General features: G+C 42.4%; 1 protein-coding gene across 1 annotated transcript; it reads right to left on the bottom strand.

Annotated features, from left to right (window-relative positions):
• Positions 1-9,207: 9,207 nt before the first annotated feature.
• On the bottom strand, positions 9,208-37,668 carry PLPPR4 (phospholipid phosphatase related 4). The gene is made up of 7 exons (XM_062003680.1): positions 37,591-37,668; positions 25,573-25,758; positions 20,317-20,446; positions 18,412-18,607; positions 14,360-14,417; positions 12,940-13,113; positions 9,208-11,346 (listed from the first exon to the last, which is right to left on the bottom strand). Exons 1-7 carry the CDS (start codon positions 37,666-37,668, stop codon positions 10,009-10,011), a joined length of 2,160 nt encoding a protein of 719 aa, XP_061859664.1. The 3' UTR covers positions 9,208-10,008.
• Positions 37,669-60,948: the final 23,280 nt, after the last annotated feature.

The raw sequence follows: 60,948 nt of genomic DNA on the forward strand, positions 1-60,948 counted from the left end.
TTGCATTTGAGCTAATCATACAGGAGATGCAAATGCTGTCGACAACACAATATGGAAAACCACCCTTGAGTTTGCAAATTGGTGCAGGAACCTTGGGACATCAATTGGAAAAGGTTTATCCCACAGTGACAACTGAACAAATGATTAATACTAACAATAACAGAGTGTTATTTGGGTTGAACATAGGAATCTGTCTCCAGATCCAAACGTGTGTGTAAAATGAATAGCCGTTAAAAACAGCTGCACTGTGAACTCTTCTGCCACATTCCAACAACCAAACATTCATAACATTTCAGAGAAAAAAAGATGCTCAGAATACTGGCAGCATAATTTCTCTTGTTAGGTGACTAAACAAAAGTGATTGCAGAATCATTGAGCCTGAATCTGGCAGAACAGCCACTCTCGGAGCTTCACTGACTGCACTGAAGTTCCTTCAGCTTGTGCTGGGATAAAGGAATTCTTAATTTGGATGTTATTATCCGATTTGATCCTTAAAAAGATCAAGGATTTTATACTCTTTGCAATACAGAAGATTTGTATTTCCTAGGTTTAGACAAGGCAGTTACATCTGGCAAGGCACACGTTTGGCCCAGGATTTCTGTAGTGTCCTTCACCAATTCTGACTGTCTTTAGTTTTAATTTTTACTGTGAGAGACTGATGACAGCTCCTAGTACAGAAATGATCCTTTTAGAACTCACCACAAGGATGAAATAATTATGCTGTGCCAGTGCTTTGCGAATGCAATATGCTATAGACACTGCTATGTGGGATTAATCTGGGTTTGCCTGGAATAAGTCCAGGGTTGCAGAGGACTTTTATACCATGATCTTCAAGGGCAGACAGGTATTTAGGTAGTTACTTTTGTAAGTATTAAGCTTCCTCTCTTGAAGGAAGATGTAGACATCAAGATTTCTTCAGCTGGGAGCCATGGCACAAGTAGGGAAGCCTTTCTGCCATCACTGAGTTGGAATGTATACCATAGCAACGTTCTCTGGTGCCGGTGCCACAGTGAAGTCGTGGGTGAAGTGAGGAAATAAGCTTGAGATTGGTGCTAAAATTAGCAAATGTAGGATGGAGATGTCACGTCTGGAGTTGTACTTCTCTGTAAATAATTTAATCCTGAATTAATGTCTTCTGTCTAAGAATAGACAATTGGCTATTTTATAGCAGTAGACTGTTCAGAAAGAGAGATGTTTGGTGTTTTTCCTTTATGGTAGGTGACTCTATTCCTTAGGACTGTGTGTATCTCCATGCTGACATCAGTGTATCCAAACTTGAACTATATCCTGAATTGTTTTCTGAATGTCCTGAATTTTGATTTCTCAGAAGGAGTTTAGAAACATAAGATGGATGAGTCACTAACATAAAGGGAGAGAACAGGTGAAACCGACTCAGGTTAGTAGCTCTTACGCTAAAGGGGGCATCACTGCAGTGTAGACCAGGTTTGGGGATCATTTTTAGCCAGTTGATGCCAAGTAGATGTTGAGAGTCTTGTTCAGCCCCTGTATGAGGCCATTCAGACAGCTGAAAAAAGCCATGCCAGGAACTGTATTTTGATTTTGTGTCATAACCAGAGATACTAAAAGACTGAAGGTTTTGCTGTTGAAGGATTGCAATTGCAATCACCTTCTATGGAAGCCCAGGACTGAGTCCTTGGCTTTGCATCAGGGAATTTGGAATTAAGCAGCCTTTGAGCTGCTATGAAGAAACAGCCAGGAAATTTATTTCAGCTTTTTAGATGTCAACATTCTCCCTCACTTTTAAAATAAACCTACTGCAAGTCTACATCAGTCCTGGTTTGAGCTTGAATCTGTAGTTAAGGAATAAATGAGTACTTTCTTCCTTTTTCACTGGGGAAAGAGGTGATGTAACTCCTCAACAAGTCTTCATGAAGATTGGCTTGGCAAAACCACACCTGTCACTTTAACAGTAATATGGCTGAAGCATCCCTCTGCCTTTGCCTGTACAAAGCCCACTCCACGTTCAGTGTGATTGTGTCAGTTTAATAAAAGCAGAATCTACCTCATTCTTGGTTTCACAGTAAATGCTGAATTGCTTAACAGGAGTTTTTTTGGTGTCTGTCCTTCCTCACTAATCTGCTAGCAAAATAAGAAGTTCCTTGAATGAATGTAAAGAGTGAGCTCCTCAGCTGTGGTCAAATAAGGTACCCTGAGATTTCCTGTATTGCTGGAAGACAGAATCCTTAAACCAGAGTGGGGAAGAAATTGCATTCCATCGGCAGCTTATGTGCTTTTCCAGCTCAGACTGATTTCTTCACAAACATAGAAGAGGAGCCACTGAAATGTGAAAGGAGGAAATTCTGGAACAGAGCTTTATTTTCTTCAGTGTAGTTTGATCCTGTTCCCGTTTATTTCAGTGGCTTTAGATCAGGCCCTATTGCTAATTTCTGCTCCATTCAGTTTCCCTGGTAACGTTTTATTTTTAGCATCATTATTCTTCAGAGATCTGGCATGGAGAGTTCATTTTGAATATGAACTATTATAATTTTGTTTTAAATCTTTCACTTCATGGGCAGAAATGGAGAGGAAAAAAAAAGCTAAGCTGTTCCACAAAATATCTATAAATACCTTAAAAATATGTCCATTTCACATGGTTAAACCTTTACTGCTTTTTTCCCCCTATGGCTTCAGTAGAGGATTTTTAAGAGACATGCTGTTGTGCATTCACATATTTTTAAATCTCTTAAAAATCATTATCTTTTTGTACACTTAGAGGTGTGTTATTCTGATGTTTCAGATCTGCTATCATAGCAGGCCCCAACTGTCAGCAGCACAGTGATGCTAAAAATAATTGGTCTGTCAGAAAAGGTGGAACACACTTCCCTCATCCATCTTCATCACTGATCACCCTCTCTCCCTGCTCATTGGCAGGACAGAACTAATGAAGCTGTGGAGATTTGATCTGTTTCCATTTCTAGGTTCTGTTTGATGACATATACTCGTGTAGCCACCCGAATGCCTTGCTTAAAAATGTCTTCAGTCTCTGTAAGGAAGGAGCCTAGCTGAAATTCTTAGGCTGGAGACTTCAGCCATCATTCCAGGATGGGGTTAGAGTTGGAGCTTACAGAATGGTTTTTGCTTTTTTCTCCAGTATTACTTGTTTGTCTATTTGAAGTCAACACTATATAACTCTGCCTAAAGCATAAATGTAGCAGTTGGTAAAGAAATTTGGCTGTCTTGTATAGATTGTATGGGTTATTTATGATTCATTTAACCTCTTCCTCTTAACTGAGCGTGTGGCCAGCCACCCTGACAAAAAGCAACGCTGGGGAACTTTGGCTGAACGTAGTGGGAGTGAAAATAACTCTACTAAACATTAACAGGGTGAAAAAGTAAGGAAACATGCAAACAAACCCCCCTCCCCGTGTCAGTGTGGTGCTTAGAGTTCAGTGATGGTACCGTGCTGACAAAGAGAAGAAGGTAAATTACCATTTTAAAGCTTTCACTATTTTTCAAGGCAGTTTTGCTTTAGTGTGCTGTTTGCCCATTAACAGATCAAGGACTTTCTGATTATGTCTTTCACTTGACTTGCATAGGAAAGGTGATCTGTCAGGATTTATCAGCAGATGAATAATTATTTATCCTCTTATGTAGGCTGCTATTTATAGTATTTGTCAAACAAGTTTTGTCCTAGGGAGGGATTATAATATGAATGCTACATGGTGTGATGAAAGCCTTCCCATACCTCAGGCTTTGTAATTTCCCTTTATCTGAAATAATTGCCATAATAAGACATAAGGTCTAAAAAGCTCTCAGGGTTTTAACTGAAACTCCTATGCTATTCAGAAGATGCCTTGGTTGCAAGCAGATGCTTCTATTTTCCAGCAACCTTCTGGCAATTCTTCTATAAATGAAAAAGAACCCATCATTTTCTCTGTTGCTAGGGAAATGGTAAGAGAGAAATAATCCTTCCTCTTCCTTGAAGGATTGACCAATTCACGTCAAAAAATGTGTCATTCTCGGTATTTTTTAAGCACTGTAGCTTCATCTTTCCAAACTGTCTTTGTTAAGTCTGAGATAATAGAATCTGACAAGACTTGGATGCTAATTGGGACAATAAGACCTTGCCACTGTCTCTTGAGCGATTAAGTAGCATGATGAGAAAGTGGCTAGTTATGGCCCGTCTCAGCTGCCATACCCAGGAGTGGTGCTAATGGCAGTTGATGGGTTGCTCTCTGCCAAATTTACTTGTTCTCTTCACATGGATGTGAGCTTTTTGCCTCTTACAGTGAGCAGGAATGAAAGGCTCTCTAAAAGAAGGAATTACTGGATCTTACATAGCACAAAGGTTCATACAAATTGCCTGTCAGTCAATTGGAGCTGACAGGCAGGAACGACAGATTGGTGAGAGAGGGAGAGTTTGGACATTTGCTAGATTCCAGCTAGAACATTTCTCATTTTGAGGTTTTGAATTTTAACTCTAAAGGGAGAGCTGAAATGCTGCTGCTGCCACACAGAATCACAGGCTGGTAGGGGTTGGAAGGGACCTCTAAAGATCATCCAGTCCAACTCCCCTGCTAAAGCTGGTCCACCTAGATCAGGTCTCACGGGAACATGCCCTGGTAGGTATTTGGTAGCGTGGGTTAATAATTAGCCCCTGCTTGCATTGATGCTTTTGTTAGTGCTGGTTGCTCCACCTGCTTTGGAAGACACTCTCCTGTTTATCAGCTACATGTGATGTGCTGCACATTATTTGCACTTCACTTCTGTAGAATCTTCTTATCTTTTCCCAGTAGAAGGAAGAATGGGGAGCATTAAAAGTAGGTACCTTGAGTATTTGCAGCCTTGCCACAATTTGTTCCTTGGTTTAAATGATCTACTTAGCTTTCTCTTTCTAAAGCCTGACTTGAAGACATTACCTGGGTGTTGTGGGGGGGTGTGTATGCACATGCACACAGATGGGAGTTCCTTACTTTTATAAGCATGTGCAGAATGGAGACACTTGTGAGTTTTGTCCAATGCTTGACACATTCTGTGCTATAAGGGTTGTGAAGAGGATTTTGTTCATTATTTTATGAACCAGGGTTGCCATGCCTTTGAAAGTGTTCCTGCCAAACAACTGTGCACTGATCTGTTGTATAAAAGCTCTTCAGAAATCAATACCAAGTCCACTCTGGTGTAGTACTGTCTTATGTGGCTTCTTTTATCAAGACCTCTGAAGCTCTTTTAAAAGCCATCACAAAGTAGATTTAAGTTTCAGTTTAATCACTCATACCTTTGAAAACTCCTTTGCATGATTAGATAGAGTCATCAATCTGGATCACTGAGCACTCTTAATTTAGTGACAATGTTGCTGTCACCAGAATGGTCTAAAGAGAGTAAGGCAAGATTTGTCAATAAAGGTAATTTCTCAACCCAGATCAAGTTTTAGAACATAACCTCTGCATCAAAGGTACCCTTTGGGGGGGCACTTCATTTTTAGCCTAGTTTTAGATTCTTAAAATGTGACTTTTAAAATGTTTGAACTCGTTTTCTAGGTCCCAGAGAAGGGGCAACTCCCAGAGAACTCGTCAGATTTGTATTAGCTTTTATCAGAGTCATACCCTAGCAGCATCTGTTCTCCTTTTGCACTCCTTCCCAGAGTCTCTCTGAGCCCCACCTGGGCCACTGCTACTAATACATGTCCTGGAGGGTGAGCTACCAGAACAGTCTTCAGTCCATGCTTCACACAGCCTCACACAGTCTCCTGCCACAGCTACCACACCAGTAGCTGCTGCTGGCCAAAGGAGAGGCCTCTCCTGAAACCTGCTACTCATCAAGTGGGGTCAGAACATTCTCCAGCCCCATCCACGAGAAGAGAGCTCCTTCAGTCACCACAGAGGGAGAAGCACCACAACTGCAGGTGTGCTTCCCTTTCTCTGAGACACCACATATGGTCTTCCAATTCTGTTACCTAAAAAAAGGTAACATTTCGTGAGGTAAAATTTCCCAGGAGTTTCATGATGTCTGAAGTGGTCGTGGAAGTCCTGGGACAGGGATTGCCAAGTGACCCAGTTCTGCACCGCAGCTGATGGTGATACCAGTTGACCCCAGCGTGCCTCTGCTGGGAGCACTGTGCATTGTGGTACCACCCAGCAGTGCCATCGGCTGCCCAGTCCCTCCACCCCTAGCTGAGGCAGGGCACCTACTGGAAGCCCAGGCTAGGAAGTGGCAGCCTGAATGACAGTCCAGGTGCATGTGGGGGAGCTCCTCGAGGTCACTTTGTCAGCTCATACTGCCAGAGCCTTGCACCTCTGTGGCCTTGGCACACCACTGGCAGTGTCTGTGCACACCCCAGCTCAGTCACTTAGGGCCCTGCTGTTCCCCCGTTTCAGGGTCTTTCAGATGTGTCCTCACATGGCTGAAAGTTCCCAATTCACTTGCTTTCTGCTTTTGTTAAATGCTTCTTTTTGATGAAGACAAGCTTGTTTGGACATTGTTCCTCGTAACACCTTACATCTGTGCTCAGTTTGGAGGTTTCCCACCGATGACGACTTACATGAGACAAGATGCCTACTATAGAGCAATTAATCTGGGGTGGGAATGAGACTTGACTTCACCACAGAGATGACTGAACAGCAATGAGGAATTTCACCTTTATTTTCATGATGTTAGCACAATAAACTCACACAGTAGCATTGATCTGTACTTATTTAACAAAATACATTTATAGCAATTTACAAATTCTTTTCCATTTGAAAACGTTGCATAACATTTTATTAAACACAATACTTTATATAGAGAATTCTCATTTAAAAACATAGTTTGAGTATTTTCTTTTCTCAGTAAAGCACAGCCTAACAAAGAAATTCGTGCCTGTTAGCAAGTAAGAAAATCAGAACACTAAGAAGATGTCACCTGTCAATTTGTTTGATTAATTTTAAATTAAGGTATCAGTGGAATGTAAACAAAGAGTAATTTTACAAAAGGCTCCTTATCAAATATACATGCAGAGGTCTGAGTTCCAATGTATATATTATTACATTTCTGCTCTCAAACGTAATATAATTTGATAAGCCATTATTAAAAACAGTAGCCTTTGGCACTTTGAGTAAAAAAGAATATATCAATATTTATGTAAAGAACACAATTTCAATGATTACACAAGAGCTTTAAAATCTTTTGTTAAGAAATAGGAAACCTTAGGAAAAATATCACACCGCACTTGAAATAGTGCGGCAAGTTTTAGAGTAATAAAAGCAACACAGATGCCAATATATATCTGACTAAAACCAAGGAATAAAGAACAAACACTCCCACCAGGAATCCTGCTGTTTCAAAACAGCTAAATTGCCAGAGGGAACATTTTCTAATCTTTGCTATATTGCCATTATTCTCCGTTTCAATTGTCCATTATTTCCAGGCTCATCTACTCACGTTCCTTTCCCCTGCACTTACAAACTAACAAATGATTGCCAACAAATGTCTTATCTCCCTGCATTGATAGGCCAACAGTGATTGTGTCTCACTTGTTCCTTTAAAGCTAATCCTACCTGCTTTATCATGTACCTAGGGTAAACTAAATCCAAAGGGTTTTGTTCATGACAATCCAAGTGATTGTAATTCCTAGGAATCTCGTACAAAATTGGATATGAAATACCAAGGACTAAAGATTCATTCTTTTTAAAAGAAAAAACCAATCCTGACTGGTAAGTACTAGAGTCTGAGAACATAGTTCTAAAAAATTACTCTGTTTTCTTTCCCTGGCATCTACAGTAGTTTTTCCCAGCTAATGTGCCTTAAATTGTGACAACATATTGTGCTTTTAACATACACAATATGCTGCAACCCTACTGGTTAGCTTCTTACGTGTAACCTGCAGAACACTTCTTCCCAATCACCAATTGTGTGATGCGGTGTCTTCTCTTACTAGGAGCAGACGTGTGATCATCTCCTTACAGCCCAACACTGTCCCCAGTGCTGGGTGATGGGCAGATGAGGGAAGTGTTGCTGGACAGGGTTGGCTGACAGCACGCAGCTAAGCCTGGAGCACCTGTGCAACTGGGAGAGTTTATAAAGCTTTCCAGTGACTGAATCCCTTCTCTGCAGATTAGCAAACACCATCCTCATGCTTCTTAAATTACTTAGGATTGGAGTTGGGATTTTGTTTTGGTTTTGAGGTTTTTTTGTGGTTGGTTTGTTGTTTTGGGGTTGGGTTTTTTGGTCTGTATGTTGTGCTATTTATCTTCCTGGGATGATTCTTCCTTCTACATCCTACTTGGCTGGGATAGGGTGGGCTCTTCCTCAGAGTTTTGTGGGGTAGGGTCTGTAGACAGCTTCTGACTATGTTACATGCATCTGTTTCTCTGATACTCTGGATAAGAAGGCTTAGAGAAAACCACTCTTCTAAAAAACCCAGAGAATAGACCTGATTTGCTGCTACTTGTTCAGTGAGAAGACTGCCAAGCCATTCCCTTCCCCTCCTAGAAGGGGAGCTGGGAAGTATCTGATAGTAATTCTCTTTCAGGGGGAGAGAATGAGGAGCTACATTGGGTGAGCACTGCCCCGGCTTCCTTCATGCTTTAAGTCAGAGACAAACGTAATGAAGCATTTCTTCTAGCACACCCAGGACAGACTACACTTATTCCTTTCAGGGCATATTCTTTCAACAATTTTGGTCAATGGAGATTTTTAGCAGGCATGTTCTTTTGTTATAGTTGAAGCTTAATTTAGGAAAATAATCCATTTCCTCTCAGGTGCCAGAAACCCTCCGGATTTTTAAGTGGCAGTGGTGGGACAAAATAGAATGCTTAAGAAGGCTCTGGAGGGTGTGTCAAGGGAGGGGAACAGTAGGGGCACAATGCAACGCTCATCCAGTGACTCTGCAATGCCAAGACATTCTGTTTTTGAAGTGAAGCATAAATCCCCTAAGTGATGGTGACTGGGTTCAGCTCGTGATTGTTCTTGTGGCATACCAAGCAAGTGAGGTGAATGACTGCTTCAAAGTTTGAGCCGTGATATTAATTACTGTCTCCTGGGAAGCTGCTCAGGAAAGCGGCCATTTGTTTTCATTTACTGATGGCTCACCTTTCACATTTGCACATCTTGCAGTTAGTGGTGTCCTGCACTACATGGTTAAAAACTAAGAAAAACAAATGGAAGTGTTTCTGAAGGACAGAGTAAGAGGTTTAAAAATGTAAAATCTGAATAGTTTGTAGCACTTTAAAAGACCCCTTAAAAAAAACATAACTGAAAACAATTCTACGAGTTAGCCCACTAAGAAGCAGCCTCTTCATTAGTAGCACCTGTTCTTAAACAAAAATCGAGCAGCAGCAGCAAAACTATTCAAAATAGATAGTTATTCCATCCTAATGGAATGTCACCCACACATTTTTTTTTGTTGCAGTAGACATCTTAAAGAACTACACGAAACCTTTGCAATCTTTGAATGTGACAGATCCACTATAACAAAGCTGTAAATATTTCCTACGCTAAATGAATGCAGCCAGCATCATCATAGTATTAGCAATAGTACTTTGAAAGTAACTGCACAGCAATATGTCATGTGTCTGCAGAGTCTAGTAAGTATGCAACTTTTCAAAACATGTAAAGTTATCATCAGCACCATCCTGTATTAAAGATTTGGTGCAAATTCTGCAAAGGTGAATATATACCACTGACACAGCCTTTGCTGTGAAAAATCCAGTCACTTTTGGACACTAATATAAATAAAATAAAAAGTTGGCACATTCAGGAAATAAAGTGTCTGTGTTCAAGACCACTGTTCTGATTGACATCGTCACCCTCTGATAGATGTTTTGAGTCTGAAGAAACAAGTTGCATGAAAGTGTTTCACATTAGTTAGGTTCTGGCATTGTGCTTTTCCCCCCACCACATGCTTTCCACAGGCTCATGCACATTGCACGTCAGCAGTGTTGAACAACAGTCGGGCTGCTGGTCAAGAATTTGGCACGTCAAGGGTAAGTATCGGCTCGAAGCAAAGAGAGCAGAACCTGTGGCAAGATGTACTTCCTCTGTGGTGGTCCAGACCAGCTGATATGTCTCCTCTCACTCCTTGTACGCGCGCGTGGGGGATGTGCCTTTGTAGAAGATGTTTCTGGTGTTCTCTGGACTGCTCCCTCTCTCGGGGATTAAAATGATGTTACCTTTCCTTCGAAGCGTTGAGTCCCGGCTAGATGAAATGGACAGAGTCTCTGAGCCAATCTCACTACCCTCCACTGGCGTGACCCTTATCGTGGTGATTCCATGATGGTGATGCTCGCTGTTATCGATGTTGCTCCTTTTCCTGTCACCTGACCCATAACTGTCTTTTAGGGAGTCACAGCTCTCAGAGTCTCTGTTAAGATCATTTAGCTCGTATGTTTGACGAAGGGTGACTTTTTCAGGACCTTTCCATTTCCACGACCCGCTTCCTTCACCTTCTGATGGCATCTGAATTACAGGTCTGTTGTTTTCTGGATGGGCCTCGACTCTGACAATGCTGCTTGGCTCGTGGTCTGTCAAGGTTTTATACCTGATGGCTCCTGTACAGGTGACCGTGCTTCCGTCTGAACCCTTTGGACTGCCCTGAAGCACTCCTTGCTGCTTAGACATGGCTATTACTTGCATGATTCTTGGCTGGCTATTGCTTCGACATGCAACACTCTTCTCAGCCGCTTTCAGCCATTTAGCTCTCGCTGAGCTACTTTTGGGTGACGTGTTCACGTTCTCCTGAGTCTCTTCAGGAATATGCACTAGCTGTGATGAGCCAGGACGTGACTGAATAGAGACCCTCGGCCCGCCAGAAAGACCCGAGTTGTTACAGCCTGGTACGCTGCCAGGTTGAATTTTCAGGTATTGGCTAGTTGGGCCATGATGATCCCCGTTCACACCTACTCTGGAGGGTTCTGAGCTTGATCTCATCTCGATAGCCCTTGGTGGTGACTGGCCAGACTCGGTCTCTATTACTTGCAGGGACAACTTTCGACTTTCGTTCTTGTTCTTCCACTGGGAGAGCAGCTGTTTGGAGCGGGCAGAGTCCATGGACGCGTGGATCGTTGCGTTTCGTCGCGCTGGGTCTTCCAAGGATGGTGTGTTGACTCTTGGCAAAGTGTTGCTGAAAGTGACCATGTTTTCCTTCCCCATCGGGCTTCGTGGTGTTATTATTTCTACATCAGCATTTGCTCTCTTGAGATTGGTCAGAGAGCCCGTGTCTCTGCGGTTTCTATTCAGGATACTTTCGGTACGGTGAGAGACAATGCCGTCACTGCTGCTACCATTTTTACCTGGAAGGATTCTGTTGGCATCTTGACTGAGGTCTGTCAAAGACCTTAGAGGTTCTCTGTGAAAATTTGGCTGAAACACATTCTCGTCACTTGGCAAGAAGTTCCCCACAGCGTACAGGCCCTGATATTTGAACAGAAGCATCGACAATCAGTTATGGAACAAATGAGACATTTTAAGGTATTTTAATTCCATTCTTCTACCATTAAGTAAATACTGAGTGACAGAATTAGCCCACTTTCCTCACCAGTATATTGCTACTTCAAATTCTGTCCTCAGCCTGGCACATCTACGTAGTCTTAGTAAGTTAACTGGGGGATATAGTTCGTGGCAATAAGTAGTTGAGGAAAATGTTTAGCCTCCTTCAGTTTTCTTCACTTTATAAAGCAACAGATCCAGCTGAAGAAAGAATGTTATGTTACAAAAATAACAAAATAAATGTTTGCAGTCTTCTAGGCAAAGCTATTTTACAGCTACACTACGGTCTGCTCTGATTGACTGAATCTTGTTACAGCTTGAGTTGTTTCCTGCTCTGCGATTCTGCCCTTTCTGCTGCATAATAACTGTGTAATACACTATCTACATGATGGAACAATTTATCAGCTTCAAATCAATTGCTTTTTAAGCTGTGCAGAACCGTAACAAGATTTAGTTATGCAACATTTCCTTATTCAGCAGACTCACGGTAAAATGCTGGCATGGAAAAAAGACTCCACTGAGAGAGAATATCCCATGGAAGGATCAAATGCCTGACTCAAGCACTTCAATGACATGTTCCTTACGCTCCTTTCAGAGTTATATGTAGTTTCACATTATTTTCCCTTGCCTTCTTCTTATTGGTGTGCAGATTTCAGGGCAGATGTACTGAATACTAGCTATCCAGAACAATGTACCCTCTGAGGTATGTTGTCATGCAACAGTACATGGAGAAGATCTAACAAAGAGCATACTTGTTTGTGAATTTCAGACATGGGAACAAAAGCTCTCTTTACCAGAGTCTATAATAGCTTAATCATTTGAAATAATATTCTCAACAGAGTGCCTTTCTGCTCACAGTGAGCAGAAAATGACTTGTGGGGTTTCTGTTCTCTGCTGAAAAACAGGCCTATCCTACATGCTCCCTTACAGGAGCTCTAATGTGCTCCATCTGTTTCAAGCCAGAACAGAGGAAAAGCATAGGAATAACCTGGCTTGGGCACCCTAACTGCCTTGCACCATTTCCCCAAGAGCTCCAAAGAATCATAAGGCTGTTATATTGCCTTTGACTTCTTGCAGGTTCAGCAATTTGCTCAGATGAGTTGCTGCATGTTAATTCAAGCACTTCTTTTGAGATCATAAAGCTAATCTTGGCAATATAAACTCAGGCTGGCAACAAATACCAATTAATCCAATATTTTCCTTGCATTATGCTTGTAAGTGTGGAGTAGAAAAGATGAGTATCTTTTGGTATTTAAGGAAGCACATAATGTTAGAGCTGTTTCTGTATACAATGCCAGATGATTATATACCACTTGGTGCACTGTTACGGCGTTTAACATTGAAACCCATATTTGCTTTGCCCTGTTTATTTTTAAAGTGATTACCCCTCACGTTGTCTGCAATGCATTTGGGCTCTATTTTTAATTATGGCATGTGACCATGATGTACATGTTTTATTTACTCTTATTAGAGCCTTAGCAGTTTTATTTGCTAAAACTTATCTCCGTGAATATTTACCAAATAGAGAGCAATTCCTCCTCCTATGAGAAAGCCGCAGTAAACATCGACCGGATGATTCTTGTACTGAGTGATACGAGTCAGGCCACAGATAATTCCACAGATGATAAAAGCAAAGACCAAGAGGGGTTTCAGAAGTTTGGAGGAGTCTGTTAACGTGGAATTGAAGTACATCTTGAAAAAAGAAAGAAATGAAGAAGCAGTTGAAGAAACTGAAATGTGTCTGGGGGGACATTCGTTTTTTCACCCAGTGTTTCTTTCCCACACAGGCCACTATCACACAGTAATACTGCAAATACCCACTTCAATTGCATTCTAAAGCCCTGTTGAAATTTGTTCGCTTATTGCAGGAAGATCAGAAATCACAAGGAATGGATTTCCAAAAGCACAGGCGGTGCTGCTTACTGACAACAATTAGGATAGAGATTTTATGCCTAAATACTGTTCACAGTCGGAGCCTAAATGTTCTGTAAATGTGACTAAGGAGCTACTGCTTCTGCCAGATGTCATGCCAGATGAACGCAATAACCTGTTCTAACAAAAGCTACCGCCAGATGCTTCAGAGAGGCATTTCTCATCTGGGAGCCATGATGGCAGGGAGGTCACAAAAGTTAAATTGAGGTGGTTCATCAGTATTTTTCCAAATCTGGGGCTTTACCTGGGCAGAATAAATGCTGGCAAGCTCCCAGGACATGCAAACTTCCATTACCTAACCTGATTGGTTATTACTGTTGCTTTCCTCTGACTTTTACAGGATGATTATGGACTTTTTTTGTTTTAAAACAACCCACTTGAAGTCAGAAGTCACTCATACAAACTTCGTGGCCCATACTGAAGAAATGTCATTAGTCAGATGTGGGTAATTAGCTGTGATTGCTGCAGCGTGTCCTACAATTCCCTGCTAGTTTCTGACACTGTTTATTCACTTCCTTTGCAGTAGCACCTTGGAGGTCTCTGGGAGCCATTGTGCCAGTTCATCCAGGCTGCAATTCTATGGAGGTCAAATGAAACTATATCACATAAATGTTTGCTCAAGTCTAAATGCAGCGAGTCAAGTGAAGGCAGCAATAAAGAAAAGGCAGAACACATGAAGGTTAATTTGAATGGTAAGTTAAAATATCACCTTGTAAGGCAGATGAGCACTGCATTTTATAGGTGAATAATATGAGGCATCAAACACACTTTAACATTTCAGTTCTTGTTGTTTCTTAAACAAAGAATGTGAAGCTGTTGAATCTTCTCTGTATTTTTAATAGAGCTGGTTGTATTGTAGCTGTGAATAGTTCTATTTTGCTTCCAAATTGGGGGGATAAAAACTCGTGTCCATCCAGGATATGCAGGTGACACACCACAATATACAGCAAACAATTTTCCAGCTTTTGTCTGGTGTAAATGAGAATGAACAGAGTTGGTTACTCACCGAAATGTACACTGCTGCAAAGGCTGCCAGGGTGGCATGTTGAGAAGGGAATGACTTTCTGCCAAGGAAGGACACTCAAGTTATGCTTTTCAGTTCAAATACACTGTGCTAAGTGTTCACTTGAAAAAAACACTGGTTGGTACAGTCATATTCAGCTTACACTTCCTAAGCAAGGCATCATCAATCAGTAACATTGCTACATTTCTTTTCTCTAAGCTGGAGAAAGGACCAATGTCAATGAAATGCCTTTGTAAAGGTTCAGCAAGAAATTCTTTTTATGCAGTAAGTGTGTGTAGGAAGAGAACAGTGGGAATGACCTAAAGACTGAACGCTTGATTGAGACAAATATCTATACATTCATTTCTATAAATAGACTTCCATAATAACTTTCCAGTAAGTACCTAATTATACAACTTCTATAATGCATGAACGTTGATCTTGTGATTATTCTCACTGGCTTCACTTGGACTCTTTCCAAATTGAGGACGACTCATACGGTTTGACAATCAGGCTGTAACCTCAGCAACTGAATTCCTCATCTTGGTGCCCCTTGCCTTGTTGCTCTAATGATGGGGGGAGGATAGGGTGGCATTCTTCTCAGACAAAGGCAAACTACATGGATTTATTTGCTCTGTCTTCAGGTTTGTTTTTTAAAAGCACTTTATAACATGATAGGAGTGAATGGAGCACAAGAACATAGAGAAGGCATTTTAAGAGTTACCAAGCCTCTTTCCAAAGTCCAGAACAAGAGGGTAAATGAAAATATGTCCAAACTGTGTGGACAGTAGGCAGTATCAAGTCTGTTCTTGAAACTGCTCAGAGTCTTCTGCTGGAATAGATGTAGAAGCCCTAAAATCTTTTATGACTTCTGAGCTCTAGAAGTGAGTAACATGCAGTGAAGATGCATGGCAGTTTATATCTACTCACAAGGGCATGGATGTGTAAGGTGATGTGCTGGCTGGCTGGGTGAAGAAGAGCATGTCTATCTTGCTGCCCAGGTGCCGCTTTCCCCTGAGAAAGCTCAGCTCGGGACAAAAACTGGACCAGTTGTTCAGCTTTGCAGATGGGTTGTGCCACACTAACTGGACCCCAGGTGTAGCCACTTTCCTAGCAGCACTTGAGTTGGTTTAAACCAGCACAGACTCAAATATGTCCTTTACCTTCAGACAAAGCCTTTTTTTTTTCCTTTTTGCAAAGCAAGAGGATCTCCTTTCTAAATGTCTTTCCTCTGCATTTTGCCTTGTCTGTTCTAAATAATTCATTGACAATTAAATGTGTGCATGTAGTTCAATGTGAATGGCACACTGCTGACCTGAATTTCAGCCCAAGGCTCCAGCAGGTTTGTGACTCTGTCCAAGATAAAATCAGCATGGTTCCTTTTTTGTTTCTAAAGACAGAGCTAAATTTTCCTTCTCCCCACCACCTCTCCCTGAACAAACCTCTCCCAAACAGTATCCCTGGGGAATAAGGTCAGGGTAGAGGACAGGGAGATAAAGACATGAAAAAATTGTAAATGTTTATAATGTCTAATCACCTCTTTTGCCCTGTGCAGGTTTTAGTGGCAGCATAAATCTACTTACATGCTCTGTGGAGCTAATGTGCAGATTTGATTCTGTGGACTTTAGTGCCACACAGAAATTAACCTTAATTTGATGGCATTTTTATACTCTATAAGGTGTGTCACTCTGCTACAGTCAATTTTCTCTTCATTCTGTTTTCTATTCATATGCTTTCAGGGCAAGCACAGCATGTTACAGACTAAATGCACTCGTGCACTCTCTAATGGTGACACTGCTTTTGTTCCCTTATTTGTTATCTTTTAATCTAAAATGAAAATAATTCAAGCTAAAAATACATAGGCCTTTTGTATGGCTTTGCATTGAAAAGGTGAACAAAGGTCTCAAAGAAAACATGTCCTGAACTCAGATGACAGTGTAACACTAGAAATGCTCATGCATGAGAATGTGTAGAGGGAGAAAACAGAGAGAGTCATGCTGAGAGAGAGTCATACTGAGGCAGAACATCAGAAATGATAGAGGGTAGAGAACTCACTGGAGATCTGAACAAAAATGACTGAAAAAGCTCTTTGAAGATAAATACAGGAAAAGATGGACAAAAGAAACTACCGGATATTTGGGGATGATGCAGAAAATGGTTCCATACAATGGGCTGGATAATTATGTGATCCTCTCTGTACTTTTCATAGGGGGATCTAGAGGCAAATTTCTGGAGCAAAAGTTTCTGGGAAGTACAAATGAAAAAATGAAGGCTGTTAGCAATCCTGGACAAACCAGTCCTTTCTGAGCTGAAATTACCGAGGTCAAATTAACCTCCTGGGCTGGAGAAGTTATACCATAACTCCTACAGCAGATGACTGAAGGAAGTATTGAACCTGTAGAAAAACTGATTGCTTTAGAAAGGTTGAGGCAGGCATACAGATGCAACAATTAAAGAAAGGAAAAATGCAATACAATTGAATTAAGGAGAAACTGAGGGTGGTGACAGAATATTATAGATCAGCAGATGGATTCTCTGTGATGGCAATACATTTGAGATATCGATATCTGGTCATCTTCCTAAAGAAACAGATACACAGACCTGATTGCTTAGTCTTCATAAAGTACAACAAACTTCACTGGGTTTTGGAAGCGATAATATTTGAACTTAGGAAGGATTAGTGGTCTTGGAATGGCTACAGGCAGACAATTCAGGCAGTAGGCATCACATTTGGGATAACAAAATGAATGAAGTGTAATCATGACAATGTTTCTGTTTGCTCTCACGTAAAGCTACACCGATCCCCTGGTACACCATGCAGGTGCAGGACACTGCTTCCAAGCATCAGGCTTCAACAGCAGTATCCCAGAAACAGCACATGGATATGGAGAAGGAGACAGTGAGGTGAAGGCTGATATAGTAATTCTGCTTATGCCTTTCACCAAAATTACTGGCACCAAACTTCTTGGGCCAAATACGGCTACAATCCTTCATTCCAGCTCCAGATCATGCCCACATATATAAATTGAAAAGATATGGCAAATTGATTAATGCCAATTATGAGTCTTAGCTCACCAGACATATTTAAGACCAGATACATGAAAAACTTTAGGGTCTTAAAACACCAGCAAAGTTGTTTTGTCCCAGTGAAGGGAGACAGATGATAAGACTTGCTGCAAGATACTTGCAAAGTGAATGATTTCATGATTCCCAAATGTGTCAACTGTTGAAATATATGCAAAAGCAAACAAACTGGAGGTGCCTTAATATATAGACAGAACATTTTAGTAATATCCATGTGACAAAAATGTACTGCCATGAGGCATAAAGTTAAAACAGAAGCTAGCATCTGGGGCTGCATCCAGAACAAAACAGGAGTGCAAAGCTTTAGTGACATGAATGTGACACAAGTAACATTCCTTCATGTCTGTTATCAGGTGCACAGAGAAATTATACAGCTGGGTCACTTGAAGCATTCTGTCATTTTGCTGTAAATGCTTCAGAGAGCAGCACAAAGCATCAAAATTTTGAAGGACTGCAAACCACACAAACAACGACTAACAGGCAACACAGGTTAACCTGGTGTGGAAAGGTTATGGGAGACTACTATTGTAGGCAGTGAAGAACTTCATAGTTTCTCAGTAGTGTGGTGCTTATATTTAGGACACTTCACACTAATGAAGTTCTTGCACTAATGAGTAGCAGATGTATTGAAACAGTACAACTTACTGATTATACCTTCAGATTCCTTGTTTAAATCTATGAGCTGGCATTAGAAATTGAGTTATCACTATTCTATCACCTTGAGCTGGTTAAAACAAGATCTATAGTCTAGTTTAGATCTTAACTTGCCTGATATGCATGTCCAAGTCCTGCTATTATAAAAAATATGAATGTCTCTCCTGGCTATCTAAGTAGGGAGGTTACAGACTAAATGACCTATTGAAACCTGACAAAACTCATTCAAACCTCAACTGGAAAAACAGATATCTTGAAACTGGGGCAGAAAATAGAATGGATACTGAAAAATGTACAGAATGAAGGACAGAACCAACCTTCCAGCATTGATAACATTGAGATCAGCTCCTGAGCAAATATCTTCCACAACATATGAATTCTCTGAGCAGGACACATTTAAGGATGTATAGTTAGGCTTGCAAACAGTCAGGAAATACGGTGCCTGATATCCTGTTGATAGCTGAATAATATCAGTAACAAGAGCAGTAGAACAAAGACCAAACACATGAACACCTAGGAAAGAAATCAATAAAGCTTGTTAACTTTATTATGTGCACAAATGAGATGAATTCGTAGTGACAAAACACATCTGAGGGAATGCTGGCGGCTCGTGTCATTGGGCTGGAGGGAATTCCCCTGAAGAATAAGATGTATGTTTTATGGAAGCTTCTTGCAAAGTTAAATTCTTTCATGTTAAAAATTAAGATGATTTATGCTTGTTTTCTTTCTGTTGGTAACAGTAAATTTTGATGGCTTGATGTCCTCCAACATCTTCTCCTGAAAGTGAACTACACTGGAGCTGCTTCAATCTGGAAAGCAGTTTTCTGAACTGTCTGAAGGACAGCCAGCTATTGGAGATGCACATGGGCTTACCCAGCCCTTGGACTTGCCCACTGGGATCCAGGCTCTTAATAACACAGACAGCTGCCCATTAGATCACTGGTCTGAGGACCTGTTCTCTTTTTACTACCAAGGACTCATCCTCTGGCAATAACTTTGGCTACCTTTTGCTATTTCCTCAGTATCAAGTTCTTGCCATGAGTACAAATACTGAAGTTTCTTTGGTAATTGATGGATGTTTCTAATGGTTTATGCCAAATTCACAAGGCAGTTGAAGTAACTGCAGTTGTTTTACAGAGCATTTTTGACTGCTTTTCCCCTAAAGATTCACCTCTCATTCCTTACTTGTATTCATAAAAATACATTTCTTTTGCATCTTTAAATTAAAAGAATGCTGAAATCAATAAATATGGAAGCAATAGCATATTCAGAGTATGCATCAAGAATGAAACTCATACATCTTTGAGCTTGTCTCTTTTGGTGATGGAATGATATGCCATACAGGAGGAGGAGTGGAGAGCATGGGGTATCTTTACAGTCCTCCTTGCTGATGTTGTAATCTACCATCCCCTCTGCTCACTTCCTCACTCTTCAGCAGATGCTTTACTGGCCATACAGTGTATAACCCCTCCTGTCACTACCTCCCTGCTTCCCAGACTATAGAAACTCAGGGTGTAATCCTCCTGCCAGGTTTTCAGTCTGCTGTCCTGCTGTCTTTGCCTAGGTTGACCTCTCTTGATGAAAGAGTGCTGGAAAAGAGAAAACCTTTTCTTTACCCACCCATTAGTAGAGGAAATTAACTGTGAGAAGGGAAACAAAGTCCATTTACCTTTGCAAGTTCAGTTTTCACAAGTGACAATTAAAACAAAGTAAAATAATACAATTCAACGTGTTCTTCTCTATCATTGGGTTTCCAGATTTGAGCCGTTTTTCAAGAGGTCAATAAACACATCCCAGAAAAAGAATGTCCCTCTAGTGAGAGTTTTTGACAAGTTTTTACTGTCATGCTGAATACTGTGTGAGATGGGTCAGATCCATATGATGCACTGAAGACAGGCAGGGGAAACTAAGCTGTACACCAAAACTATTAAAAGGAAGCCAGCTCAAGGAGGGCAGAGGAGGAAACACAAATTATTCTCTTAGAATCACTGACAATAGCACAGGAGAGGAAAGGGAGAATGGAGTATGTAGATGCTGCATTAGTGAGTATGGGGCTGCTCTGTTGCCCCATTTGAGTTTCTTCTCACATTTTCTGGCAAAAGGTTTATGACAGTGCCAGCCCTGCACTGTTCTGAAAGGCTGTTTTAGAGAAGGAAACCTGGTGACAATGTATGTGGATGTAAATGGAAAGTTCTTCTTTGTGACTAACATTTGAAACCCACCAACAAATCTGACAGCTCTTCTAAGGAAAGAATTGAAGTTGCATCCTCCTGCATTAATATTGGCCTCCGTTCCAATCCCATTTCTTCTCTTGGACAGGCAACAGTAGAGAATTCCTTCTCCTATCATTATCTGCAATAACAAAGTAGCAGTTAAATGAAATGTAGCAGTCACTCGGAAGACAATGATTGAATCTAAAGGGCTGAAAAATAACTGTTTCACAACTGATGTCATCCACTGGCATGTACTTGCCTTGAAAAGATTTGTAGCAATGTGTAAACATTCAGTACTGCAACTCAGCCTGAGTCAGAGCAGGCAAGAAGGTGGCACCGGGACTAAGTGCAGGTTGCAGACAATATCCTCAGTGGGATCAGGGTATTGATCCACAGCTGAAATGGGATGCTTCCACAATAAAACAGTAATAATTAGAAAACCTTGCCTCTAAAATAATTGCAGAGCCACTGGGATCTTGGTGCTCCTGAGGTGGTTTTAACACTCAGCCCTGGCCTCAAGCCTAGCAATCCCTAGCAGCTTCTAATTCTGTGGCAGCCTGCTCTTCTGGATTTGTTTAATTTGGCATGGGTTTTAACCACATCCACAGCAGCACAAGAAGTTCTGTCCTTATGGTCCCTCTGAACACACCAAGCAAAGCAAATTATGACTGAAGGCCTAGACAAGAGGTTATGTTAGAAATAAAGTGAAGAACAGAAGAATGAAAAATGGTGTAACCTGCTGGAAAATCCAGATCCACTTTTACATTTGCAGCCCCGGGTTTGTTTGTTTTCCTTGGAGATCTGTACAGAGCTTGTATGGAGTTCAAAACAAAGCTTGGGCTGAAACATTGAAATTAATGAGGCAGATCTCGCCATGAAGAGGAGATTCACCTTGTCTATCTACAGATGCATTCAACGCTAATACATGCAATGCACAAAACTTGCAATGTGAGGAGATGCTCAGGCATCTGAATTGTGCTGAATCTGCTGTAGTTACCGGTGAAGGTTGTGCGTGCCGAGATCCCTCACCTGAGGAGAAGGGAGATACAATGGACAAGCTTAGTCCAACTCTTAGCTAAAGAGTTAATAAATTGCAGTTTCCTTTCTTTGACAGAAAACTTGAAGTAGTGGAGGCTGTGTCATTACACAGAAAAGTCAGTGGTAAGGGTTATTTACGGAATTTTAATTAGATGAGAACCACGGTCACTGTTCTCTGTCTCCATTTGATCCATTCACAGCTGAAGCTTCCTGGAGAAATCACTAGTATTTCAAACTTAAAAACCAGAGAAACTCAAACAGATTTTAGCCAAGCACTAGTGAATGTCTGGCACAGGGAAGAACACCAGAGAGATGTGTGATAGAGGAGAAAATTGGGAAACAGCAAAGCCTATGTCAAAGAAAATTCAGCAGCTGGTATTTCCAAGGAAACAAACTCCCACGTAGAGGAGGCAGCAAGACTGAAACTGCCAGCAGTGAATTTCTCCTTGTGAACTGATTTCCCAAATCAATGTGATCTAATTTCCTGGAGATCTCTGTTACAAAGCATGTTGCTACTGTTACATAAGATTTTAGTCAGTGGCTGATAAGGGTTTGAACCTACACGGATATGATCAAATAGATGTTCCTAACGTTTTGATTTAATAGCTAGATCAAAAATATGTTTGAGGATCAGGTTCAGAGTCCTGTGAAGCAAATGGAAGTCATGTTGCAATTCACATTCATATCATAGATTTATAAGTTCTCTGTCTTGGGAAAAAACAAATATATCAACAGAAACAATATAGAAAGAATTAAACCCTATTCCAATATTTATGTCAGGCTCTAAGGGGGGTTCAGGCTGCAATTTGTTTGTCTTCTACTCATACCCCCCTTTAAAAAAAAAACACCTTATTTTCACTCTTTGGTAATATTTAAAACGTGGCTTAATCACACCTGTATCTGGCTGAGACTTGGTTGGATTTCAGGGAATTTAGAGGAGCTGGCAGCAGAGACACATTTGCAGCTGGCCTCAGAGAACTGCCCGAGATGCACAGTCATTGCTGTCAGGGAGAGAAGAGACCCTTTCAGAAGGCTGATTCAGCTTTTTTAGGTGCATGGCATCACCCACACAAGGTGAATTTCTCTCTCCATTTGCCAAACAAGAGTGGTGTGAGAATAATGCTTCTACCTGAGCTTCCTAAAATCAGACACCGTGAACTCCTTCTACTGTATGTACAGAGATGTCATGTGAATTTGACACAGCAATTCCAGCAGGGATGGTATTCACTTGTAGCAGACAATATTAGGTTTTTTCCTGTAGAACAGTGACCCAGCTGCTTATATTGTGGCAGGACATTTCTGTTCTGCTGAAATCATCTCCTCGCGGCTGTTCAGTTTGTGTGGAGATGCTTTTGGCTTGGTAAAAGGGGAGGGGGTTGCAGTGCTGCCCCTGCAAGCAGCTCTTGAAACTTCCCCCATCTCTGAGGGATTGCTGAGGACCCTGTGCCTGAGGGGCGATTGCTCAGGACCCCTTGTCTGAGGGGTGATTGCTCAGGACCCCTTGCCTGAGGGGACAGTTGCTCAGGACCCCTTGTCTGAGGGGGCAATTGCTCAGGACCCCTTGCCTGAGGGGCGAATGCTCAGGACCCCTTGTCTGAGGGGTGATTGCTCAGGACCCCTTGTCTGAGGGGACAGTTGCTCAGGACCCCTTGTCTGAGGGGGCAATTGCTCAGGACCCCTTGCCTGAGGGGCGAATGCTCAGGACCCCTTGTCTGAGGGGTGATTGCTCAGGACCCCTTGTCTGAGGGGACAGTTGCTCGGGACCCCTTGCCTGAGGGGCGATTGCTCAGGACCCCTTGCCTGAGGGGCAATTGCTCAGGACCCCTTGTCTGAGGGGGCAATTGCTCAGGACCCCTTGCCTGAGGGGCAATTGCTCAGGACCCCTTGTCTGAGGGGACAGTTGCTCAGGACCCCTTGTCTGAGGGGACAGTTGCTCAGGACCCCTTGTCTGAGGGGCAATTGCTCAGGACCCCTTGCCTGAGGGGCAATTGCTCAGGACCCCTTGTCTGAGGGGACAGTTGCTCAGGACCCCTTGTCTGAGGGGACAGTTGCTCAGGACCCCTTGTCTGAGGGGCAATTGCTCAGGACCCCTTGTCTGAGGGGCAATTGCTCGGGACCCCTTGCCTGAGGGGCGATTGCTCAGGACCCCTTGTCTGAGGGGACAGTTGCTCAGGACCCCTTGTCTGAGGGGCAATTGCTCAGGACCCCTTGCCTGAGGGGCGATTGCTCAGAACCCCTTGTCTGAGGGGACAGTTGCTCAGGACCCCTTGTCTGAGGGGTGATTGCTCAGGACCCCTTGTCTGAGGGGCAATTGCTCAGGACCCCTTGTCTGAGGGGACAGTTGCTCAGGACCCCTTGTCTGAGGGGCAATTGCTCGGGACCCCTTGTCTGAGGGGACAGTTGCTCGGGACCCCTTGCCTGAGGGGGCGATTGCTCAGGACCCCTTGCCTGAAGGGATGGTTGCTCAGGACCCCTTGTCTGAGGGGCAATTGCTCGGGACCCCTTGCCTGAGGGGCAATTGCTCAGGACCCCTTGCCTGAGGGGCAATTGCTCGGGACCCCTTGCCTGAGGGGCGATTGCTCAGGACCCCTTGTCTGAGGGGCAATTGCTCAGGACCCCTTGCCTGAGGGGCGAATGCTCAGGACCCCTTGTCTGAGGGGCAATTGCTCAGGACCCCTTGCCTGAGGGGCGATTGCTCAGGACCCCTTGTCTGAGGGGCAATTGCTCAGGACCCCTTGTCTGAGGGGCAATTGCTCAGGACACCTTGTCTGAGGGGCAATTGCTCAGGACCCCTTGTCTGAGGGGACGGTTGCTCAGGACCCCTTGCCTGAGGGGTGATTACTCAGGACCCCTTGCCTGAGGGGCAATTACTCAGGACCCCTTGTCTGAAGGGATGGTTGCTCAGGACCCCTTGTCTGAGGGGGCAATTGCTCAGGACCCCTTGTCTGAGGGGCAATTGCTCAGGACCCCTTGCCTGAGGGGACGGTTGCTCAGGACCCCTTGCCTGAGGGGGCAATTGCTGAGGATTCTGTGGTTGAGGGAGAGACTGCTGAGGACTGTGTGCCTGAGGGTTGATTCCTGAGGACTCCATGCCAGAGGGAGTCATTGTTCCAGACGGGCAGGAGACTGAGGGCAGCGGCCACGTTACAGGCCATGCTGAGGTGCAGAGACTCACACAGGAGGCGGAGAGGAGCTGCAGCCCTTGGGATGAACAGCATCAGAGCAGCCTGTGCAGGACTGCCCAGCATGTGAAGAACCCTATGCTGGAGCAGGGAAATGGCGGGGCGTCCTGCCCTGAGGCAAGACAAGCGTCGGGAGCCATTAGAAACGGACTGTCCGCGCCCGCCATTCCTGCCGCCTGCGCCGCTGAGGGGAGCAGGTAAAGACACCAGCATGGGCTGTGTGAGCCCGGGAAGAGGGAGCGGTGGGACAAGGCAATCTGAAAGGGCTGCTTGTGCTCTCCATCACCACCCTACTTTGTTGTTTGAAGTCTTTGGTTGGTGGCAGATTAAATTGAGTTCCATTTTCTTCCCCAAGGCGAGTAGTCCCGGCTGTTTTGCCCAGGACTGCAAGTGGTGAGCGAGCTCTCTCTGCCCTGGGATTTCCAAAGGCCCTCGGTTACCTTCTCTTCCCCATCCCGTCAGGAGGAGTTAGCGAGTGGCTGCTCTGGGTTCCTTGTCCCTGACTGGGCCAAAACCAGGACAGAGCGATTAAATTAGTCTCCTTTTGCCTGCTTTTAATGACTAACTCACAATTTAGAGGAGTTCTGGTGCTATTTGGGAAAGTGTAAGTGGTTTGACTGACGTGGCTGACGATACACATTCTCACTGAATAAAACTGGTTCTAACAAACATGCCATGTTCAGGGCTGTAAACGAAAGGTTTCGCTTCCAACAATGTCTTGACTTTTTGGTGTATCTCAGAGTATGGAGATGTCCTGTCTGCAAAGGTTCAAATATTTGTACAGTATAACAGAATGATTCAAGCTATTCTCACCAAACCATAGATGCTGTTTCTTAACATTAATGTCCACAATCAGGATACTACGAGTACAAGAGGGAACATGTCTCCCTCTGATATAGAAGAATAAAAGATTATTTAAAAGTCCTTAGGCACTTAGCCTGGATGACACTCTGCAGCCTAACTGAAGCCAGGGGAGCTGTTTTCTTTATGCCAACCAAATCTCCCCTCAAAATTTTTAAAAGTGACAGTGACACCTCAAACTCACCGTAATCGAAGGCCCAGCAAAAACCAGACTAAGCAACATCAAGAAGGGAACGGACTCTTGCGTAGGTTCAATGTATGGCATACTCAGACTCTTGTCATAGCAATTGAATCCAGAGTGAACTGGCTTGAAGACATCGGTAAGTTCAAGGAAATAGAGGCTAACAACAGAAGATGCCAATATAGGTAACTAGAAGAGAAGAAAGCAACAAATTACTGTTTGGAATAGCAATGCTTTGGCAAAGACATCAGTCTGTTCATAAATCTCTGACGTTTGCTACTTACATCTCACTGCTCCTTGTCATAGCCATTTTACCACCTTTGAGTAATTAATTCTCTAGAGAAACGATACTACTCAGTTGATATCAAATAAACCTGTTGTCTACCAAGCTATTCAAAACACCCAATCCAGTCTCCAGCCCACATCATTTAGTTTTTGCATCTATGAATCATTACTAGACAAACTTTTGAAAAGGAAGCACCAGGACTGCAGTTTCCCACATGTGCAGCCTCAGTGCTCTGCTCGTCACTGCCCTTTTCGGTCCTGTAGCAACTCTCTGTCATGTATTTTGCAGTGTTTACATCAAAGCCAGTTCGCATTCAGTTACAAAGTAACAGTTAAAGAAAATCAGCATCCAGTGCTTCCCTAGAATCTAAATACTTGATAATAATGTTCTGCCTTCACTCTTTCATTTTGTAATTCTATCAAAAAAGCAATTAACTTCGGCCAGACTCAGCCTGTTTAGAAGCATGATGCCTATGATTCACAAGTCTTTTATCCTCCAGCTATTTAGTGATTTTACCCTTTGCAATTACTTCCAGTAATTTATTAAGAGCGAAGTTGGCCCCTCTGGGGATAAATTCACTCCAGTTTAACACTAAGTCCTGAAAGCACAGATTCGGCCAGTAAGCCTCTGTGGAAGTAGTTCAAAAGATGAAATAACAATACAGCAGTTCGAAACTGTTGGTTTATAAGTGAACAGAGACGGCAGCCCTATCCCCAGGGTGGGCATCAGGGCATTCAGAGGTGACCAGTAGCATGTGGTTATTCTCTGTATCCTCTTGTAAAATCTCAGAGGCATATTTTTGTTTGTTATTTCCCAGAGTCCTCACCGAACAAGGCAACACGAGAACAACTGCCTGCTCCTCCACTGAGATGCAATGACTCCTTCCCCGTGTCTCTGCTGCAGTGAAGGTACCTATGTGTGATATGATGGGAACAGCCTGTCTGCTTCCTTTTCCTTTTTTCTTTTTAAGATGGCTTTCACATTAACTTTCCTTCACCGTTAGCTGCAACTGAAAAGTAAAAGCTTGCAACTACTGAAGAGATTCATTTAGAGAAATGAAATCATAGAAATCTGATATGGCAGCATCAATTCTTGAGAAAAAAATCTCTCTTCTTTTACATCATACACCTGACACGAGAAATAGAGATTGTCCTAAGGAAACGTTGGGCACAAGTTACATCATGTTATTCTTGCAACGTTCAGTTTATATTTACAAAAGTAACCGGTTGGTTAAAACCAATGTCATTCATCCCATTCTGCAATGGAATACAAAAGTAGGGGTAAAACTGAATGCATATACTAGAGAAATGATGAACAAACCCTGCTAGATACAGCAGAGGGACAATGGTTTCTTGCATTAACTGGCCATTGTCAGATTTTCAAACACCAGGGTATTAAAGTACAGCCTTCTTGTGAATGAAATGCAATTCTGTGTGGTTAAAGGAGGGCTCTAGCTAAATTTCACCACAGCAGTTTTGTAATATGACTTAGTTGTTTTAAAAAAAGAAGAGCTTATCTTTCATGTGCTGAAGGACAGATTTGAAAAGGGTGAGTTGCATCTTCAAAGTGTTCCAAGTGAAATCTGCAGAAAGCGGAGAATGGAAGAACTGTGGTTGTCTCGTCTTCTGTGTTCAACTTGACTGCACTGTAACACTGCATAGTGTAGAGGTTGTGATTGTGTAGAAAGGGAGAGAATGTGTACTGGCATCCCTAAGTGCTATGAGCATTACAGAAATAACACCTGGCATCAAGTAAGTTTCTGCAGTAAAGCAGTGTGTGTTTATTTATATATAACACAAACATCTATGTCTATTTACGCTCACATACTATATTACACATACACATTATGTCTAGTATATAACATGCACAGTAATACATATTAGTCAATACATAACACAGAACTATTGTATAATGTGAAGTATTGTATATATGAAGTAGTTGTACACGTTGCAAGGAAAGAGAGTCCTGCCTCCTGCCCATCCACAGGAAGAGCTGCAGCTCTTCAGCTGGATGAGTTATACAATGCTGCTTCTCACTTCCCGGTGCATTAACTCTAATACACGATCAGTCAGCATGGGCTGGGCTGTTTCTAGTCATTATACAGATGTGCAGAGATGAAAGAGGACCTTCCTAACATCTTCATACTCTGGGAATAATCCAGATTTTTGTGGAACTGGGTGCCCTTCTCTCCACATCTGGAGCTGTTTGGAATAGGGGCCTCTGGACCAGAAGGCTGGCACGAAGCATGCTGCCCTGGTGCACAAGGAGCCTGCACCTAGTCTCTGCTACTCTTGCTGGGACACTGAAACTCTGCACAGCATTTGAACTCATGTGTATTGCAATTTAATTTCTGCACAGCATTTAACTATTTAAACACTTGCAAAGTGTTTTATTATTAACTGTTTGAAAGTCATATCTAATGACTTAGCCACGGTCCACGTCACATGTAGCAAAGCAGCTCATAACAGGACACAAACCTATTCCACTGAGCTAAAAGGACAAAATCAGCAAAGAGCCTCTTGCTCTTCTTTTCAAAAATTATCTCCTTTTATCTAGATATCCCCAAAGGTTCATTTTCTAGAAAGGAAACACAGAGCAAGTAGACTCATGGAACACCTTGCTCGCAGAGTTTCATCTTCATTGGGTATTTTACCATTTCTCTAATGTCAAGAAAAAGAAAACCTCTCCTTGAACAACAGGCTCTGCATTACCCACAAGTCCACCTCTACTATGAACTCGTTACTTTATTCGGGCAACTGTTTTAAGTGGATAACTATATACTTTTTTTAAAAAACTCATCCTTCTGTATGCAAGCTATAATTTTATAGTTAATTACAAAATCAAGGAATCATAAGAGTTACATTTTACTGTCTTATGACTTCACTACATGACTCCCATATTATTTCTGACTGTAATTACCCATTCTGCTAAAAGAAAAGAAATCTAGAAGACTATGAATCTCCAATGTAACTGCTTCCAATACTAATGAATAGGTTTATAGGCAATTTGCTACACACAATATGTCAGATCCCACAGGACATTTTCCTTCCTATCTTTTTAAAAACACAAATATAAACCCACTCTTTTAAAAGTTTCACATTTTCTTTAAAAAAAGCCCAAATGTTTCTAAAATCTTCCAAGCAGAATAACTGGCTATTTCATATATGAATATTTATAGTGTTCTGCTTAAGGCAGCACTAGCTCTGTAATTATAGACCTCAACTCCCAATACCTTGAAAATGTCAAATATAATTAGCTGGTTGTATGTGTATTGTTTTAATTACAAAATGGAATGGAAATTCTCCATTCCTAATTAGAATAAGAAAACCCCCAGCCTCAGTTCACAGATCTTGACTAATAAGTCTTTATACTGTCACTTCCTTGGTTGGCTAATGGAGAAAGATTCCTGTTTGGTGTGTAATTTAGACTTATAAATGTAAACTTTGACCACTTGGGTCAAACTCTGTTTGGATTAGAGTGTTAAAGTCAGGACCTTTTTGCTGTATTGAGCCTGGGATCATGCAAACATGAGTAAAGATGAGCTCCATTCCCCAGAGCTCAACTATGATGGAAATACCAAGAGATCTTGTAAGGAGAAAACAAAAGGTGAAAACATCCTGTTACATAGTGCAGGGCAGACCAAAAGAGAACTCGGTAACACAGTAACTTCTCTGAACTGAGGGGATATGTAAAAAATCACCCTTCTGGCCAAGAGCCACAAGTCACGTATCACATATTGCAGAGAACTGAAAGAAGGCTGTGAGAGGAGTTCAGAGGTAGGAGATGACAGTTCTACAGGTTTCTGGGCTGTCTTCCATGGGATATGCTATGATTGTTCCTGGGGCTCTTTTGAGGTGTCATTACTTGTGAGGACTGAGATTATCCAGGACCCACAGTGCCAGCACAGTTTGTTACAGGTCATATGACATGACCCATGCATGGAAGCCATGATGGTCAAAATGGGGCTGCCCAAAGCCCACCAGCTGGCTACCCCTTAACAACCCAGCCCAAACTTGCTGGGGCACTCTAGATAGATGGGAAAGCTCCTGTTAAACTTCAAATGCATGTAAAGAGAAACTTTTAGAGCTGTAGCCCACTAAATACTGTATTGTCATTGCTACAAGCAGCCATAGATTTTGTACGGGATTTACAAGTGCTCAGGACTGGGGCTTGTCACACATGCTTTGTGCTTGTCTTGACCTGCTTCAAGCTTTGATTTTATTTAGTTTAATTGTAACAGTTGTTTTTCCAATGACCTTGGATATTAGGCTATGCCTAATTTATATTCCTTGCACATATCTCTGTATGGTACAACTCCAAATGATTTTTGTATCGATATCTAGTAGTAACAACTAGTAACTCTGTATAAAATGAGCTGCTTGTGACTCCAGTGTAGCAGATCCCTGATCCTTTGTCAGGAGTAGTACGATGATGGTGATCATTCCTCACTCTGGGAACAACTTGGGTTCATTTTTATGTTTGCCAACGTGCTTTCACACCTTGCTCTTTCTCTTGAGGTCTGTCTTCACATTACAGCTCAATTTACTCTTAAAATCCAGGGGCTTTGTGAGAGTGCAACCATGGAGTGTCACACACTTGAATGTACCTGTTTCGTAGGTGGCAGTTACGTGACCTCTCTTTGCTTTGCTAAAATGCAGTAGAGGAGTTACCTCTTACCATGAACTCACATCCAGATCCCACGGTGGTGTTGAATTGAGCTGTGTTGGTGACTACCAGCAGACACTTTAAATACGGGTTACAAGAGTGATTAGCCTGGGTGCCTCGCAATTATAGTGCAATATTGAAGTTGCTGCTCAGTTTAATGGCCAGAACAACTTGAGTGATTTCCCTTGAGACTGCATGCAGATATAAAGCCTGTGGAATTGCTTAGTTTTACCTGCATGTAAAAAAGGTAGAAAAGAGAGCAGCAGTATGTACATAGCTTTTAGAGGAAGCCAAGATATCATTAGCCAGATGCAGAATAAAGATAGTATGACTAGCCCACCTGTCCAAAAGGGTTAAGGGATGCCTGATGAGCTATTTGGATCTTTCATGTTTTGTAAATACCTTCTGGACATGGGTGGCCAGGAGCAAGCAAGGAGCTCCTGAGCACGAGGGCTGCCTGCTGGTGTGTCTCTTGCTTTCTGAGGATCATAAAACCTTTGTAAGCAATCAACTAAATCAACAGGATTGCCTCAAAGAGATCGCTAATGAATAATGCCATTGGTTTCTCCTTGTGGAAAAAACACCAGCCAAGTACCTGGGAGAGGGATGGTCTATGAAATAACTACATTGTGTTCGCACTGCAAAGCTGTGGCATTGTAGAAGATTCTACTAAAATGTATCATAAATGTCAGTTCTTGTGCCAAAGAATTCACAGTCTAAATGATAAGGCACAACAGATGGATGAGGCAAAAAAGAGTGTTGTGGTGGGCTGGAGGAGACAAGGTATTCCTGTTCTCAGCCAGCTACTAACAGTGACTGCAGTTTCAACTGCCCTGGCTGTTGTCCTATCGTGTTTTACTCTGAGATTCACAGAAGTTAGTAGACAACAGGAAGACCATTCTCTTTAACCCTGGCAGGAATGAATACTGAAGTCATGACTATGACTGAATACCTTCCAGAAATAGGTCTGGAATGAGAAACAGTATCAGCCCAAATGTTGATATTTTCTCCTCTTTTTGAGAGCCCATGGCTCCTGCTTAGCTGTACCTGTGCTGTACTTTCACCCTCAGAGACTGCTCTGTGGGGCTAGGATTAAGACCAAACGCAACCTGCAGTGCATTGCAGACCAGATTGTCATGAGCACTTTGGAAAAACAGCACTAAGCACAGGATGGCTGTAGAGCAGGGGACTTGCTTGACCTAAAAGTCAGGTTTGAAGATTGTTTTATGTTGTAAAATTAATTCTTAAATGCCTCAGGCTTATAAGAGAAGGCTTTCAGGCTTTCAGAAGACTAAGATTGGCATCTGTAGAGAGGGTTTTTGCTTTTTTCCCTGAATTTGAGTTTATTTTGCTCCTTGTCTCTTTTTTTGGATGCAAGTTTCATCTGGCCAAAAGCTGTGAGGAAGGAACTGGTCTTTAAAGGGCTTTTCAGCTCACCATTTTCTATGTTTTGTGGAAACTAATTGCAAAGATGATGGTCTTCTCCTAGATTTAACACTATTTGATTTAATGTCAACTCACAGTTTAATTTCAAATCCCAGGTGTCACTGAAATCTATTACCATTACCAGTTTGAAAAATTACATTATCTTTTTTTCCAGCATTGATTTTAGAGTTTCATTTAATTATTCAATTGCTGCCAGTTAGAGTGAAGCTTTGGAAATACAGCAGATATCTTCATGCAACTCCTCAAACCTCTTGATCTTTTGCCAAATCTTAATAGAAAACCTCTCAGTATGTGTAAGACCAAAAACAGAGCTGATAAATAGGAGTTTTATCACTGATGTATCTCAAAGTCATGCTGAATGCATAGTAATCTTGAAAGTGCTTATTTATCTTCTTGTGATAAATGCACGTGAAGCAGAAATTACACAGGGGAAACTAACAAAAACAAAATTGTTTAACAAAACTATTCTCAGGTAAGAATAATCTAAAAGTACTTTAATATAGTTCTGTTTAATCCAATGTATGTGCTCAAGTAGACAGCAAATCCCTAGGCAGAGATTTCACAACACAAAAAAGTACCATTAATGAATTTCTTTCCAGCGTGACTTCAAAATGAATTAATCACATTAATTATGACCATAGTTCACTATCACTTATCATTGATTAATTAAATCTACGATTAGTTATAATCAGTGAATAGCTACAAACAATGAGATACAGGACGCTGCATGTACTGGTGATTATGACTTCTTTTATCCTCCTGCTGCAAGGTTATATTCCTGTTGCAAGAGCAGCAACGCTTAAAAAAAAAGGCAGTTGTTTCTGAGTCAAATTTCAGCTAGAAATGTCCTCAAAACCCTCATCTCTTGGGGACAAAGCTGCCAGTTCCTACACAATAACCTGCTACAGGTTATTCTACTGTCTAAAGTACAGTGCTTTCCATACATACAAACCTCCCCAATTCTTGTGGGTACCAACCCTTCTCCAGTCACTCTTTTGCCACACACTGAACTATTCAGTGGCAAGATTGTCAGTTAGAATACAACGTTTGTAACAGCTCAGCTCCTGTGTACATAAGGAACCACAACAGGCTGCTCTTTGTTAATTTTGACTAACAGATTTTGTTAACAATTGTAGAAGCTCACAGACAGGAGTATAAACTTTCGGAAGAGGTGGAAAAATGGAAGGGTTTTCTTTCACTATGACCTACTCAAACTCTACACTTGCCAAGCAAGTAGCTAATCACAGAGGGACATCTAACACATGGCATTTGAATTTTTTCTCTCAGGACAGCCTTGGCACAGGCCTGACACCTCCCTTTTTGTTCCCCTCTTCTGCTTGTCTGCAGGTAGTATACACTCTGTACAGCTCTTGTATAAGCATGGAGTGACGTGGAAGATGTGCTGTTGATGACTTGGCCAATGAATTACAGCTACTTTGAATGGATAGCAGCCTCCTCAGGCCGCAAATAGCCCCTTAGAATTTTAGGGATGCTGGTCTCTAATGCACTGTTGTAAACAAATCTGACGTCTCTCCCCTGTGAGTCAGCCACTTGACAATGTTAGATCAATGAGCAGACTGTTCAGTGTATCTCTCCTTCCTCCCCTTCCCTCACACATAGTTGGTTGACTCTTTAGGGAGAAAAAGCAATGTATTTGGAAAGCATCATGCTACCTCCACAGTATGGAGGCAATTTCATCTTCCACAGCTGGGGTTTGTTGTTGTCATGTGTCGTGTGATCCTGCTCTCCTTCCTCCCTTAATTTAAGCATAACAGAAAGTGTATCTAGAGAGAAATGTGTTTACACTGTGCCTCCGAGACACAGCACTAGAGTTTAGCTCTTACACTAGATCCAAACATCTTGTTCGTAGGAAGAAAGATTTAGCCCTGTAGCCTACTCTCTCTCTCCTCTTGCTCTAATCACTGCATCCCCCTGGCTTTCTGTGTCTCTTGCAGTCACAGGTATACATGACTTGCAGGTGACAAAGTGCATAATGTAAATGTGGTGGGTCATGCACGGCTGAAGAGCTGAAAAAAACTCCAGCTGTGACTGAGATGTGGTGCTGAAGTGATGTGCACAAACATTTGACGTGTCAAACAGCTCTGCCAGCGTGTGTTAGAAGTAAAAGGACACAAAGCATCCGGCGCTGAGACACAGTGAACAATTCCCTACATGCACTTATTTCAGTGGAAGCTGATGACCTCTTGTGTTTTGCAGCCTGGAGTCCCACAATGACAATAGGTCTTTCTGCTTTCTGCTGGTGAGAACTCCAGCTCCTTTGGGGAACAACCAAAACAGAAAAAGTGGCCTTCCAGTCATGAAAGAAGTGCTTGTAAACAATGCTGGCATGATTAACTCCTGGCTGTGCTCTGGGACATGCAGAGAGAGCAGCTACCTGTACCTGTATGCATTCATCACACACAAGAGCCTAGGAGACAAAGGAAGGAAAAAAGGTCACTGTCCAAGGAACGCTGAGATGTCTGTGATTTGAATCCCTGGAAGTTAAGTGGCCACAGGGGAAGACTGCCACAGGAACACAATTTACCTGGAGAGTAAGTGCATCAAGTCGCTCAGATTGACTTTGGCTTTTGCATTGCCACGTCTGGGCAATAGTGTCACTGAAGTCAAAGGCAAAATTCAGAGACTTCTGTAAAACATGGATTCAGACCAGTTTTTGAAGTGGGATAGCATGGATAAAGACAGTCTCTTCACTGAGAAGAAATGTATCTGTCTGTCCCGCTTCTGAAGTGTGACCATTCTTCCAGGAACAGAAACTACATAACCATGCAAGTTTCTAGGTTCATATGAAAATGTGATATCTGTATTTCTTCTGTAAGTGAATCTACTTCTGATATACTCTGAATACGCTGAAAAGAAAGTCACTTTAACTAAAAGCATAACTTATTCCCGGAATACTCATTTTCAGCATCTCCCTGAGGCATGTCTACTTCTTACCATGAAAATGAATTCCCACAAGATCAGAGGGACTATAAATTTTCATGGCAAGTTTTGTCTTTCCCAGCTATGCAGAGGAAGCTCAGAGAACCCACACAGTCTTGAGAAGCCAAAAATGCCACAAGCCTAGTTATGAATAAAGCAGGCCAAGCTGCCTGGCGATGCCGACTGCCACGTGCTTCAGGTAAGCATGATGCACACGGCAACCTGTGTTTCTGGAGGTGATCCATCTGTATTTTTCTGAAGTTCCATCTCTTAATTTTACTCCTTTTTAATTTCTATCTTTCAAAGCTCTAGCTCATTTCTCCTTTTGCTCCTCCTGTGTAAAAGAAGAACAGCTCCAGTGACAGTAATGACTTGAAAAGGGCCATACTGGTTTTTTGTCTTAACTCTGCTGTTGGTAAATCTGTTAGTCTTAATTCTTCTTAAATTACGCTGAAACTGAAATCAGGCTGAAAGTATTTCTTTTGAAGTTACCCATCAGTTGGCCTGCACACATTTTGGATAATGATATTTTAGCTGACCCTGAAAGTTGCTGCCACTACACACATTTGTTTACAGTAGCTGGTCTCATTCATAACACATTCTTAAGGATCTTAATAGCTGAAAATGCTCAGTGTCAGAACTCCGTTTGCTGCCACTTCTAAAGAGAAAGTCCTTCTGAAGCAGAGAAGCTGTTGTTACTTGTTCTGCATGTCTGAATTACATTAGTTGCTACATATTTTTTCGCTCTTTACCTGTATAATAGATGTCCTTTATGTAGCACGAACACACCTGGCATGGGTTTGTGCAGAGCTGTTTCTGGTAATGGGGAAGGGGATGTAACGATGGCTCCTGGAAGATGTTTCTTTGTAACGTGTTTTCTAAACAACCTGTTTTTCCTTTGACCTAGCCATCCTAGGTCTTGATGCAAAGTGGATGCCAGTAAACCCTAACTGCCTGTTGAAAAGATCTCCACTGTTTTTTTAGCTCGAGCTGGAAATGACTTGCTGAAGGTCTTCAGAGCCCACACCAGAGTGGAGAACTCGCCTACTTCACATGAGAACTGTACAAAGAGCTCAGTTCTTCATTGCTCACAGAATCCTTTGCTTTATTCCTTTTAGCAGCTACAGGGAGTTTCTAGGAGAACTACAAGTGTGCAATTAATATTATATAAGGCAACTCTTTTGAGCAGCAGGCACACACTTTGGGCTGCTGATCCATATTTCATCCCATCTTGCTGCAGGCCAAAGCACAACCCACCAAACAGTATTGTTCTGTTGCATCTTATAGGATCTCTACATTGTCCCCTTCATTCGAGTTCTGCCCATGCTAAGGTCCAGCAATTTCCATTCCTCTTTGGATTCTCAAAACAACAAAGTCAGCACAGAGAGTAAGGAAGCCCCCTACCTTTCTGTTAGGGTCTTCTCCAAGCTTGACCTCTCCCTCCTGTGCAAAGCTGATGTAAAATACACGGCACAGATAATGCCTTCCACCAAAGGGTATTTCTTGAGTAGGCCTGATTATATTGATAGGATGTCTCTGATGTTTCCATATAACCAGCCTCTGCAAAGCTCTCCTGTTGGTGCAGCTTACCTGGAGTCTGTTCCTGACTGTGTCCAAGTGCTCAGCACATGCAGAGGACAGAGACACTCCACTGCTATCTAAAACCCCTTCTCAATCTGACCCCTTCTATCTCCTAGAGAACCTTCAAAGCCCTTCAAGTGGACCTGAAAGGAAATAGCTTTTGTTTGTACTTCACTCACTGTTTAGATTTGAACATTCTATACATTAAATGTTGTATATCTTTTGATGCTTTTATTTACCACAAAAGTTAGTCAATTTCCACCATGTTTTACCATTCAGTTCTCAAATTCTTTACAGTTTCTCTCTGGAGTAAGTTTCACTGTGCCTCAAAGTGCCTCAGTCATTTCCCTGTGAGTAGAGTCATCTGAAACACTTTGCTCAAGCCATAAACCATTTTCACCTCCCTCTTACTGCTGCACCATTAGGCAAATTTCATCACACCAACTTCTTGAAGCTTAAACTATGGTCTGCCCATGACCTTATCCACGTCAATAAGTGACTGTACTTTCCAGGGGGACTAAACGCCTCCAAGCAACACACGGAGCAACCAGTGCCCCTGCAGCTCCACCTGCCACCAGCTGAGCAGCCATGGCAGGTTTTGCTCTTTAAGATGTTCAGAGAACCTAATTCCATATTCAAACCAGACATTTTTAGCTCTGCTAGATTAAGCCCATAATCCTGGGCTCGGTAAAAACAAACCGCTGATTATCACCGCGAGAACATTTCTCTTTTTCTAACCATCCCCTTCCGAACGTGATTTTTATCCTACCAAAGCAACGCGAGCGGTGTTTGCCCAGAAGACAGCCCTTGAAACATGTCTTCCTCCCGACGCGTCCCTGAGCACTGCTCATGATTTAGTTGAGCAACTCTTTCATTTTCCGAGTAATTCTTAGGAATAATCCCCCCCTTGCAAAGGACTGCAGAAAAGAGGTTAATTGACGCCGCTCCTTACGGCAAGGCAGAGCAGCACGTAGGGCTTTTGCATCAGGCGTTGCGGAGACAGCACCGCGGCGAGCTCCGTGTCGGCGGGGAAGGCGGCGTTCCCCGCGGCCAAGCGGGCTCCGCGCGGCGGCAAAGCTCCCCGCCGCCCCCCGGCCACTCACCTCCACGAAATAGAAGCAGGGCAGCAGGGTGACGCTGTCCTTGGTCACCTTCCCCGTCTGCCGCTCCTTGGCGGACATGCTGGCGGGGGCTGCGGGCGGCGGCCCCGCGCTGCCCCGGCCGCTCGCAGCCGCCCGCCGCGGCTCTCCCGCGCCCGCCGCCGCGCCGAGCCCCGCGCCGCCGGCAGCGCGCCCTGCGCCGTGCGCGGGGCTGACGTCAGGAGGCGGCTGCGCGGCGGGGGAAGGGGCCCGGCCGCCGCGCGGCAGCGGCGCGGGGCCCGCGCGCCTCGGCTCCTTGGCGCCGGCGCTGCGCGGCGCGGCTCGGGCTGCGGCGGGGGCTGCGGCGGGCGCTCCGCGGGCGCGCACGGGCGGGCTGAGGCGCGCGGGCAGCATCCCTGCGGGCGGGAGGGCGCGCCGCGCGCGCCATGGGGAGCTGGGCGCCTTTATCTCGTTCCTAGGAAAGCTTCCATCGAAATAGAAACGGCCCCGGGAGAGATCGTTAAAGGTCTTTTCCAACCGTAGTGATTCTGTGGTTCCTGTACGGCCGATGTCCTCTGGCACGTGCGCTCTTTTTGAGATCAGATTGCTGAGCTCACCCCCGCGGCTGTCGGGGAGTGGGGTCGCTGGGACGGAGCAAAACCGAGCTCTTCAACCCCATGTGCGATACTGAGGCACGTGATCAATCTGTGAAGAATCTGGTGCAGTTCCTGCTCCAGTCTTTAAAAGGAACAGAACTAACCTGAACAATCGTTTCCATGGTGAAATGTGTTATTTTGAGACCGTATTTATGGATGAAAGTTTGCAGCCTTTTCTCAGGCAACCTCCCGTCGATGGCAGTGAGGTACCTTGGATAAGGGCTGCAGGAGTTCTCTGTGTAGGATAGCATTTTCATTCTCCTGTAGCAGATTAATAATGTCTGTAAAGGTTATTTGCCTGTAAGCTTATTCTTGCGTTGTGTTGCTTAGCTTTAATGCTCATGGAGAGAAGTGTGACTCAAGCAGTCATCACTTATTTCCCATCCCTCCTTTTTGGGGGAACATGGAAAATAACCTGCTGTTCCTGCTCAGATGGTCATGCATATTTTGGCTGGTGTAGCCAGTATGTTATGGCAATGGAGGTGAAGATTCTCACCAGCCCTTTTCCTTTTCTAGCAATTCTGCTTTTGTTTAACCACAGAGGATGTGCCAACCCCTGCTCTGTGCTGAGCAGACAAGCAAAGAAGTTTCATAAGAGGCTAAAAGCAAAACTGTGTTCCATTCTTGTGTGCAGGTGTGGAAGGCAAATCTGTAGCTTGACTCCAAATCACTGAAAAAACCCACTTTTTCAAAGTGGCAAGTGTTGCCATACCAACACATAGTCTTGTCCTAACGCTGTTAGGAAAGGTTTTGGCTGGCTCAGGGGTGCAGGAGGCTCATTGGTAACCCTGTGAAAGGAAGGTCGGGGGCTCCAGGCAGCAGAGGCAGCCAGGGAGGTTCCTGGGGCTAAAGGAGCTGTGAGGAAGGAAGGCTTGTGCTTAACTATCAGCAACAAATTCCAGGAAATTATTTTGGACAGTGTGGGGCTGTCTGGTAGCGGTTCCTACCCATCAGTGATCCAGCCCTGAAGTAAAAGAAGTCCCTTTTTGTTAGCCTTGCTACTTGGTTATTCCAAGTAAACCAGCAAGAGCTGAGTAGCTATGGCAAGACTTTGCTGCTGCCAAATGTGTTACTGTTCTTGGGGAGAGTGGTTAATGAGCGATGGCCACTTAGACTTGCATTTACTGTATCAGCCTCTCTTGTTCTGAAATCATGAGTCTGGCTTGAAAATCATTAGCACACACCATGAAAAATAACTCCAGAGTGCTTTGTCTGCCCTCATTTCACACATGAGTGTCTCATTCTGGAAGAACAGGAAGGTTAGTTAGAGTGCCTCTCTGGTACAATGGACCAGGACTCTCACATTGCCATGTCACCATGGAACTTCAGAAACTGACAAAACCCCTGCTATTAATGATATTTTCTGAGTGTACTGCCTAAAGGCCAATTAAGAGTGCAGCAGGGACAGTTAGGTACAGTAAAGCACAGGGTAGTAACCCATCTCTATTCTACAGTCACTCTAAGTAAGCACCAGATGCAAAGGTGTGATGCAAGCTGTGTGACTGCTGCAAGGGCAGGAAGGGTTATGCCAGCTCTCTGGGTTTGTTTCTCACTGCTTTGTGAATGTGCTGATCAGGGACTTAGGAGAAGGGTTGTATATGATTTAGCTGAAGTGAAGCAATTACTTTTTTATAAGTGACAGACTTTGACAATAACTCCTGCCCTTTATCTAGTAAAATAAAAGAAGAAAAGGGTCATCAAAACCTGGGTCCCAAAGTGTGGCGGGTCTGCCTCACACTAGTCTGAAGGTGATACTGTTAGGCAAGTATGGGCAAGGTTAAGGATGCATTTCCCACCCTTCTCTCTGGGCTTTCACTTGTTCTCTCTGTTACACTCAGCTGTTAGACTCAGACTAGTTTCTCAAGAGCAAGCAGCCAAGGCACAGCTGAGGTGCTACCTCGTTTGGTCCCTGCTCTGCTGCCAGCAGTGCGTTCCTGTCTTCCTGCCTGAGCCTCATAAGGTGGCACCTGACCTACTCTATATAGAAGCTTGGTATCTTCATCTTGCACTACCCAGCTAGAGGGCTGCACTCAACTGGACCTTACCTCCTGAACTAATGGAATGGAGTAACAATATTTCCTCTCTGCTTCTCAAGACTGACATTTGGGTTGCTGTACGTCCTCTTTCAAGCACACGAGTATTGATGGAAAAAGCAAAGTCCCTTGCTGAGTGTAATGATATGGCTTTTGGGCTAAGGGATTCATGTATATATTAACACCTGGAAACACACCACTCCCCCCAGTGCTGGTGCATTCAGCTCTTTTGACAGTTCGTTAGTAGAAATTATGGGATTGATTCTCGTTTACATAAAAGCTCATTGAATTGTACTAAAAGCAGCCTTCAAATGAGTATAACATACATTTATGTCCTTATTAAATTCCCTTAACATTGATAGAACAGTTAGAAATGGCTGTTGTGTAAATGGATGCTTTGGTTTTGCTTGGCAAGCTTTTGGTGGTGAAGGGAAAACATTGGCTTCTGTGAGAAGCTGCTAGAAGCTTCCCCTGTGTCTGATAGAGCCAATGCCAGACCCCACCTTGGATTGGGGGGATGCACCTGAACGAGGTTGTAACCTCATTGGAAGCCCACACTGGAGCACCTCTGAGGAACTGTGGAGAGAGGACCCCATGCTGGAGCAGGTTTGCTGTCAGGACTTGTGACCCTACGGGGGACCCATACTGGAGCAGTCTGCTCCTGAGCGACTGCAGCCCCTGGAAGAGACACACTGGAGCAGTTTGTGAAGAACTGCAGCCCATGGGAAGAACTCACTTTAGAGAAGTTCTTGGAGAACTGTCACCTGTGGGAGGGATCTCACACTGGAGGAGGAAAGAGAGTGAGAAGCCCTCCCACTGAGGAGGAAGGAGTGGCAGAGACAACATGTGATGAACTGACTGTAGCCCCCCTTTCCCATTTCCCTGTGCTGCTTGGAGTGAGGGGGTAGAAGAGTCAGGAGTAAAGTCAAGACTAGGAAGAAGGAAGGTATCCGGGGAAGGTGCTTAAGGCTTGGGTTTATTTTTCATTACCTTACTCCCATTTGCTCAGTAATAAATTAAACTAATTTCCCCAAATTGAGTCTGTTTTGCCTGTAATGATAGCTGGAGGATGGTCTCTCGCTGTCCTTCTCAAGGCCCATGAGCTTTTCATTTTACTTTCCCTCCCCTGTCTAGTTGAAGAGTGATAATGGCTTTTGTGAGCACCCGGCACCCAGCCTGGGTCAACCCACCACCACAATTGTCTCATCTATTAGATCCCCTAAAGGAAAATGTGCTGGTGGTAAAAAATTCAGAAAACACCTCTTGTCCATTTCAGTCAAGGCAGTCTTACAAGACAGGGTGGTGATGCATGACTTACGAATGCCTGTTATCTCTGTGCAGCATAGCCATATATACAGGATCTGCACTAACACTGGCAGCTTCGTTTACCTATCTTCAAGCAATGTCTGTAACAGGAAAGTGTCATGGGAACATGTTAGCACAATGCATAAAAATGTTGGTTTGTGCTTTGCTTCAGAAAAACCAATCAAGTTCATCGGAAAAAATTAAAGAACTTGGAGAACTAACAGATGAAATTTATTCATCTGGAGTACAGGCCTCTTCTGACCCACCTGAAGAAGATTTTAAGAACAGAGATTTATTCTCCCTTCAAAAAAAGAGAAAATTTGGCCATCAGCATGTGCCCCTGGTGATTCCAAGCTGATTCTTAAGAGCTCAGCCTGACACACCTTGCTCCCACTAAAGAAGTATCAGTGGAGCTTCTTTAGGTGAAGAAAACATCTTTATTTGTGCTTGTCAGGCAGACAAGAGCTGCCACAGTTATCAGCAACATGATTTGAAATTATTTTCTAGCACAGTCTAGCAAGCTGCACTGTTTAAAATGTGACTGCAGGTCACCATCTCCTTATCGAGATGCTCTCTTCCCTCTGCAGCAGAGTCTGCCTTTAACACCAGGCTTTGGTAAGAGCTGGACATGGGCAACGGCTGTGGTTTCGCTGCTTCCATGGGAACAGATTGCAGACTGCGTAAGCAGGGACCTGTGCTGTGTCACTGAATAAAGCCCCTACAAAAGCAGGATGAAATCATTTGGGAAAGAATGGGACATGGCGCAGAGCCAGTGGGTCTGTGACTGTGCAGATCCACTGGACTGACAGAGGCACTGCAATGGCTGCAGTGAGCAGAAGGTGGGCCAGAGGCTGCAGCAGCAGCTGCAGTTGCAGTGATCATTGCTTAGTAGCCTAAGGAAACCTGCTTTTCCCTGCTCACCACACAATCTCCCTGCACAAAGGCTATTCCTGGGTCTGTGTGCATGCATCAGGATTAACTCATTCATATTACATCAATAGCTTTTTGGGGTTTGTTTTCCTTACTGAGTGTAGAATAGATGATGTGAACTCAGCATATTAAAACAGTAATCCTCTTCTGGAGAAAGAGTGGCATATGGGAACTGGGCTCTGCTATGTGGAACTGACAGATGATTTCTGTTCTGCTTTGCTTGCCATATCAGAACTCAGAGATGCAGCAGTGTGTGTATGTGTGTGTGTGTGTATATATACATATAAAATTCCTTTTTTACACTAGTCCCTCAGGAAAATGTCTGGTTGGGGGAATTTGCTGTGTGTATTCAGTTCACATGTTCTTCCCTAAGTAAATTTGCCCCAAGCAAGTGAGAGAACATTGCTTGTTCTACAGTCATCCATTTAAAAGATTATTGTGGCCATAAGACAGATACATTTTCACAGATATTTCATTAACAGGCTTTCGAATCTTTGATGCAACTACTTTCATATAGTTTGTTACTTAGAGGAAAGAAAATGGTGGCTCCTAGGACAAAATCCAGGTCAGACAGCAAGGCAACATCTTTTCTAGCATCCTAACAAGTTACCCTACAGATAAACACATGAAATGTGGTGAAAGGGGAAAAGGATATAGGAAAATTGGACAATTGGACAACTGAATGCTATCAAGGGCATTCTCTTAATTATTAACACACGTATCTAGCTTTTTGCATCTGCAAGATTGTTTCTCCTTGCTGTTTCAGATTATGGCAAAAGTTTCCTTTTTGACCCACCTGCAGCTCCCATGTGAACACTCTTGGGTAGGTGGCATGTGACAGCACTGGGAGATGCATAGTGAAACAAGTTCCAAACATACAAAAGAGTGCAGATGGGAGAGTTAAATTCTGCTTTGCAGTCGTAGTTGCATCAATCAATTGTTTCTCCACTATGCCTAATAATCTCTTGTTGTTCTAAAGCTCTGTCTTCTAATGTCTTTTCTTTGGCTACTAGATATAGGTCACACTTTTAAAGTAGCAGATGAGTTTGAATGATTTGTGGCTTTCCTGCTGCCTTTTACACTGCAGTGTTTGGTCTAGAAAATGAATTTTGCATGTTTTGCATGAGTCAGGCTGGGATTATTCTTCCAAATCTATGGCTTTAAATAGCACCTATGAAGAGGGCTGCAGAGTGTTTTGCAGATATACATGCCTGTGCATTCCAGCCTTAGGTGAGTTTTGGGTTGCAAGCTATGAGGCTATGGCAGCACAATGCTGCACCATTGTTTGTACAAACTGCTTCTCCTTAAGATAGGTTTATCCCCAGGCTGAATGGTTATGGGACTTCTAGTGAACCTGCCTTGTGACTGTCTGGTGGGGAATATGGGAAAAGGAGTTTGTTTGTTATATGCTCAAAATGCTTTTATACTGATGCTAATAGTGGCATATTCTCTGCTACCTGCATCCGTTTGTATTTAAGATCTTAGTTACAGGCATGAAAGCAGCATCAGAGTGTCAGAACATGAAAATTCCAGTCTGTTTGTGGGATATGAATGACTCTTTAAAGCAACTTTGTGTAGATATCAGTGAGGCACAAGTCTGTATTTTTATGTGGTGACCTGTGACAGAGATTTGGCTTGAATCTAGGCAAGTTACTCATCAGCAGCTAATTAAACAGCAGCCATTTGGTGGATGAGCTGAGGCAGAGGTCATGCAAGAAACTGCAATCATGCAATTAACAGTAGTACCCGTCTATCTAAATAGAGCTACAGAAGTCCCAGGAGCAATCCTGTTTGCCCTGCAGTCTGTGTGAACACTGTGTCAGGAAGAAGGCTGATGCACACCTGACATTTGGAGTATGGATGGTTACAATAGCCTGTTGGTATTAATCCATCCCTTTCTAACCACTGCACATACTTGCACCTGAACTTTGGCACTTCTGAAATTCAGATGTTGTACTTTTCTGACTTCAATAGTCCCCTTCTCAACAGTTTTTTTCTTAAAATAATATGCAGAAACACACTATTATTCAACACATCTTGATGAAAAACATAAGCTTCAGATTCTGTGAAGAAGACAAACCGAGTGCAGGGCTTTGAGAAGGAAATTTAGCAAGTGAATGAGTGGTTAAAACACAAGATAGTGGATTATTCACAGGAGGTGGTAGGAAAAATATGTTTTTAAGTACTTATGAGGTATTAAGGCTTAGATGCAATGTGGCAACTGAATGAAAGCATGTCAGCTAAAAGTGGCTGCAATTCCACAATAGCACTCAATATATATAGGCTTTAACTATTTATACTGTGTAGCACCTGAGAACTCTGTCACTGAACTAACAGAAAAGGCAAAACCCACGAAAGGCATCTGTTATTGTCTGTATAACATTTTCCTTGAAGAAATTCTGCATCACCAGGCAGCAGAAAACCTCATTATCCATAAATGTGATGCAGAAATAGTACAGCACAAGAATCACTCATTAGACTGAAAGTGAAAGAACTGATCTGTGAATAAGTTGTGTGGAAGTAGCTTGACTATAAAAACTAGTTGAAGACTCACAAAGAGAAGATTCTCTATAAAATTAATGCTTGGGCAAAAAAAAAAAAAAATGAGAGGCTGTACAATGGTTTTGTATCTTGGTTCTGTAACATGTGACTGAACAGTGGCTTTCAGCTGTGTGGTCCTGCTTAGAAAGCTGTCAAAGTCACCCATTGCTAAATCTAATGTGGAAAAGTTTGTTAACAGGGGGAATGTAAATGCAAACAGTCGACAGGTGCTCACCATAGAAAGGGAACAGTAGCTGAGCAATTGTTCCTTGGTATAGCTAAAGACACGACTGTACAATTTGCATTAGTGTTAGTGAAAATAACTGAGCATTTAGCACTTGGTGTTAAAAATTATGTCTAGCAATAGTGCCTGCAGATCAGAGGGGTGCCAAATAGGCAAGCTGCTCAGACAGGCACTGGTGCTCTGGATAATTTCTAGTACAGAGCATAGCGTGACAGTGGCAGAAATGGACATGTAGCTCTCCAAATAGTTATAGGGCTCAATCTTCTTCTGATGGCATGAGAAGTTGCAAACTGCAATCCTTCTCTTGCCAGCTGATGCAGTCTACTGTACGTATCTTTTACCATCTGTCTGCACACGTGCAGCAGCTGCAGTTGGTGCCAAGAGTGTGGACTTAGCACACCCACAGAGACCAGTACCACTGCCCACACACAGTAGGTGTAGTCTTACAGACCATAGTGTGCACACAGTCAGTTGGATGCACTCGTTTCTCTGTATTCTCAATGAACAAAGGCCTCTGCAGCCAAATAAATATGATCTTTATTCTATACCAAATAGTTTCTATGTGATAAGTTCCTTGTTTGCAGAAATTGCTGTAAATTGCTTCTGCCTGACACAAGTATATTGCTATAGTTCAGAGTGCAGATGCTGTTACACTCGTTGTTCCAAACGCTTCATATTTTCTGTCACTCCGATTTTCGTACCACAGCTGCTCCTGCCGTTGAAACACAAAGGAATGTGCTTCTAAAGATGTACTCAGGGTTGCCTTTGTTATCATTGCTTGATGGAATTCTGGAATAAGCTTTTTTCCTTCTTTTATCTGTTCAAATAATCTATTCTATTATTTCAAATATTTTAGGACAAAACAGCAAAGGAGGCCTTACATAAACATGGAGCTGCATAAAGGTAGCAAAACTCACTGGGCAGCCAGGGATGGATTTCCATGAGTCTTCAGATATGAAGTCAGTACTTTGCTTATGTAGAAGGCACAAAGTGAAGTGGGCAATAGATGTTCAAACCCATGCAAATTCAAATGCAATGGTTCTGAATTAGTTCTTCTCAACATTGCCAGTGTGACATTGTTATAGCCAACCAGGTTCTAAATTATGTGTTTTTGCTCCATGAATTTGGGTTTGAGATTCCCTCAGGGTGAGTCAAAATGCCGTTTTGTTGATGTGACCATTCCCAGGCTGGGCAGGCCAGTGGCACGCTCTGCTCCCTGTTCCTATGTATACGTTTACCCTTGTGGAATTACCCTTCTGTGGAGAGGCACACGAGCTCTACCACAGCACACACACAGCTTGTTTGTTCCTGCCTAAAGGGTGATTTGGGTGGAAATACTGAAGGGTTTACAATAACACAGGGTTGAAATTCTCTGTAATATAGTGATTACCCAGACTGCTGAAGTCAACTGGAAGGGAAAGACTTTCATGGCAAGTACACTGGGCTTGTTTTGACCTGGGTAAGCAGAGAACTCTGGTGTGGCCTGTTCAGTGTTGGGGTTATGATAGTTATTCATATAAAATACTGATTTAGCTTATCACAGTAAAGGAGTACCTCATAATTTAAGATATTTCTCCTGAAGGTACCTCTATTTTGTAACTGAGAAAATGAAATATGAAAGACTAAGACTTTCAGAAGACCACAGCTTTGCTGAATAGCTCTTTGATTAACCTGACATGGTTAGACTAGCAAGGCTTCAACAGGATTCAGTGATATCGACAGAAAAATCTCTCTATGGCTTTGCACTTGGAGAATAGCGATACATTATCCTGGTTACAAGGCTTACTTGGTGGCAGTATAAAATACAACTATTTTTACAGCTCCTGAATTTAGAAAGTCACACTTTCCTCAGCATAGTTGCACAATCAAATTCTGGAAGCCGTGCTGTGGCAATTTGCCTGAAAGGAAGCTGAGAGATGAACTAGTATCTTCTGAGTCTTGCCAGTGCCTTACACCACTGCACCAAGCTTCCATTTCTTCTGTGCCAAAAGCTAAGGGCAAAGAATACTAAAACACAGAGTGAATGAATTAGCTTAATAGCTGAAGGAAAATCATCATAAGTAATGGCAACAGCAGCAATGAGAAAATATTCATCATGGAAGAGAGTGGTTTTGCTTGGTGCAGTTCTTCACTTCCCCTCACTGGAATATCTTAAACACCTTCAAGCATCATGACTTTTCACTGAGTTTTAAGGATTGTAACTGTTAGGTGTCACTTGTAGATGCTTGTTTGGAGCTGTGCTTGTACTCATGCAATGACATGGCAGGGTATGGGGTTTTTAAAAAATATTCAATTACTGATAATTAACTCCTTTAAGTGAGTGGACTGCTTTAATAAACAGCTATTTCTACAGATGCTTGGGAGCATACGCCTGTTAGGAGATAATTTCCAAGTTGTCAGCTCTGCATCTAAATTCAGTCTGTCTTCTAGTACATACCTACAACAATCTGCAGAGTCTTCAGACAGCATTTGGGAGTAGGCAGTTATTGCTGATGGTCCCAGATTCAGTCCCCAGATAACTGCCCTGCAACAGCTTGTTACTTTTGCAGAATGTGTGGACAATGTAAGATGATTTGGCAATAGGGCAAGCAGAATTGCAGGCTGTGTATCTGCTTGAGCTGTGTGTAGCTCACTGCATAGTGTGGCACTGAGTTTTTTTCTGAGTAGTAGAATGCCTCATCTACCCTAGCAGACCTGCTAGAGGCTTCCTCCCATTCCATCTGAGCTTCTCCCAGCTACCTGAACTCTCACTCCATTTAGTAGGGCTTGGATGCAGTAAGCAATTTTGGAACTTGAACTTGAGTTCTTTGGATATCAAGATTTTTTATCATAGAAAAGTACAGGATGCACCCATTTCAGCATGTGTGTGGTACTGGCAGTGTAAGGAGGGCAGATCCTTTGGAAAGATCATCTGGGCCATTTGAGAGGGGTCATGCTGTGTAGCCCCTCAAAATTCAGCTGCTGTTCCCAGGGAGTTCCAGCCTGAGGAGAGGCTTTGTGAATCAGGTGGAGAGATCTATAAAAGAGGAGAAGCTCTTTTGGAACAATATGAAAGAAAACCAGAGAATGGCTTCCATGGACAGACAGACCTTTTGGCTGGGTGTCAGCTGTCAATCAACTGTGGAGCAAGAAGCCATGCATTGCCTGAGCTAACAGATTGTTGTGTGCTAAGGGACCTCTTAGTGACTTGCTTTGGTAAAAATTACAGTTGAGCTAAAAGGGTTATTTCTTTCAAGCACTTGTAAATCCATGAAAAGCATGGCTTCCCTTCCTTGAAATATTAATTTTCACAGCAATTTACATACTAGGACCTCAAATTACTAAGCAACTGAATTAGATTCCAGATATGGTTTAGAATTTCTTCTCCCACTGTAGACAAATGGATGCTGCCCTGCTCCACTGTCAGCAGCATCCTGCCTTGCACCGAGACAGAATTAGTGGTGTCTTTAATCTAACTCAAATTAAAAAGCAAATTGCTGGATTTTGAAAGAAGCAAAACTCATAAAGATATCTTCTTAATTCCAAATTAATCTAAATATACAATAGCAGAGGTATTTTTTCATCTTTCCCAGGAGCCCATTTGTGTTGATTGAGGGATTTATTTGTTTGGGATTTAAAGGCTTTGATAACAGAGCATCAATAGAAGCACTTATTTGGTAGAATGCAATTTTCCTGTGTTTTTCATTAACATTATTTGCCTTCCTGCCCTGGCAGAATACTTTACAGCTATAAGTTCTAATGATAAATAGGAATCTGTGAGCAATGACAAATTACATGTCTAAAAAGAGGGAAATTATATGAAGGAGGTGGTATTTTTCTTACTGATAAATAATTTCACTATTCTTTGAATGGGCTCATCTATCTCTCTAATGGCAATAATTTATTCCTACTATTTTTTCTTCACCTAATAAACCACTTTGGTAACAGAAAAGTCTGATGTAAAATTCTAAACTTAATTGACAATAATTAAATAAGAGTGTGGGAAAGTTTCTTTTCATTCACATTGGAATTAAGTCGAGATAATCTGACTTGGTGTTAAAATATCCTAATGGTTATGAATTTCACTATAGTAGAAGAAGTAGGGCAAGTAATCAGCAAAACTTTCTTGTTTAGGTGCATGCCACTTGATGAATACGCAGATGACCATATCACCACCTTGCACACCAGATGGAAATTGTTTATGACTCTTAGACGTGATCAGCTTGTTTATTTATGGTGAAAAAGCAAAATTGAAAGCAATGAGTGCACCTATCATCTTAATTAAACAGGTTAAAATGCTACATGTTTAATGACAGTGATGTTAAGGTGGCCCCTGTTAAGAGGATAGAAAGTATGAGCACCTTCCCAGGAGTTAAAGCGTATCCATTAAGCTTTTAATGGATTGGTGGCTGAACCAGTGACTATTGATTCATCTCAGGATGCAGATGTAAGGTTTGGACATTTCAGGAAGTATGTGGTGCTCCAGAAGCAGGTATCACTGCCTATAATATGGACTACACATTTTTGTATGTCCTCCTTTATTTTATGCTCTCCAAGTGCTTGTTCATCTCTTGTTCATATCCCTTCTATGTCATTTCCCCATTTTATTTGCCATCACTCCATTTTCTACACTTTTTTATTGCTTTCCTTCTAACTTCATGTCTTGTTTACTCCCTCCCTCCTTGTTTCTGACTTTTCTTGCCTCCTCCCCTATCCTCCCTTCCTTATCTTTTGCTTTCATGCAGCTTTTTCTGGCTTCCCTTTTCATCTTCTCACCCTCTTTCGTTTACCTTTGCCATGTCTATTTCCAAACTCCCTGCCTCTTTCTCTTTAATACTCCTCTCTTTTGCTTTTCCCTCTTGGCTATTGCCAGCCAAGGAGCCTTGCTTAGGGCAATAGTTAACTGAGACAGCAAGCAGCAACCAGGTGGCTATGCCCTGAATTGAAGAGCAATATGACACCCTTCTCCTTACTTGTGTCTGTGCCCTGTGCTTATCACAGCCCTTTAAATGTTGCCCATACCGAGGTCATTGCTGCCAGTGTGACACTGTCTCGTTTGGCAACAGAAGTGACTCTGAGGAGCTGTCTAAGGTATGTCTGCGGTCCCACCTGTCCTGTCCTGTCCTCTCCTGTCCTTCTGTCTCTTTCCACTTCAGTATTTTATCACTGAGTTTTTCAGGAAAGTGGCTGCAGACATAGCCAGGAAAGCCTTGCCTCCTTTCATCCTAGTACCACCACTGCAGTCGGTGAGGAGATATGTGTTGATCTGTGACCAGCTAACAGAATCCAGAGTAGCAAACTCAAGTGCTGGAGCCAGGAGGATGCTGCAGTGCAGGCAGCTCAGACACCACTTTAGCTGAAGAAGATAAAATAAAGCAGTGTCTCTTGTTGCAAAGTTTGGCAGAAGGAACATGCTGCTTCTAGATGGAGATGGAATTACAGACAGATCAGCAGTGCCCTGCTTCCCTAATCACTTGCCTGGCTAGAGTTCTTAAATATGTAGATACGTTGGGTCTTTTCTATATCCAGTTCATACTGCCCAATTTGATTGCTTTCAAATCCTTGGGAAAGTGCATTTAAAATGGGGGTTTTGTGCATTGCCATCAATACTGTGAACTGATACCTCACTTTTCCAGCCTGTTGACCTAATCTTTCATTTGGGATATATGTAATGGATATCTGCTGTATCAAAGACGTGGTGAGAGACATTGACAGGTACAAAGGATCAGCCTTTACCTCTCCTTGCTTCAGACAATACTTTGTTTTTATAGGTATTCTAAACTAAGTAATCCTGTTTCTTGCCTAGAATATATTCATCATCTGTTATAAGAGGTAACACCTCTACAGAGAGGAATAGAGAAAGTTTGTCTATTTTTTAGTTGGCTTAATTTGTAAACCTGAGAATTCTTGGTGTGTAATTAATATGTTTCTCCAGTCAGTCAGTTTTCCCAGTTTTGTTTTCCAAGCGTGATTGAAAAGGGACTATTCCTGAAACACAGAAAAATGGTATTATACAATCACCCTCCCAAAAGCAGGAGGAAGGCATTGGCACAGTGCATAAAACATTTGTTATTTAGTTCATTAACCTTCTTTCACACTTTTTGGCTCTCTCATAAGCTCTTTGTGCTGAAGGTTACGCTTCTGTACAATGGGGACAATGTCCTTTTCAGTCTCCAGAGATGATACGAGGGTTATGTAAACCATAATTAAATTCAGTACTGTGAGATCATTAGCAGAAAGTCTCTTTTTAATGTAACTTTAATCTCCAAAGATAATCAGTCAGGTACAATTTCTAACAATGTGAACAGGAGTCGGTATTTTTCAGGAACTTCTGAAGTTGTTTGAGACCCAGAATGAATAGTTATGGTCTTTGCATCTCTATACATTTTGCTTACAGCCTGAATCCTCTTCCAAGAGGAGCTATAGGGATCCTCTAGTGTCCCTAAACTTTTAGAATCTCATGTGATAAAAAGAGGTTCACCCCTACTCCATCTAATCTCTTCCAGTTGTGCTGTCACAGGATGGCAACACAGCAGTTGGTAGCTAATTCTGTGTCTCCAGAATATCCATATAATATATCAAGTTCCTCTAGGAGACAGTGAACTCGAGGTTGTGCCTTCAAATGAGTATTTTCCATGGCTAGTATCTTTTTTTAAGGCAATGGCTTTTTTTAATGACACCAAGAGATGACTTTGCATGTAGAAATTTCACAGAAAGCAAGAAATATGGGTTATTATTGCTGTTCTGTGAATTAAAAGTCACAGGTTTTCCTTTTAAATATAACACATAAGATTAATATATAAATGTAATAATTTGTCATCCTCTACTTGAATTCTCCAGTACTTTTTTTCCTCAGTCTTTTCTAGGTCTCCAAGAAGTGTTTTACAATGTAAAATAAAAAAGGCTAAAATGAGTGTTGGCAAAGCCTTGCTGAGAATTTTCTTAAATGCAGGAGCTATTTTTCCAATTTGTTCCCATTCTGGAAATGTGCTGAAACAGTTGTGTTAGCAGTGTGATGATCAAACGTCATGGAAATCACTTCTGAATGAGATCAGCTTTTGTATTTTGGAAAACTCTATTGAATATAGGAGAAATGGAAACTGATTCTTGTGCAGTTTCGTAACAAAACTGGGAATCACTTGTGATTTATAAAGTGTGTCCCAAAAGCACAGCTCTGGCACGTGCAGGACAGCAGAAAAGCACATGTGTTTAAAGAAAAAGTTAAGTCCAATATTCTGGGTTTTTATTTCAGGAACTGTCGGACTTCTAGGGATAGGAGGGAGAAGAATCCCCACATGGCTCTGTAGATGCAGATTACATAGATTTTCAGGTCACTTCATGAACCGATTACTTTTTAAAGAAAAACAAAAAGAGAGAGCATTCTTCTCAGCTACTTGCAGATGGTTAATCTACCCCTAGAAAGAGGATTTGCAATAAGATACGCAGCAAAGAGGTGCAGATTATGCCTGATATAATGTGACATGCATCAATTTTGCATTAAATGCAAAATTTAAAAGGAAGTATTTGTAGTGGTTCCTCACCTGTATCCTCTCCCACCTCCTTCAAATAACTTGCTCAGCCTCCCGGGAGTGAAACACTACCCAGTGCCACTGTTATTTGGAATGGGTTTACAGTAACCAGCATAGCAGAACATCTTTCTCTTCAATATTTTCCCCATGAAAATGGTGGGAAATCAGAAGCAAGCATTTGCCCTCACTTCCAGCCTTTAGTGCTTAACCTTGGGTGGGAGAATCACGCCGAGTCCTTTCCTCCACTGAATCCTCACCTGCAATTTAAATGCTGCACATTGTGTTAGTTTCTCACACTTGGTAACAACAATGCCTTCAAATTATATTGAGCTGATCCCTGTGCTTTGCTCTTTGCCTTCTGCTGATTTGTGAAAGAGTTATTGCTAAGAGTTAGGCCCAAGCAACTTGCTCTGTACAAACGCCCAGCGGGGTGCATGGGGGGACATACAGACTCTGTCTTATCCTGACTCCTGGCTGGTCCTACTCAACTGTGTGGCAGCTTCCATGACTTAAATACCTATGTGTTCTGACCTTGCTCCTTTGATCAGTTGCGTTAAGTTGTCTGTATTGAGAAAGCAAAGCTTTCCCTAAGGTGCCTGAGAGAACCCTTCACATTTTCAGTCAGTGACCCTGCTGTCAGCATTTTCAGGTGATTCCTCTGTATGTAGGGCCTGGGGACACTAATGGTGTTTGGCAGGACAGCCACAATCCCTTCAAAAATCTGTTGTTTAATAAATGATCATGCTATTCAAAACCAGACAAACAAAACAGGGTGTTTGGCTCCTTCATGTTTTCTTAGGAGTAAAGGAAATAGTTTTGTGACTATGGTCAACATAAGTCACCCAACATTTCAATAGAAGTCATCCACACTGTAAAAACTATTTGGACAGAATCCCATTTCAGATTAGCACTGTTGAAACATTCGGGCACAACTGAAGTTGGTGACTCCAGTTAAACTGTAATTCAAAGTGTTCCATCAGGACTTGCACTCCTTTGTCTCTCTGAGCAAATTGCTTGCTGAAATGAATGTGTGTTCCTTTTTTTTAATTGAAAGAAGGAGACAAGGGAGGAAAAAAGTTAAATCCCATGTCCCTAAAGCTGACATTTATCTGTTTCACATCCAGGGCAGCTTTGTCTAGAGTTGCTAGAGATTTTTCAAGATATCTTTTCAACATCTTTCTGAAATTTTGATTCGTCTTTCAAATGGTCAGACCCTGCTATAATAATATTGATATTCCCTACCCTGCTGCTCTGGCTTGTGTCATGGAGTACCATAGAATGTCAAGTTACTACTATAAAACATATCTTGTGAGCAGAAAGAGAAAGAAGCAGCCAAGGGTGGCACAGCCAGGAGAAAATTATTCTGTCTCTCTGCACGAATAAAGAGAAATGTCAGCATAGATCAGATATTATGCACTACACATGCGTAATGTAGCTATTTTTTCCTCTCATTTTCTCCCGGTGGAGTCTGATTATGAGGGGAAGCTAAAGAAAAATAATGGACAACTGGAAATTGCTATAGTATATTGTTAAAGAATGCCTGGAATATTAGTAAATAAATTAGTTATTCCATCATGGGGAGAACAGCTGCGTTCTGAACCATGAAACAGCCTGATTCTGCCTTCATTTCTGTTTTAAGCCAGTGAAACTAGCATATGACTGAAGACAATGGATCTAATGAATCTTTCAAAATATCTTGCTGGCTGGAGCTACTCAGAGCACAAGCACCTTGTATGCAAAAACACATTAGAACCAAATATTGCTTCCTGGTGTTTCAGAGTAGCTCCTTTCATTTTCAGTCGAATTTGGGAGCACAGTTTAGGGCTTTGTTTTTATGTCTCTCCAAACTATACACCACTGAAAGCAAAGGTAATTAATTCAGCAAATTCATAGAGCTCCGCTGAATGAAGGAGATGACTTAGTACAAGTGCACTCCAGAACGTGGAACACTTTGCAGAACAAGATATACATTCCCTTACAATGTGTATTTTAGCCATTTACTCACTGGATATTTTAGGTCAAGCTGTCTCATATTAATTTAAAAATTTGCAGTAGGCTGAGGGCCCTGTAAGACCAGGGATGTGTGCTGTGGTGAAAGTACATGAGGTGGCATTGAGAATATCTGCATTTCATCAGTCTGTTAATGCTGGAAAGAAAAATTGTCATTATGGAACACTTTGTGGTCAGTTGATAACTTTTTCATGCCATCAGCCCAGCAGAGCTGTGATCCTAGGTTAGAGATATGCAAGACTTGCAGCATTTGCTTAACTTTACCAGACATTGCATGGATACCTACATGGGCAACTATCTTGAGAAAGCCTCCTGTTCCTGACCTGTTCTGAAGTGCAGTGTGCCTGCAATTCTGGTTGTGAGGTCAGAGCATCTTCTGTCTAGGTGTTTGTGCTTTACAACTCCAACATTTCGGTGTCCTGTCATTTTACATGGGGCATTAGAGCAATTAGTCTGGGTATTTTGGGCAACAACTCTAATAGAGAAAACATTCATCTCCAGGATATTGAAATTAACTTGAGAGTTTCTGAGTGTGATTGCAGCTTTCCCAGAACTTCTGTGGAGGGAGAGTCGTTTTTCACAATAAGTACTGAAGAACAAGAATGCTGTTGATAATATAAGATATCCCATGTGCAAAACTCTCTAACTTTGAATATAGCTGAAAACATTTCTTTATCAGATGCACAATCTCATAGAGAAATGGCATAAAGATCTTAGAGAACTTAAAAGCAAAAGTCACAAGCAATTCAGTATGAGTAGCATTGCTACCCTAGAGTAAATACTACAGAGCAGTACAAAATGTGTTAGTAAACATTAAATTCAATCAGATTTTCTCATGGGGATAAACATACCATCAGAATCCTTGGGAATTTTGTTAGGGTTATAGTTAGAGACAGCTTTCAGTTCAGATAATGTCTGATGTCTGCATGTGTAACTGCTGTAACCCAGTTGTGCATGCTGTATGTGCACTGCACTGGGGAGCTGTGGGCCCATTCCTTCAACTAAACACGCTCCTTTGTCACTTGGGCATTTCACATGTCTCCATCCAAATGCATATTTGTGCATTCACAATTGGTGTGCTTGTTGGAAACCTGTGAATAAAAATATTAGAGAAGGAAAGGAAGTACAATTGTACATTTGTGCTCTGTTCTACAACTGTCCTCTTCTGTAAAATTAAGGACTACAAAAATAATCAATGGATCTAACACTGATTGAGTAAATATACAGTGCTAAACACAAGGAAACCTTGATCCCTTCTTCATTTGAACACCTAAACATGACTGTAATAAAAAAGAAGTAAGAATTGTTTGTATTACCCTCTGGACAACACATATTGCAAAGCACTGTATAGAGGGTGGGATGGAGACTACAAATATCCTTGTGAAGAGGGTTTAATTTGGAATGAGAGCTGATCTGCTTGCAGTGGCATACTTCAGGAACAACTGTACTTCAGCGTGGGACGTAATCCCAGCACACACTCAAAATCAGGCCAGCCAGATTGCTTCTGTATTTCATGTTAGGGTCAATTAAATAGCTATTTCAAATGGTTGTGCTTCGGGGTGGTGTTATCAACACCTGGAAAGGCAGTACTGCTCTTCTGTCCCAAGGCTCAGTTTTGTCTGTATTTGACACCCTCAATGTTTTCTCTCTAGCCTAGAGAGCACTCAGTGAAGGGGAAGATGAGCGCACAGACTGACATGGTTTTCAAGAACATCTTTAATGAGAGAGAGAACACACACATCAGTGCTCACTCGAGCAGAACAGGTTACAGCATGTCACTAACACGGAGTGCCCGTGCACTCTGCTGTCTGTTTTTTTCCGTGTGGTGGATGTTTCACAGACACTACAAGGACGTGAGCCATTTTCTTTCAGTCCCTCCAGCTCCTCCGTGCAGGAACGTCACAGAGATTTTTTTTCTGCTAGGAATAACGATGATCCCCACACAATGGAATGAACCTAAAGTACGAAGCCTATTTCTTCTCAAGACAACAAATACCTTAACCCTAATTTCAAGAGCGAGGTTTCTATTTGCTGTGACTGGGCAAGCAGCAGCTTGGCTGTCGCGGGGGCTGCCCGCAGCAGCGCAGGCACAGGCGGCGCAGGGCTGGAGCCCTCTGCCGAGCGCTGAGCTCCTCAGACCCTCCTCCCTCTGCAGCCACGCCATGGTTGGCATTTCAGGCTCGGCTCCTTTCCATTTCTTTTCATGCTGCAAGAGCGTGTCAGTAGTATTTCTATACAGCTTCTCATCTGAGGGTCTGTGGGATCCATGTGCAAGGTGCATGGGGCAGAGCTGCCCGGGTGAGGAAGGGGTCCAGGCAGCATGTGCTGGGCCTGGGCTGGGCTGTGGGGTGAGCGTGGTCTGTAGCCACAGTGGCTGGGACACAGCAGGAGTGACAGCAAGGGTCATGTCTGCTTCTAGCCCTGGTGTCCCAACAGCCAAACAGGAATGCTGTTAGAGGAGACAGAAATATGTTGTCTTTTGAGAGCAATTGATCTGTAAAAATCAATCAGCAGTGATTTGCATTGCTTCTTCCTTAGCTATGAGGGACTGCCAGTCATGTGTGTGTAATCCTGTTTCAGATGGCACTGCCAATCTCTGCTGGGATTTTCCACTGCATGGGCACAGTGCATTTTGCAGTTCACAAGTGAATACACATCAAACTTGCTCAGTCAAAAAAACCCCAACTCCAAACATTTGGGTTTAAGGGTTTTTTTTTCACTGAGTCCATGTAATCTAGAGGCAGTCACATGCCATCAGAGCTTTTCATTTTCATCGTTACATCTCTCCCTCCTTGCAGCAGCTGTAAGCAGAGATTCCTCTCCACGTGCCCAGAGCCCTCCTGTGGGCAAGTGCTTGCTGCTGGCAGCCGCGGCGCTCCCCAGCCGTGTACACTGCCTACCTCTTCCTTCCTTTTAAAAACTGCTCTGGCCATGTGTTTGTCTTCAACAGAAGCATTTAATTTTGACAAAAGCCAGTAAGGTAGTTTGTTTACACGGATACCTAACGCAAATGGAAGCTTCCTGAAGACCCTCGTTACTTTGCACTCTATGAGCATTGATTCAGTCGCCAGTAAAGAGTATCTGATCTTGCTCAGAACCGTGGTAGTGTTTTTAATATTTGTGGTTATCTGTCTTCTGGAAGAAGCAGACCAGAGAGACTGAAATACACAGTGAAATGCTCTTTAAAGCATTGGGTGTTGAATACATTGTAAGAACTCACATAGATGAAATGCTGATTAGTTATTTAGGAAGACTAATTATAGTTAAAGACCGCTCTGCTGAGCATGAGCTGATACACGACCTTGCTGTGCCTTCACAAATCTTTAGGCTGTAGGACACAAAACAGACTTTACCTTTTTTTTTGAACTCTGGAACGTGCATATTTGTATGGCTTACAAAATGCATTTTGTATGCAATGAGTGATGGATTGGTATGTAAATAAGGAGACAAAGCATCACACAGCTGTAGCAAAACTGGATGAAACATCCCTGGAAAAGTGGAATCTGATTTCTAGGGGCATTCATCTAACAGGATGAATCTGTGCAAAGCTTGCAGGATGTAAACAGTAATGTTTTTGCTGATGTCAAGGGCTTAATGAGTAGGGAATAAAGTGTACTGGAAGGCAATATATGGGATTTAAAAATAAAATAGCCTGTATTTGCATATTTTTTCTAACAGGTTTTTCTTCTAATATATGATTCCAAACTCACAAATGATTTGTGGATGTTTCTGCAGTAGAGCCATTCAATTTTTGAGGGATATGATGCTTTTCCATATTCAACTTTACATACATTTGCTGAGGAGTGCATCGAGAATGTTTAAGCTTTGGAGCATAAAGGGATCAGCCATTCTGAATGGGAAGAAGTTTGTCCCACTATCAAGCAGTGCCTTACTGGACTTTCATGTTTTCTGGAGCAGTAGTGGTTGTTCAGGAAAAATATAAAGCTAGGTCTTTATTCTGTTTCCTATATAGTGCTGCTAATGTTCCTAAATTGCTATGGACAGCTAAAACAGAAAGAAGTGTTGCAAATGGCGATGCAGGCAAAGCTTGCTCTGTCACATGAGATGTTCCTCAGAAGGCTGTTCACTACATTTCCAGATTTGGTGCAGACATTCTATTTTTTTCCACAAAAATGGGAAATCTTAACTAGGTGTTCAGGAATATTTACCAGAAAAAAGCAAGAAGAGATGCAGGTAGAGATAACAGTAAGGGATGGAAGGGCCAAAGACACAGGTACCAATTTCTTTTTCAAATTCACAGTTCCGTTGCTATAGAAAAAATACCTTGAGATTTTGTGGAAAGTCTTCCTTGAGCCACATCCCTTATTCTGAGTTTCCTGGGAAGAGATTTTCAATGATGAAACTGGGGAGTGCTATGTGTGAAATGCAAGTCCATGGGGTACTAAAACAAGTGTTGTTCCTTGGTAACACCTCCTTGGAAAGGATGACTGTCAAATTGTGCACGATTTGTTTTCAGCTCCCTTCTCCCAAGACATTTTTACAATACCGTAGGATAACGTGTTGGGAAGGAAACAACCTTGACAATGAATTTGGTTTCCACTGGTGAAAACAGCTTTTTTTTTTCTAGTAGAGATATTTTCTCATATGTGTCATTGGTGGTGTTTTTTGTCTGGTTATTTGAACACCATTCATAAAGATCAAGCACAAATGGGTCTTAGAGGAATTATAACTCTCAGCCTCCTCCTAGCTTTCTATTACCTATCTACTCTGAGGTTTCTTCTGTGTATATTAGAAAGACTTAGAGAAACTTACTACTGGGGAACATCAAGCACATATTTAGATCTCTTTGGATAACTTGAAGAAAGTAATTGTCCAAAGAAAACTGGAGAGACATCTTGATAGAGATTGCCTGTTCAAAAGGAGATGTTGGGTAACAGAGGATCTCTTTGCTCTTCAAATGAGTACACCAGAAATTTTGTACAGGATATGCAGCAGGTAGGAATGGGTATAACAGACCATTGCTTGCCACGGTGGCACTGACACATGGTCATACAGATGCTTCTGAATGAATGAGTTTCTTATAAACTGTTCCTGACACTGAGTGCTATAGTCCAGCAGATCAACTCTCTGTCCAGCCTACCAGTCACATTGTCCAGTAGGAGTGAGTCATAGGCAAGTTTTCAGTACAAAAGAAGTTAAGAGTGCTCATAAATTCATATCACACTTGGAAGGGAAGACAGGCTTTGTGCCAGGGTTCTGTAGGCAAAGAGTAATGGCTTAATCAATTCTGTTACATCCTCCTCTCCACTTTACAGTTCTTCTTAAGCTCACTGTTCATAAAAATGCACCTTGGGTTTACAGGATTTCAAAGATCCACTTGTGTGTTACTTTTGATGTGCTATGCACTTACCTGGTGACTCTGTAGTGTTGGTATTTTAAACCTGACACCATTTACAGGATAGATGTCTGGTTTATATGGCAGAATATGTAATGATTTTGTGTTACACCTCATGGGATATTTGTAAAGGAATTCAAAGAGAGACAGTAGCATGACATAGACTGATTCAAATCTGAAAAATATCCCAGGCAAATGAGGATGGCTTTTACCTGCACAGTTATCATTGTTTTCTTTAGTCTCCCACATGGCTGCTGCCATCAGAGAGTCTGAAGGCCTTTTAGATTAGTGGTCCACGTTCAGAGCCCATGGCATTAGTTCCTCTTGCCTCATTCTTTCCTTCAGATGAGAACTGTGTAAGATAGGCATTATACAAGGGAAGTACAGAGCCTACACATGCACATGCTAACCTTGATTTATCCTGGAGCTGGCAATTCTCCTGGCAAACTTGGAGGTTATGAGGATGGTGGTGGATGAGCGTTGCTGTGGTAGTTCTTTCATGGCATTCAACTTGACTGGAGATGTGTTCTAGTCCCTTCAGTGAAAATCTCTAGATTGTAGAAAAGACTATTGTGACCCTGTCTTTATTCCCAACTTTAGAGAGCTAGTTTCAGTAGTTTGATCAATGTATTTCATAATTTGAGGATGAAGGATGAGACCCAGGGTGTAAATCAATGCTTTTAGGGAGATGGCAGGAAGGTTTGAAGGTTTGCAGTAGAGATTAGAACAAGATTCTGATGTACTTTCTGTAGTCCATGTTGACAACACTAAGAGCTCTATAAAGACTGAGAGAGCTTCA

This window comes from Colius striatus, chromosome 10 (genome assembly GCF_028858725.1).
Source record: "Colius striatus isolate bColStr4 chromosome 10, bColStr4.1.hap1, whole genome shotgun sequence".
Taxonomy (NCBI): Eukaryota; Metazoa; Chordata; class Aves; order Coliiformes; family Coliidae; genus Colius; species Colius striatus.

Bases quoted from the DNA above. Each gene is read 5' to 3' on its own strand.
- PLPPR4 (XM_062003680.1), bottom strand. From the start codon at position 37,668: ATGTCCGCCAAGGAGCGGCAGACGGGGAAGGTGACCAAGGACAGCGTC. The intron at 25,759-37,590 runs GTGAGTGGCCGG...CTTCTCTTCTAG, and splicing joins CCTGCTTCTATTTCGTGGAG to TTACCTATATTGGCATCTTC. The intron at 14,418-18,411 runs GTTGGTTCTGTC...CTTCCTTGGCAG, and splicing joins AATGTTATCAATGCTGGAAG to AAAGTCATTCCCTTCTCAAC.